The 60,948-nt window shown below is 50.1% G+C and overlaps 3 protein-coding genes and 1 non-coding gene across 7 annotated transcripts; all 4 read left to right on the top strand.

The window, feature by feature from the left end:
- Positions 1-2,313: 2,313 nt before the first annotated feature.
- Positions 2,314-30,854, top strand: Fbf1 (Fas binding factor 1). The gene is given in 31 exon segments (XM_036195781.1): positions 2,314-2,886; positions 5,203-5,253; positions 5,255-5,284; positions 6,321-6,348; positions 7,726-7,767; positions 9,871-9,961; positions 12,269-12,317; positions 13,130-13,180; positions 14,266-14,404; positions 15,986-16,063; positions 16,795-16,902; positions 17,150-17,285; positions 17,416-17,549; positions 18,191-18,290; positions 19,345-19,788; positions 20,820-20,921; positions 21,252-21,346; positions 21,514-21,572; positions 22,828-22,983; positions 23,129-23,229; positions 23,349-23,555; positions 24,079-24,186; positions 24,281-24,420; positions 24,494-24,612; positions 25,555-25,677; positions 25,769-25,954; positions 26,356-26,532; positions 26,607-26,744; positions 26,834-26,951; positions 28,338-28,447; positions 29,702-30,854. Coding segments are annotated over 30 exon segments (3,480 nt in total). The 5' UTR covers positions 2,314-2,886; positions 5,203-5,226; the 3' UTR covers positions 29,786-30,854.
- LOC118590526 lies at positions 6,881-7,006 on the top strand. Its single transcript, XR_004945816.1, has one exon.
- Positions 30,855-33,790: 2,936 nt separating the features above from the next.
- Mrpl38 (mitochondrial ribosomal protein L38) lies at positions 33,791-44,319 on the top strand. Of its 4 annotated transcripts, none has more exons than XM_036197006.1 (10): positions 33,802-34,399; positions 34,502-34,681; positions 36,237-36,371; positions 36,443-36,651; positions 37,050-37,122; positions 37,251-37,296; positions 38,949-39,107; positions 39,297-39,433; positions 39,560-39,722; positions 44,301-44,319. In XM_036197006.1, the coding sequence occupies exons 1-9, from the start codon at positions 34,090-34,092 to the stop codon at positions 39,694-39,696; spliced, it is 1,386 nt and encodes a 461-aa protein (XP_036052899.1). In that variant the 5' UTR covers positions 33,802-34,089; the 3' UTR covers positions 39,697-39,722; positions 44,301-44,319. The 4 variants fall into 4 exon arrangements, with proteins under 4 accessions (XP_036052900.1, XP_036052899.1, XP_036052898.1 ...); XM_036197005.1 differs by lacking the exon at positions 44,301-44,319 and adding an exon at positions 39,858-40,473; XM_036197004.1 differs by lacking the exon at positions 44,301-44,319 and having other exon boundaries at positions 33,803-34,399; positions 39,560-39,851.
- Positions 40,779-46,544, top strand: Trim65 (tripartite motif containing 65). Its single transcript, XM_036197003.1, has 6 exons — positions 40,779-41,768; positions 44,301-44,396; positions 44,639-44,872; positions 44,954-45,128; positions 45,243-45,308; positions 45,822-46,544. Exons 1-6 carry the CDS (start codon positions 41,349-41,351, stop codon positions 46,394-46,396), a joined length of 1,566 nt encoding a protein of 521 aa, XP_036052896.1. The 5' UTR covers positions 40,779-41,348; the 3' UTR covers positions 46,397-46,544.
- The last annotated feature ends 14,404 nt before the right edge of the window (positions 46,545-60,948 follow it).

Genomic DNA, 60,948 nt, shown 5'->3' with positions numbered 1-60,948 from the left:
TATTTTTAGATTTATTTTTATTATTTTATGTGTGAGTATTTCGCCTGGATGTTTATCTGTATACCACATTTCTTGGTGCCTGAGGAGGTGGCGAGCCTCTGTGTGTGTTGGGAATCAGTCTTTCAAACTTAACCACTGAGCCAGCTCTTCATCCAAAGGACCCAAATTTAATCCCCAGTATTCATGTCAGGCTTCCCACAACTGCTTGTAACTCCAGGGGATTAGAAGCTTTCTTCTGACCTCCATGAGTGCACATACACGCCCCCCCTCCAGCATACACAGGAAAACATGTGATTTGAATAGGAATGGTCCCATAGACGTATGTGTGTGTGTGTGTGTGTGTGTGTGTGTGTGTGTGTGTGTGTACACTTGGCTCATAGGGAGGTGTGGCTTTGGAGTAGGCGTGGCCTTTTTGGAGGAAGTGTGTCACTGGGGAGGCGGGCTTTGAGGTTGTAAAAGCTCATGTCTGGGCAATGTGACAGTTTTTTCTTCTGCTGCCTGTGGATCAAAGTGTAGGATTCTCAGCTCCTTCTCCAGCACCGTGTCTGCCTGCATGTTCCCACCATGATGATAATGGACTAAACCTCAGAAACTGTAAGCCAGCCCCAGTTAAATGTTTTCCTTTATGAGAGTTGCCATGGTCATGGTGTCTCTTCACAGCAATGGGAATCCCAACTAAGAAAAAACATTATTTTGAAATAAATATTAAGAGGAATTCTGAATGTATTTAGCTACCATATGATTGGCTTTCATAGTGTTTGTTGTTGTTAAGACAGTACACATTATCTTCCATATACTGACCACTTATACCCTGTAGAGATGGCTCAGTGATTGAAAGGACATACTGCTTGTAGTGGTTTGAAGGAACATGGCTCCCAAAGGGAGTGGCACTGTTAGAAGGTGTGGCCTTACTGGGAGTAGGTGTGGTCTTGCTGAAGGAAGTGTGTCACTGTGGATTTAAGGTCTCATATATGCTCAAGCCACAACCAGTGAGACAGGACACTTCCTGTTGCCTGCAAGTCAAGATGTAGGAAGGATACTTGGCTACTTCTCCAGCACTTTGTCTGCCTGCACACCACCATGTTGCATGATGATAATAGACTAATTGATAATGTGAGCTATACCAATTAAATGTTTTTCCTTTCTAAGAGTTGCTGTGGTCATGGTGTCTCTTTACAGCAATAGAAACCCAAACTAGATACTGCTCATGCACAGGACTCGAGTTGGGTTCCCAGCACCCATTTCCGAAGCTCACAACTGCCTGTCAATCCAGCTCCGAGGAATGTGATGCCCACCTCTGGCCCCTGTGAACATTGCACACACCCAAAAACCCACACATACAAACAATAATTTAAATTATCTTTTAAAAGACTGCTTGCTACTGGTTGTTAAACATTTCATTCTCAGTTGCTATGGGTTTATCTAAATGACTTGTATCCTTTAGTTCCTGACAATAACATTTAGCATGTAGAAATAGGGATAGGAGGTTTTTCTCCAGGACCACAGCTTGCAAATTATGGTTGGATACTGATGACTTGCCAACACTTTAATAAAATCTTAAATTTAAATCTGTAATGAGATAGGCATGATAGCACAGGCCTTTAATCCCACTTCTTGAGAGGCAGAAGCATGGGGATCTCTATGAATTCGAGGCCAACCTGGTTTACATAGTGAGTTCCAGGACAGATAGGGCTACATAGTGAGACCCAGTCTTTTGTTTTGTTTTTTGTTTGTTTGTTTTTGAGCTGAGGATCGAACTCAGGGCCTGAATCCCCAACCGAGACCCTGTCTTTTAAAAAATCTGTAATAAGTATATCCAAGAAAATATGTTAAGCATAGTTCTGAGACACTATTATGTAACTGGCCTCAAATTTGTGCTACAGCCGGTTTTGACCTTGGTCCAGTCTAGGCTTTACAAATGCAAGGGCTGGAGAGATGGCTCAGCCATTAAAGCCATACAAATGCTGTGATTCGGGGCTTGGCGAGTCCACTGTGTGTCTTTGTTGATGCTTTTGGGTTTTCTGATAGCACAACTTTGACCTCATCATTGACCAAGAAGGTCACTGTCATGAATCAGCCCTCATAGCGAGAGGAACCGTTGGCTTGCACCCACTCAGAGAATGCTATCCCTGTTCCTCTCCGGGGTGGCAGCGTTGAGACAGCTCCTAGCAACTCGAGGAGCGTCCAACTGACGCCCTGCGGGGAGAAGCGCCCCGCCGCGAAGCACTCTGGGAAATGTAGTTCTTCCTGACACCTCTTGTGGTTTGACCCGCAAGTGAGCGAGCCGCGGACTACAGTTCCTAGAATGCTTCACGCCGCCTTCTGTTTGAGGCCGGAGGCGGCGAGGTGGGAATGTCGCTGGCGCAGAGGTGGTAGGCCTGGCGGAAACGGGCGGACTGAGTGGACGGAATCCGGGACTCTGGTTGGGCTGGGTTTCCGTGGCCGTGTTCCTGAGAGGACGACTCGGAACAGGGTCCTCAGGGACTAGGAGAAGCACGGGCTGGGCGCGGGGGATGGAACATTGAGGGGCACCCTGCCTGGCACCGCTGTGGCTGCGGGGCGGGCTCGCGGCGTTTCACATGTCTTCATGGAGTTGGTTGAATGAAGACTCGACGTTATTCTAGGATCCTTCGGCCCTTACAAGCCGCTGCTAGAAAATGCCCCACCACCTGGGAAGCTGCGACGGCATGCTTAGGAGGTAGCAGAAATTCCTTGATGTGATATGAACCAAAACGCGTTTGCACTTGTAGGTCGCTAAAGTTGCCATTGCACGGGGGAAACACGAGCATTCCCCAGTGTCCACAGCCCCAGATACACTTTGCATTTCAATAAGTGGCTAGGCACACCGGGAAGACAGATGAGCGCCGCAGCCGCCTTTCTCCCTAGGCACGTGAAGGTGGGTTTGGGTGAAGTGGAAGAGGGGAGAAAGGGAGGGAATGCTAGAAAAGTCTGTTTCCAGGGGGAAATGTTTGTCATCTGAAAGGAGAAACCAGAGCTCACTCTCACGCTTTCTGCTGGGTGCTGCCTGCGAATGATCGGCAGTACTTCTTGGTAAAACGGGCCAAGATGTGGGACCATTCCCACATGGTTCTTTGCGACTTCAGCATCCTCTTCCAGGGTAAAGGATGTGGACTGCCTTTTCCAAGTACTCTCCAAGCCAAGAAAACCCAATAAGTAAATAGGGAATTCTCATATTCTCTCTTTCTCATGTATTCTCTCATGTATTCATTCTCTCTCTCTCTCTCTCTCTCTCTCTCTCTCTCACTCTCACACACACACACACACACACACACACACACACACACACAATCTGTTTCTTGAGACAGGAGCTCACCCTAGTCTAAGAACTCACTATATGGTCAAAGCTGTCCCTAACTCAAGCAATCCTGCTTTGGTCCCGAAGGCTGGGGTTACAAGTATGAGTTACTATGTCTAAAACTTTTTCTTCTTTTTTAAAAATTTATCTTTATTTTATGTGTAGGGGTGTTTTGTCTGCATGTACGTCTGTGTGCCACATGCATGAAGTGCTCTGGGAGGTTAGAAGAGGGCATCAGATCCATTTATCCCTTCTGCCCTCCATGGGAGTTACAGAGGTTGTAAGCCACCCGTGGGCAATGGAAATCCAAACCAGCTCCTCTGGAAGAGCAACAAGTGCTCCTGATGGATGAGGCTTCTCTTCAGTCCCCAGCTCGCTCTTTCCTTCTTTCTTTCCTCCCTCCCTCCCTCCCTCCTTTATTTCTTTCTTTTCTTCCTTCCTTCCTTCTCTCTCTCTCTCTCTCTCTCTCTCTCTCTCTCTTTCTTTCAGACAGGGTTTCTCTGTAACAGCCCTGGCTGGCTGTCCTATAGACCAGGCTGCCCTGGAACCCACAGAAATCCACCTGCCTCTGCCTCCCAAGTGCTGGGATTAAAGGCGTGCACCACCACTGCCCAGCTGCTTTTTCTTTCTTAAGTCTTGTTACATAACTCTTCCTGTTGCAGCCTCCCAAGTTTTAGAATTGAAGTTAAGTGTGTGTTACCATACCCAGCTCTGGAATTCTTTTCTTTTTTCTTTTTTTAATTGCACTTATTTGTTTGGTGGGTGGGACATGGTTGTACATGGAGGTAAAAGGGAAACTTTCAAGAGTCAGTTTTCTCCCTCCGTGTGTGTTCTGAAGATGCAACTCACGTAGTAAGGCATTGTAAACAGAGGCAAAGGTTTTCTGTCTTGACCGCTTAGTCCCTAAACACACAGAAGCTCATACTAACTACAAAATGCTTGGCAAATAGCTCAGGCTTATTAACTAGGTCTTACTTTTAAATAAACCCATTTCTATTAATTTATGTATTGTCACGTGGCCCATGGCTTTACCAGTCCTCTGGCATCATGCTTCTTGAGCAGCTTGCTGGAGGAGTTTTTCTTGACTCCACCCTTCTTCATCTCAGTCCTCAGTTTGATTGTCCTGTCTAAACTTTATCCTGCCTTGTTTTAGCACAAACAACTTTATTAACCAATGAGAGTAATACATATTCACAGCATCCAGAAGGATAATCCCACAGCAAGGCATGGTGGCAAAAAGCATCATTATTCACTGACCTATTCCTGGCTCTTCTGGATCTTGCTCTGTAGACCAGACTGGCCTCAAACTCACAAGAGATTCACCTGCCTCTGTCCCCAAGCACTGGGATCAAAGGTGTGCGCCACCACTGCCTGGCTAGGTTTTGACCTCTTAAGTGATAGGATGCTTAACAACCTTAGGGTCAAGCACTGATAAATGCTGTGTTTTTTTTTAAATTAATCAATTTGTTTGTTTGTTTTTTGTTTATTTATTGTTTTGGGGTTTTGTTTGTTTCTGACACTTACATAGCCCAGGCAGGCCTTGAATTTGCTGTGTAGCTGAGGATGACCTTGAGCTCCTGATTTTTCCACTTTCTTTCCCCAAGTTCTGGTATTTCAGGATTATGTCACCCTGTCCAGTTAAACTACTTACTTATTTTTTTAAAAAAGATTTTATTTTTAATTATATGAATGTGTGTGTAAGTGTATATGGGTACAGGTGTGCATGGAGGCCAGAGGCTTGGATCCCCCAGAGCTGGAGTTATAGGAGTTTGTGAGCTACCCAACTCAGGTCTTCTGCAAGAACAGTGTGTGTTCTTAGCTCCTGAGCCATCTCTCCAGCTTTAGCCACATCACTTTTAAACAGCTACTTTAATTTTCTCTACTAGGGAAGATGAACTTGCTCAGCAAGAATGCACGTGACTGGACAGTACTGTGAAGGAGCTGCAGAAAGCCCCCAAGCCCAAGATGGTAGGCAGAGTGCAGCGTAAGACATGTGGAAATATAAACAATCCCCCACCCCATCCCTGTACCCTGAACATTTTGACTGCATGGAATATTCCAGAAGTTTTGTGGCAAGGACCGGGAGATGGTCTCTATAGCAGAGTCACATTAGAAAAACCTTAAGCATTGAGTTGGGCCCTTAATCCCAGCTCTTGGAAGTAGAGGCAGAGGCAGGCAGATCTCTGTGAATTCCAGGCCAGCCTGTTTGACATAGCAAACTCCAGGCCAGTCAGGGCTACACAATGAGACCCTTCCCAGCCCCTGCAAAAAAAAACCCAAACTAATCAGTGAGCAAAGTTTCCCTTGAGCCTCTGTTTTTGTTGTTGTTCTTCTTTGGTTTTGTTTTGTTGAGGCAAGGTCTCACTGTTGCCCTGGCTGGCCTAGAGTTGCTATGTGAAAGACCAGGCTGGCCTGGAATTCAGAGACCCTCCAGCCTCTGCTCCCTGAGTGCTGGGATTGTAGGGGAGCCATGCCAGTCTATCTCTTGAGCCTCGGAGTCCTCTGCATTTCCTGCTGGAAGCATTTTTTTAAAAAGATTTATTCATTTATTATGCATACAGTGCTGTGTCTGCATGGCCAGAAGAGGGCACCAGACCTCATTACAGATGGTTGTGAGCCATCATGTGGTTGCTGGGAATTGAACTCAGGACCTCTGGAAGAGCAGCCTGGAAGCATTTTTAAACACCCATCAGATACACAGAACAGAAGAAAACGTTCTGGTTATTGATTTCGTTTGCCTGGTGGCTTTTGCGTGTGGTATCTGTAAGTTGGAGGAGAGGTGTCCATCTATACCCTGGCTTTGCTGGCTAGCAAGGACTGTGTCTGGGCTCTGAGTAAATCTATTCTCCAAAGCTGGAGGAAAACAGCTTCACCTGTGATGCCTGATGCTCCTTCCCTGGGGGTTTGGAGTAAGGCAGAGTGGTTTTTTTGCCCAGTTCTAGCACATACTCACTGCTGCATTTTGTTGATGTGATGATGTGATTTTTTTTCTCCTCCATTTTAGGCACAGAAAACCAAGAAAGGATTGAAAGGTGAGTGGAGACATGGAACATTACCCTTAATCCAAATACACTTTTTTTGTTTGTTTGTTTTGTTTTAGCTTTCAAGACAGGGTTTCTCTGTGAAGCTCTGGCTATTCTAAAACTTTCTCTGTAGACCAGGCTGTCTTAGAACACACAGATCCACTTTTCTCTGCCTGAGTGCTGGGATTAAAGGAATATGCCACCACAGCCTGGGCTGAGACCCTTTTTTTTTTTTTTCCCCCCCCCCCCATAAAAGCCGATGAGGAGGCTCAGCAGGTCAAGGTATCTCACCCCAAGTCTGATAACCTGAATCCCAAGGACCTAAATGGTGGAAGGAGAGAACTGACTCCTGCAAGTTCTCTTCTGACCTCCACACAAATGTCGTGACACACATTTCTGTTCCTACTTGAAAAAGAAAAAGAAAAAAGCCGGGTATGTTGGTGCACCACTTTAATCCTGGCACTGGGGAGGAAGAGGCAGGCTGATCTGTGTAGTTCGAGGCCAGCCAGGGCTGTGTAGAGAGAGACCCTACCTCATAAAAACTAGAGGACCAAGAAGGCTGTCTGATGAAGCAGGACTTTGCTGACACACCTCCTAGAAACAGAGGTGGAGAGAACAAAGCCCTGATTGGAGAAAAACATAGGGTTGACTCTACTACCCAACATTTAAAAACAAACAAGTAAATAAATAAATGAGGTTGTAGAAAAAATATTTCTCATTGTGCTCCGAATTTGGGGATATGTGGTTGAAGGTAAGGGTGGTGGAGGCAAAGAAAGTGGGTAGGAGAATTCATTCAGACATGCTCACCTCGGTGTTCCCATTGTGCCTCTAGCTCTAGGAGTGTCAGATGGGGTACAGAGGTACGCAGGAGGCTTTCATGTGTGTAGATGCTTCCCCGAAGACCATACTGGCCTCTTAGAGGCTGGAAGACTGATTGCTGCCGCGCGCGTGTGTGTGTGTGTGTGTGTGTGTGTGTGTGTGTGTGTGTGTGTTATTTGTTTGTTTGTTTTTTGAGACAGGGTTTCTCTGTGTAGTTTTTGTGCCTGTCCTGGATCTCACTCTGTAGACCAGGCTAGCCTTGAACTCACAGATATCAGCCTGGCTCTGCCTCCCAAGTGCTGGGATTAAAGGTGTGCACCACCGCTGCCCAATGGCCTTGTGTGTTTTGGATGAGGTGGGTAGAAACTTTTCACTGAAAAATCATCATCATCATTCTTTGAGAAGGTTATTTTAAACTTCTACCTGAGGTTTTACCAAGGCCCTGAGGCTGGTTACCATTAGAAATCATCTCGTGGTCAGGGAACATCTGCCTGAAGTCTCAGGCTTCGGGTTTATAAATGTTATTCTTCTTGCCTCCTGAAGCCCTGATGGCCCATTTGTTTTCAGGGTCCATTGATGATGTCCTTGGTGACCTCCTGGGAGATGACAGTAAGTACTCCTTCCCTGGGCAGGGCATGGGAGACTGGCAAGAGGGCTCAGCCAGTGAGTGTGTAAGCCTGACCCCTGGAGTTCCACCCCAGGACCCCATGGGGGAGGAGAGAACCAGCTCCCACACACTGCCCTAGTGCTTGCTGCCCTATGGTAACCTTACTTTAACTTTTCCACAAACAGCAGCCAACATTTTACATTTCCACCAGCAACACCAGGGCTCCTGCTTTGTCCACACCCCACCAATGCTTATTTCCTATCTTTGGTTTTTCATTTGATTCATATTTTCTTGCTTATTTGTTGAGCTGGGGATTGAACCCAGGGCCTGATTCATGCTAGGCAGCCACTGCACCACTGAGCAGTATCCCCAGTCAGTTTATTACTTTTTATTTGTGACGGGGTCTCATCTCAGTGTGATGCTCAGGCTGGCCTTGAACTCAATAAGTAGCCCAAGGAACCACTAAACTTTCCATTTTGCTTCCAGAGCAGCTGTGCTCACAGGCCTGTACTATCAGGCCCAGCTCTCCCTACCATGGCCATGGCTGTGCTGTGGGTAGCTGGGTGTATGTTCCCCAAATGCTGTGGAGTAGCTTCTCATAAGTGTGCTTATGACTTCTTTTTTTTAAGACAGGGTTTCTTTGTATAACTTTAGAGCCTGCCCTGGAACTCACTGGCTGGCCTCAAACTCACAGAGATCCACCTGCCTCTGCCTCTCGAGTGCTGGGATTAAAGGTGTCATCTTTGGAAAATGTCTGTTCAGAGCTTTGCTCATTTGTGGTTAAAGCCCTTGGCTTTTTTTTTTTTTTGAGCTGAGGTCTTGTGCTTGCTAGGCAAATACTCTGCCACTGAGCTAAATCCCCAGCCCCAAGCCTTGGCTTTTGATTGTAGAGCTGTAAGAGTCCTCAGATATGTTATTATTATTTTTTTTCCTACATTTTGCATAATGCTGAGAGTGGAACCCAGGGTCCTACAGTGCCCTTTTACTGAGCTACTTCTCTCAGCCCAAGTTCCTTATATAGTCTTTCTTTTTTTAATTAATTTATTTATTATGTACACAGAAGAGGGCGCCAGATGTCATTATAGATGTTGTGAGCCACCATGTGGGTGCTGGGAATTGAACTCAGGACCTCTGGAAGAGCAGTCGGTGCTCTTAACCTCTGGGCCATCTCTCCAGCCCATATAGTCTTTCTTTAAAAACAAATCTCTCAGGGGGCTAGAGAGATGGCTCAGAGGTTAAGAGCACTGACTGCTCTTCCAGAGGTCCTGAGTTCAATTCCCAGCAACCACATGGAGGCTCACAACCATCTATAATGAGATCTGGTGCCCTCTTCTGGCCAGCAGGCATACATGTAGGCAGAACACTATATGCATAATAAATAAATAAATCTTAAAAAAAACATTTTTTAGGTTTATTTTCTTACTTTTTGTTTTTGGAGGGGTGGTGCATACTTGTGTAATGACACACATGTGGAGATCAGGGGACAATTCCTAGTCTATAGATTCCAGGAATTGAACATAGTTTATCAGACTCAGTGTCAAGCACTTTTACCTGCTGAGCCATCTTGCTGAATATTTATTTATTTATTTATATTTGAGATGAGTTCTCACTGTATAGCCCAGGCTGGCCTCAAACTTGAGGAAATCCCCTATCTTAGACTCCCTCATGCTAATATTATAACTATGAGCCATCATGCTCAGCTAGCCCCTTATTATTGTGTCCATGTTTCTGTACTGAAGGACAGGGCTTAGGGGATGTGCAGAGCTCACCAGGAGTGTCAAGGCTTCTGTTTCCAGGGAGAACCCATGTATTTCGCCCTACAGTTAGGACTATGGAAAGCCACTGTGTCTCTATGCCTTTTCATGTGGCACAGATACGGTGGGTTAAACTATCCATTTGGCACTCCTGGCATCTAGGATTGACTCCCTACCTGGAAATGTACCCACTCTACTCATGTTTCTCAAGAATGGCATCAGGGCATGCTATGATGCCAACAAGCTGTGCTTTCTGTGGGAAGGTGCAGGAAGCAGCTAAGTAGAGGAATCACCTTCCTCTTCGTTGTGACTGAACAGCGTGGTGTGTCTTTCTTGTTTTCCTTGTCCCAGCAGCACTGCTTGAGAAGCCTTTTGAGCCATCTTCACATGCCAAAGACACAGCAAGGGTACCTCAGTGGCCCCCTTCAAAGGCTAAAGCAAGGTAGGCCCTGTTGGCAACGTTTCTCTCCAGCCCTCCCTCCACGGCACTCAGTGCAGTTAATGTTGGGAGGTTCTGCTTTTGCCCTCAGCTCTGATTATTGATGGAATCAGAGAGGGAAAGGAGCTCAGCCCCGGGAGTCTGAAGGCCTGGCTTCTAGTCCTCCATCTGTTACTTGGGTCCTCCCAGACCTCTCTGCCCAGTTTTCCTTATTCCCAAAATGAGAGGTTGGCTCAGGTCAACCTCTTGAGAAGGAGCACTCCACCTTTCACCTTCTTTCCATCTAGGTGGGGTGGGGCATTCCTTTAATCCCAGTTGGGACAGGTGGATCTCTGTGAGTTTGAGGCTGGTCGGGCCTACGTGGAAGTTCCAGGCTAATCAGAACCACATGGTGAGACACTGTCTTCTCCTTTCTTTCTTTTTCTTCTTTTTTTTTTCTTTTTTTTTTTTTTTTTTTTTTTTTTTTTGTTTTGGTTTTTCGAGACAGGGTTTCTCTTTAGCTTTGGAATGTGTCCTGGACTAGCTTTGTAGACCAGGCTGGCCTCAAACTCATAGAGATCCACCTGCCTCTGCCTCCCGATTGCTGGGATTACAGGCGTGCGCCACCACCGCCCGGCCAGAGACTCTGTCTTAAAAGAAGAGAGAGACCAAAAAAACAATTATTATTCTCTCTTGTTTTAAACATTTTTTTGTGTTTGTTATTTGGGTTTTGTTGGCTTTTTTTTTTTTTTTCTTTTCTTTTTGTTTATTTGTTTTAAGACAGGGTCTTGCTATGTAATCACGGCTGGTTTGGTACTAACATGTAGCCCATAGTGGCTAATCATTTCCTCTTGCAGAGAGGAAAGACAGAGCAGAAGTGAAGGGTAAGGTTTTCAGCTCTCAGCTATTGCTCTGACCTCTTGCCTTTTAACTCTACAATTGGCTCTGTGTTTCTTATTTAACAAGATGGTTACATCTACACCCATAGGTCTCAAACTTGGAGCAATCCTTCTGCCTCAGCCTCTCAAATACTTGGGTTACAGACATGTACCACTGTGCCCAGCTTTAACTATATCGTGTGTGTGTGTGTGTGTGTGTGTGTGTGTGTGTGTGTGTGTGTCTGTGTCTGTGTCTGTGACTGTGTCTGTGTGTGTGTGCATATGGAGGCCAGAGGTAGTCTTTTTGGGTGTTTTCCACTATTGCCCACCACCTTATCTTTTGAGACAAGCTCTCTCATTGAGTCCAGCACTCCTCAGATTGCTGGGCTGGTTGGCAGGAGCTCCTAGGAGTCTCATGTTTGCATGCCCCTCCCCCGTCCAGCGCTAATGTTGCAGACACGCCAGACCTTGCCCAGTTTTTCACATTGGGTGCTGGAGACAGGGATGCTTAAAACACTAGCTGAGCAGTGCTTCACTGACTGCACCATTCCCTCAGCCCCAATATTTATTTATTTATTATTAGCAGTTTATATTTAAAGGGCTTCACTGTTTTAAAAATAGAAAAACAATTTAAGGAGAAAATTTCTGTACTATGTGGTCTGTGGATTTTTGTTTTGTTTTATATTTTGAGGTAGGCTTACTCTGTGTAGCCCTGTCTGTCCTGGAACTGGAACTTGCTCTATAGACCAGGCTAGCCTTAAATTCACAGAGATCCGCCTGCCTCTGCCTCCCGAGTGCTGGGATTAAAGGTGTGCACCACCACACACAGCTGTCTGTGAGATTCTTATTCTGTCTTGGTCCCCCGGAGAAATAACTCTAAGTTCACTCTGACACTGTAGCCTGCTCCACAACTCTGAAACAAGGTATCATTGTATTCTGAACTGGCCTAAAATTAGATATGTACCTGAGGTGACCTAAAGTCCTAATCCTTCTGCCTCTGCTTCCAAGTGGTGGGATAACAGGTGTATGCTGTTACACCTGGCTAGCCTGCCTCCCTCCCTACTCCTTCCCTTCCCTCCCCAGATGCTAGGATTGAACCCAGGCTAAACACATGCTATAGCATTGAGTTACACCTCCAGACCCTAGTCTTAATTTTATTTTTAATGTTTTTATATGTACGAACACACACACACACACACACACACACACACACACACACATTGATGTTTTGACTACATGTATTTCTAGGTGAGGGTGTTGGGTCCCCTGGAACTGGAGTTACAGACAGTTGTGAGCTGCCATGTTGGTGCTGGGATTTGAACTCAGGTCCTCTGGTAGAGCAGTCAGTGCTCTTAACCACTGAGCTATCTCTCCAGCGTCCCCAGTCTTAATTTTTGAAAAGTAATCCAGTGGCCCAGTCATACAGATCATTGCTGACCTTGTCTCTTTGCAGGTCCCTCCAAAAAGACAGTGTTGAAGGGCTGATGGGAGCTGATGCTGAGGTGAGCCTGGCCCACTCCCCAGTCCTTGACCTTTGTGCATGTCCCCCAAACAGTGAGACCGGAGTGGCCTAATAGCTGTCACAGAAAGGTTTAGAAGTCCCTGACAAGCTGGCTTGCTTTGTCTTGTGTCATTTTGAGGTTAGATTTTCTCTGTGTAGCCCAAGGTAGTTTGTAGCTCAAGCCTTCTGACTCAGGGATTACAGATGTGGAAGCTCACCCACAACCTGTACTTTTCCCCACAGTTTTTGAGACAGGGTCTCACTATGTGGCTCTAGCTGGCCTGGAACTAACCATGGAGACCAGGCTGGCCTCAAACTAGAACTCAGAAATCTACTCACCTCTGCCTCCAGGTGCTGGGATTAAAGGGGTGTGCCACCATGCCCAGCATTGTACGTGATTCTTAAAAGTAGAGTAATGCCCATGGACTGCTGAAATGGACCCAAACAGCATCCGTTTCCTCTTCACCAGAACAATAGACAGAGCCCTCCCAACTGCAGAAATTGGGTATCGCCTCTTCCCATGACAAAGTCCAAGCTATCTGGTTGCATGATTAGGAAGTAGTCTTCCTGGAGGCTTGTGGTGGAAATGTCTTCTGCAGTTGGGAGAACACACACTGGGAACACTTTCTGGGTCTCCACAGATGGGCAGGTTTGACTTCAAAGAGCTGATCCCTAGAGGTTGGAGAGTAAGAGACCCTCCTGTTTGTGCCCCATTAGTAAGCTCTCTACCCTGCTGACAAAAGCAGGGTGACTAGGGCTGCTGGGTCCTGACTAACATTAGTTTCACTGTGTCTTCCTTCACCTGCGGACTAGGTCTCCAGTGTCTCGGATGCAGACCCACAGGTCTTCTTGCAGAACATGAAGGTAGCAGAATAGCCTCGTCCTCTTCAAGGCCGGGGTGGGTGTGGGGCCCCAGCCGTCCAAGCCAAGGCTTCCCAGTCCTTGTAGCTTCTGCTGTATAACTCTGGGCATCTAGAGCCTGGAAAGTCTGCCACAGGCCTCTAGTGGGAACCCAGCGACTTTCCTAGCTGGGTCCCTGACATCCCCTGCTTCCACTGGGGAGTGGAGCAGGATTAGTGTTTCCTCTAAAGTATGTTCCTTGCCTTTCCTGTCTCCTCCAAATCCCCTGTCAAGAGAGCTCCCTTCTCATCAGATGAAGCAGGAAATGAATCTTTATACTGGCTCTTAAGAGAAATTGTGAACTGTGGGTAAGAACATAGGCTCACAGTGACTGGGCGGCTTGGCCTGGGCCTCAGCCACCTCTCCAAACAGCAGCACTTTTATTCCACTCTGCTGTGGTCCCCAGGCCAAGGCCGAGCTGTTGGTTTCAGCCTGTGGAGCTCTGTGACCATTTGCTTCTTGTCTTCATTTTCTCCCCAAGGCTGGCAAGCCTTGGTGCTGGCGTGACTTGCATGTCCCCACTCTCTTTGTGGTGACACGTGTCTCAATGCAGTCTCTTGACCAGTTCCCACCCCTCCCCCACTCTGCTGGTCTTTGCTTCCATTTACTTTCCTTTCTCACAGTTCCTCAATTTCCTTTGTCCTCACAGTTTCGTGCCTGGGTGCCCTCAGCCCTCAGCCCTGCTCCCCTCCTCCTCCTCCTCCCCCTCCTCCCCCAAGCCAGTCAGCTCTGTGTTGCTACAGAAGAGTGTTCAATTGTAAATGACATTTCTTTAGCTCAGTTTTGGAGCTTCAGTGTCCAAGATGAGGTGGGATTAGGAATTGGTTTGACCCACTGAGCTGTGGCAACAGGGAAGTGTGTTGGTCACATGGTGACCATCCAAAAGGATGGATGTGGCTCTGACGTTCTTTTCAAGAGACTGCCCCCCCAATGACCAGGGACTGCTGCTTCCTAATATACCACCCTAAGACTTCTCTTAGGGACCTTTGGGGAAATCCTAAACATAGCGCCTTCCCAGACATCAGGCTTCGCTCTTCCTGCTGTCCTAGGACCTGGACAGCATGGATGATGATCTCTTTGGTCGGATGAAGTCTCATCCACCCTCTGGCAAAGGAACTGCAAAGGGTTCTGGGAAAGAAGTGCCTAGCAATCCCAAGCCTGCTGGCACATTAACAGCTAATGAGAAAGGTATGTAGGGGATAGCTCTTGTGTCCTATGCATTTTCTGTGATGTCTTAGTCAGTGTTCTGTCGCTGTGAAGAGACACCATGACCAAGGCAACTCTTATAAAAAAAGGCAAACAAACATTCACCTGGGGGTTTGCTTACAGTTTCAGAGGGTTAGTCCATTATTATGGCAGGGAGCCTAGAGGCACACATGGTGCTGGCAAAGTAGATGGAGAAAGACAGACACCAGGCCCACCCCCACAACCTCCAGACCCCTCTCCCCAGTGGCACACTCACTCCAGCAAGGCCTCACCTCCTAATCCTTGTTGTAATCCTTTCAAACAGCTCCCTCCCTGGTGACTAAGCATTCAAATACATGAGCCAATGGGGGCCACTCTCATCCAGACACCACATATGCCTAGGATGAAGAGGCCAAGGAGCCAATTGTATTGTGTTTATGTGGGGAAGAGGTCTGGTCCATTCTTGTCTTAGTTAAGGTTTCCATTGCTGTGAGGAAACACAATGGTCAAAAGCAAATTGGGGAGGAAAGGGTTTACATTTCCACATCACTGTTCATCATTGAAAGAAGACAGGACAGGAACCTGGAGGCAGGAGCTGATGCAGAGGCCATGGAAGGGTACTGCTTACTGGTTTACTCCTCATGGCTTGCTCAGCCTTTCTTTCTTTTTCTTTTCTTTTTCTTTTCTTTTTTCTTTTTTTTGGAGCTGAGGATCGAACCCAGGGCCTTGCGCTTGCTAGGCAAGTGCTCTACCACTGAGCTAAATCCCCAGCCCTCAGCCTGCTTTCTTATAGAACCTAGGACCATCAGTCTAAGGATGGCATGATTCACAGTGGGCTGGATCCTCCCCTATCAATCACTGATTAAGAAGATGCTCTACAGCAGTGGATCTCAACCTGTGGGTTGTGACCCCTTTGGGGGTTGAACAACCCTTTCACAAGAGTTGCATATCAGATATCCTGCATGTCATATTTACGTTATGATTAATAACAGTAGCAACAAAGTAATTGTATGGTCGGGGGTCACCACAACATGAGGAACTGTATTAAAGGGTCCAGCAATAGGAAAGTTGAGAACCACTGCTCTATAGGCTTACCTGCAGCCCAATCTTATGGAGGCATTTTATTAATTGAAGTTCCCTCCTCTCAAATAACTTGCGTCAAGTTAGCCTAAACCTGTCTAGCGTACCTCTTGTGCAGCTGCTAAGGATCATTTTTACTTAAAAATGGAAAGTTGTGCTGGGAAGTGTGGCCCAGTGACAGGTCACTTGCCTGTACATGGCGTCCTGTGTTCCACCCTCCAACACTGCAAGAAAAGGAAACGAGAGGTTTGATGGTAGCTTGTAAATCTCCCAAGCCTGTCTCCAGTGATTGGTGGTGAGGGGTAGAAGTAGCTTCCAATCAGATCTCCCTTCCAGCGGCCCAGGTGAGAACCAGAGTGTATGGGTTCCTCCATGGCTGTGCCTACAGCCAAGAACCTCAGTTTGTCAGAAGAAAGTGCCCACTGTCTCTGGGGCTCCAATACAAGGAAAACCTTGGACAGGAAAGGCCCAGTTCCATGATGGCCTTCTCTCTTCTTCCTGTAGGAGATGCCATTCCCACTAAGAAGCCACCTCCCGCTTCCAGCAGCTTTGGGCTTCAGTACAAGAAGTTTTCCTTTGAAGGTATCAGAGCCCTGTCTCCCCTACTGCACACACACACACACACACACACACCAGCCCCCTCTTCTGGAATGCCGTGTGCACACACAATCCTCCCTCTTTCTGGAATGCTTGACTTGAGAGCAGTCTGGATAATGATAATCTGCTGAAGGCCAAGTCTCTGTGTGTCAGAGGAATAGAGAGCTGGTCATGATTTAGTCTTCATGAATTCCCAGAGGAACTAACTACTTTATTAGCCAGGATGTTTGAGGAACTTACTTGCAAAGACTTTGAAGCCAGGCTTCAAAATGAAGCTTTTCTAAAATATAAGGAAAAGGTCCCTTTTTCTTTATGAATGGATTCATACCTTATGGACATTTCTAGGAGTCCCAGGGTTCACCCAGCTCCCTACTCCTTTGCTCAAGCCCCTCTGTGTCTACCCTCTCCCATAGACCCCACTCTATAGATACTGAAGAATCCGATTTTGGTTGGTTGGTTGGTTTTGTTTCTTTGTTTTGGGTTTTTTGTTTGTTTGTTTGTTTTTTCAAGACAGGATTTCTCTGTTTAGTCCTTGCTGTCCTGGAACTCACTCTGTAGACCAGGCTGGCCTCGAACTCAGAGATCCACTTGCCTCTGCCTCCTAAGTGCTGGGATTAAAGGAAGAGTCTGTTTAACTTCAGCTCCTGGCCTGTTTTTCCTAAGCAAAGGACAGCGGTCTGACCTTTGTCTTTCTTTCTGGCCATGAAACCTCGAAGACCCGCTGGCAGGACTTCTCTCTGATAAGGAGGAAGAAACTGCCAAGAAGCCACCCACAATGGAGAGTAAGCCTGCTTCCAAGAGCCCCAGCATGGCTGCAGGCCAAGGTAGGACAGAGAGGCTTACTCCTGGTCCTGGGGTAGAGTCTTGACAGCTTTCTAGTCCAGAGCCTGAGACCTCAGCAGGGCAGGCCACTGGGTCCTCCTGTCTAGAACCTGATTATCAGGCTTCAGGAGTAAGGGGGTGAATGTGTGAGCCTGGGGTGGGTCCCTGGACAAACCAGGCAGGTGGAAACAGTTGCCACCTCCCACCCTCTTCAGTCACCAAGCATTGGGCCCTGGTTTTCTTTCTTAGGTCCTTCTGCTCCTCCAACTCCTGGAGATACTCCCATCCGGAAGAAAGAATTGCTGTTTGACGAAGGCGACGACATCATGACCACCCTGGGTTTTGAAGATAGCCCCAAGGCAGAGAGGAAGAAGACAGGAGACCAGTAAGGATCCTTTTGAAGTGGGGAGTCCCTGGCCAGGCTGCTGCCTAAGGCCCAGGGAAAAGCTCAAAGGTTGGGGCAACATGGGAACCCCATGTCATGGCACACTCCTTCCCTACACCCTGTCCCACAGGGAAAGGCCCCTCCCTGCTCGCTCAAAGCTGGATGAACTGCTGGGTCGAGGCACAGCTGCCAAGCTCCTTACTCGACCAGGCCCTGGGGAACCCAGAGAGTTCAAGCTAGACAAGAAGTGTCAGAAGCCAGAGGGTGAGGATGCCTAGAGGGTGGGAGGGGAGGAGGCTGTAGAGCAGCAAGGTAGCTGTTCTCTCTCTGTCCCTCCCCTACACCCCTTGTTTTTTGTTTGTTTGTTTTTTGAGATGGGGGCGTCTATCTATAGTTCCTGGCTGGCCTGGGACTCACTGTGTAGACTAGGCTGGCCATGACCTCACAGGAATCGGCCTGCCTCTGCCTTTCCAAGTGCTAGGATTAAAGGTGTGAGCCTCCATGCCCAGTTTTTTCCTCTCTTTTGAGACAGAATATTACTCTAGGCTAGCTTCAAATTTGTGATAATGCTGCGCCAGCCTCCCAAGTGCTAGGATTGTGTATTGCTGTATTCAGCTCAAAGCACATCTTTAGCACAGCCTATAACAAAAGCTTCACTTAGAACACACACTCTGAACACTGGTGTCACTGAGACAGCTGTCATGAGATAGTTTACCTGTGGGCGGTCTAGCACTCTCTTACTTTTTGTAGCTGCTGTTCAATTTCTGGCCTCCACTCACTCATTCAGGTGGTTTCCCTTGGCCTGGAGATGTAGCCCAGTGGTAGAGCACTTGCCTAGCATCTGCCAGATCCTGTACAAAGCTTGGCTCTTGTTCTCAATCCTGTTTGTGCCCTTTAATTTACAGACAAAGAAGACAGCTGGGATGATGAGATTCTCACCTTTGGGGCTTACCAGCCCACTGTGGCCTCTTCTGAGGGCAGACAGTCCCGCCGGCAGTCGGTCAGGTAAGTGGGGCCTCAGGGAGGTCAGCCTCGGGGACAGGCCTGTCCCTGTGGCTCTCCCCATCCCACCTGGCAGCTATGAGTCTACGGGTGCTAAAGGAGATGGAGGCCAGGAGCGTCCAGCCATCCAGGCAGAGCTGGGCAGACTGGTGGCCCGACGCCTGGACTCCTCAGAAGGAAAAGGCGGAGCTGGGCCTGCTTCTGCTCGAAGCCCCAAATGTCATGAAAGGCTGTTATGTCACTTGGTCTCCCAGAGAAACCGCAGCCCAAGGAGTAGCACAGCCGCCATCCTGAAATAGCAGAGGGCTCCTCCAACAGCTTCCAGGAACCCTGGCGTTGGTCATAGCTCATGGCACACTCCGAATTTGCAACAGAAACAGAACAGCAACGAACTCTCTGGCATTTGTCATTTTTTTCCAACTATATATTTTTGTTTAAAAGGATTTTGTGTGTGTGTGTGTGTGTGTGTGTGTGTGTGTGTGTGTGTGTGTGTTTTGCCTGCATGTGTGTCTGTGTACCATGCGCGTACCTGGTGTCTGAGGAAGTCAGAAGATGTCAGATCCCCTGGAGCTTAGGTCCTCATGCTTATGTGACAGCTGACCTATCTCTAGTCCTTTTTGTTGTTATTGTTGAGACAGGCTGGCCTCTAACTCACTATGTTGTTAAGTATGACATTGAATTTACCCTCCTGCCTCCATTCTGGGCAGAATGTTGGGACAGCAAGTGGGTATTAGCATCCTGGTTGGTTGTGGTGCTAGGATTGAGCTTAGTATATGCTAGACACATAGTCTACCAGTTGAGCCATATCTCCAGCTGTTGTGGATGATCACTATTGTTAATACTATTTGAACACAGGGTCTTTGTAACACAGGCTAGCTTTGAACTTCGAGCAGTCCTGCCTCAGCCTCCTGAGTGCCGGGGTACAGTGTGAGTTTCCATGTCCAGTTTGCTATGGGCCAGATATACACTTTCTCATCAGCAGAGAGTAAGGCTGATAGGGGTCTGATGGGGTAGGCTTCCTCCCGTGTCCAACACCCTCCTCTCTGTCTTGAAGCAGGTTCTTAGGAGAAGGTGGCTCAGACCTTAAGGGAGAACCCAGCTTCAAACAAAGCCCTCCACCAGCTTCCAGCCCCATCCACCCCAAGAAAGGAGGAGCTGACTGGTTAGGCCTTAAGGATGATGACCTGGACCTACTGTCTCCCTCTCCTGTTCAAAAGGCTCAACAAGAAGACTCAGCCATCTCAACACCCTCTCTACCCCCTCCTGCAAGCCAGCACTCAGCCCCAGTTGGACTGCCCTCAGCAGCAAAGCCAGCAGCCAAGGGTGCAAGGCCCTCTGCCCAAGCCAGCCAGTCCTCACTGAAGGTCTCTGAGGAGCAGGAAGATGACTGGCTGAGCCATGTCATATCCCAGAAGAAGTCACATGGTCTAGCCAGAGAGGAGCGCGCTGGGCCTTCTAAGGGCCTGAACTCACTAGGATCATTGGGTCAGACTCGTAGCAGGTATGAGCGTGGGCTACTATGGTTGGTGGAAAGGATTTGGCAAGGTCTGGGGCTAACTTTGCCCATCTTACCTGTCCCATCCTGTTAGAGATACTACTGTGGGCACTGATGCCAACTCAGCTTTGCTTGTCTTCCTTATGGGCACAACAGAGAGTTCCCCAGATGCAGACAGACAGGCCAGGGGTTGGTAACACTCATGTCCTGACTGCCCTGCAAACAGGTGCTGATTGGATTGGGAAAGAGAAAACAAGGATGTTTTGAGGTAGCCAGATCCACTGTCCCTTGTCTCTGAGCAGAGTCCCTGTCCACATCACCAATCAAAGTGGCAAAGAAACCCACTGTGTCAAGTGTTGGTGTTTCTGTCAGCTCATGTGAAAGGTGGCTAATGCATGCGTGAGTTGAGCTTCCTGTATCCTCTTGGAAGTGTTTAAGTAAACATGGAAGTGGAGAGGCAGCTCCTGAGAAGGGCAGTCCAGTAAGGCAGGGTGGTGAGTGACCCCTGTAGGCAGGAAGGGAAAGGGGCTGACAAGGTCAAGTCCAGAGGAAGTAGTAATAAGCCTTGCCACCATAACCAGGTGGAGGAGATTGTGTGATTTTGTGAGAGTCCAGGACACCATCACCGTGTCTTAGATGTCCTAGAGCTGGTGTGTTGGGAGAGCAGTTTTGACGTTGACCTGAGATGAAGGAAAAGCTGTTGATCTGAGAGCCAAGAAAGAAGAAGGGAGAATAGAGTGATCCAGGGGTAGCTGTGGAGCGGGGCTCATGACAAGGCTTAAGTGTAGCCTGAGCTCCGGTGTGTGTGACATGCCCATGGTTTCTGTGTTACTGAACCACGATGGATGATGAGGTGGGCAGCATCCTAGAAGGGAAAGGCAGCCCACAAGGAGCCAAGCCTGGAAAAAAGTCCAGCAACGTGGTGGGAACAGAGGCAGGGGAAGAAGGCTGCCTTAAGCTTCGTGCTAGGAGCTTGTCTGGGGCTGTCTTCATGTAGCTCACCACGAACCTTCACCTTTAACATGGACTTTCCTCAGCCAACCTGTCGCTAGCACTCAGGCCCTTGAGCAGGCCACTGCTGGAGAAGCCTCAAGAGCAACTACACAAGAGATGGCAGCCGTCAGGCCTGGGGTCGCAGGGTATGTTCACAGACAGGGCTGGGAGGTGGGAGAGGAGTGGGGCCAGCTCAGGCCTCCTTCCCTAGAGATAGACAGAATGGCTGTGCTGGGACCCAGAGTGGCTTACTGACTCTGTCATGTGCAGTATCTATGCCTAGATGACAGATGTCTGAGGGCACATTTCACCTCCTTTACCAAACCACCAGTGCAGCCAGGTCCTTCACTCCCTGTAAAGTACCAGCCCCTAGACCAGCACCCAGTTATTTGAATCCAGTGTTTTTCTCTGCTTCCCTTCCCTGCCTCTCGCTCACACAGAAGCCATTCAATGTGCTCTCATCTCTTTGTCCCCAGATCCTCCATGAGTTGGAGCCAAACTTCCACTGTCCTCCCTGTAGGTGACCCCAAGACGGGAATGGCCTCTGCCTCTGGGGACTTCTCTATCAGAGGTTGGTTTCCTTTGGTTGGAGTTTAGCCCTGGGTGAGGAAGAGGTCCCTTGAGCTCCTTTGGGGAGTCTGGAAGATGAGTGACAAGGGACTCTTCCCAGGTACTCACTGGTCCAGTTCTGTGCACTCCTTTGAAACGCCTGCTGTGTTCTCTGTTGTCAATTTTCAGAGCCTGCAGTTTATGTTCCACATTCCCAGGAACCTACAGGGCTCTCTGTGCCTGTCCAGGTAGGGAAGGTGTTCAAACAGGTATAGGTATTGGGCCCAGAGATCAATTCTCCCCTACTCAGCAGCCACTCAAGGAGCTGGGCTTTGACACTCTGCTAGAATAGATCAGATGTCTCCAGTAGGACATCAGCCCACTCAATCTGGTGTCCCCATTAGCACTTTCCTGAACTTTCAGTCTCACTATCCCCCGAGGGGAGTTGGGTCTCACTCTGCCAGCACCAGTAGGGAACTGGAGATGGCTGCTGTGCAGGAGCAGCTTGGAATGTTCCAGTGAGAAAGCATTAGTACAAGCCTGGCATGGTGGTTCACTCAAGAAGCTGAGACAGGAAGAGTACCTTATGTTTGAGGTTGGCCTAAGGCTACATAGGGAGTTCTAGCCCAGCCTGGGTTCAAGAGGGGTGGGGGCTGCTCTTTAGAGGAAGGCCTGCCTCTCCGGCATGTGCAGTGCCCCAGGTTCAGTCTCCAGTACTGAAAAAGAAAAAAGAATGCTATCTTAGTTATTGTTACATCCTGATCCTTAGGCAGCAGAAACAGAAAGATGCTGGGCCTGGCATGGGCTTTGGAGACTTAAAAGCCCACCTCCAGTGACGTACCTCCTCCAACAAGGCCACACCTCCAAATCCTTCCCAAACAGTGCCACTAACCAGGGACCAAGCATTCAAATATATGAGCCTATGGGGGCCATTCTTATTCAAAGCACCAACATGGTCCATTTCACGCAATTCCCTAGTCCAGTAGACTGAGGTAGAAAAATCAAGTTTGAGGCCAGGCCTGGGCTGTAGTTCCAAGCCAGGCCAGCCATAACTACAGAGTGAGAGACCCTGTTGTTCTGCTGGAAAACATCCCCATCTCTGCATCTTCCAACTGCATCACTATCCCTGGGAGGTATGACAGTCAGGAGTGCACCCTGGGGATGGTAGCTGAAGGGCAGCTTACTACTCCTAATGGGCCAGGGTCAGAAACTTCTGTCATGACGAGGGCATTTGTTCTCTCGGACTAGAGATGGCTCCTCATTGAGGAGGATGTCCTTGGGGAGGAGGGGCTCTATTTCCTGACCAGAGCTCCAAGGGATCTCTGATGACTGCTTCCCTGCAAGGCATAGGACTCACCAAGATCCTGTCCTGCTGGAGCTGCTCTGGTCTTATCCTGTCTTAAGGAATGTCCGGGAGGTCCAGCAAGCAGAGAAGGTGGCGGGGGTGGAGCTCAGCAGGCCTGTCAGCTTCTGTCTTAGAACAGCTCTCATCCTCTCCCACAGCCCCTTCTCTCAGAGTCTGTGATGCAGAGTCTGCTGCCAGGCTCAGGGTACCAGAAGCAACTCCTGGCCACCCAAGGGCAGCTTCAGAGCAGCACTGCCCAGCTTCAGGCCGAGCTGCTGCAGAGCCAGACCAAGCTGTCTGAGCTGGAGGCCCAGGTGAGAGCTGCAGGGAGGGCACTGAGGGCCACTGTCCTCATGGGAAGTAGTTGGAGGCACCCCCAGGAGGGAGGAGGGCCTGGATGCACAAAGTGTGGAGTTGGTTGCTTGAAGGACCCTACCACCTTGCTTCACCCATGCCTAGGTGCGGAAGTTGGAGCTAGAGCGGACCCAGCACAGGATGCTGCTGGAGAGTTTGCAGCAGCGGCACCAGGCCGACCTGGAGCTCATTGAAGATGCGCACAGGTACCTGCTATCTCCAGTCTGGGGGGCCTGCCCAGGCTCAGGTTCAGATCTTCTCCCTGAGCCCCAGGGTCATGTCAGTGTGCTCAGTGAGGCCTTCTAAGTGGGTGTTCTGTTGACAGAAGCCGTGTCAAGGTGCTGGAAGCATCCTACCAGCAGCGGGAGGAGCAGCTTCGCAGAGAGAAGGAGGCTTTGTCAGCCCAGCATGCGTCATACTGCCGGGAAGCTGAGCAGGCCAGGGCTGAGCTCATAGCCCAGCACCAGCGGCACTTGGTCGTGGCTATGCAGGAGAAGGACCAGGAGGTGGCCCGGCTTCGGGAGCTGCAGCAGTAAGGGCAAGAGGCTGGCGAGTGGCCTTGCAAGGACTGGCAAGGATAGGGCAGGGAGCTGGGGAGGACGCTTGTGAGGACTGGCTGGCTGACAGCAGTGCCCCGGAGACCAGGGTGTGGCTCTGCAGCCTTTGCATGAACCCGCCCTTCCCTTCAGCCTCTTGGTTGGAAGGCTCAAGGCTGAGTACACCAATCCCTTCCCCTCATGGGTGGGTTCCACCCACTCTGCCGGTATGGGAGCAGCCTCTCTGGGTAAGAATGGTACTAAGAAAAGACACAGAGGGCTAGGCACATAGCTTCCTCCTGTGCTGTGGAAGGTGTCTTTGCTGAGCAGCAGGTGTGTGTGCATGTGGTATGGAAGCAGCAAGCGAGGAGGCAGAAGAGCCAGGGAAACTGAGGCACTGAGGAGGTGCCTGAAGGAGGAAGAGGAGGAGATGATGGTCAGAGGCATGTCCCTCTCATGTTCTCCGGTGTCATCCGTCTGCTCACAGTGGCCTTTCTTGCCTCTGCTGCCATCCCTCAGGGCGTCCATCCTGGAGATGCGCAAGGACCATGAGCACCAACTGCAGAGGTTGAAGATGCTGAAGGACCAAGAGATCGATGCTGTCACCAGTGCCACGTCCCATACTCGGTATGTGTGCGACCTGATGCTGCTTCCCCAAGGGAGTAGTTAGGCCTGGGTGTCCTGGGTGTACCCAGGATGAGATGCCCCGATAATCCTTCAGGTCTCTGAACGGCATCATTGAGCAGATGGAGAAATTTTCCAGCAGCTTGAACATGCTATCCTCTCGTGTGGAGGCCTCACACCTCACCACCGCACAGGAACGAGAGTTGGGGATCCGGCAGCAAGATGAGCAGCTGCGAGGTAGTCCCCTCCATAACTGAGACCCCCTTGTCAGGAAGGAGGCAGTCAGTGAGCACCCTGTGTGTTGCCCCAGCTCTGCAGGAGCGGCTGGGCCAGCAGCAGCGAGACATGGAGGAAGAGCGTGGCCGCCTCCAGGAGGTCATTGGGAAGATGGAGGTACGCCTGAGTGAGCAGAGCCGGCTCCTGGAACAGGTGAGTCTGTCCCGAGTACAGGACACCTGCACTCCAGGGCCACCTGTCGCGAGCTCAGCCACTCTGCATTTGATCCTAGCCAATAGGCCAGACCCATGAGCAGCCACTCTCCGACCTCCACTCTCCGACCTCCACTCAAGCAGGCAGTGGCCAAGGCCTGTTCTCCTCTCTCTTCCTGCTTCTGTTTTCAGGCCTGAGCTGGGCCACCCAACACCTGCTCTTCAGCTACCAGCCCCAGGGCCATCCTGCAGAGTCCCCACCATCACTGTGCTTCCCCCTCCCTCTTGTCACTCAGATCTGTCACAGCTGAAACGTGTGACACTGGAATGGATACTCTTGCCTACTAAATGTTATTTATCCCCATCATGTAGCAAATGTGCTTGAACCCCCTACGTGTCATTCATGGATGAAAGTGAGCGTCAGTCTTGTTTTGGTTTTCATGTGTATGGGTGTTTTGCCTTTGGAGGCCAGAACAGAACGTCATATCCTCTGGAACTGGAGTTACATATGGTTGTGAGCAGCTGTGGTGTACTGGGAACTGGGCAGTCCCCTGGAAGAGCAGACAGTGCTCGTAACTGCTGAGTTTTGGCCCTTAGCTTTAGTCTTTAAGGAAGACTCAACTGGCTGAACTTCTCATGCTTGCAGGAACTGTGGGTTCCTAGCATGTGTGACTGATAGGTAATGGGCCAGACCTGGTGGTTCAAGGCAGAGCACTCCTGAACCTTCCCTGTGGTGCAGTTTGACCTGAGTACTGGAACCTCCTAATTCAGAACTGCAGGAGCTGGACCTAGACAGTACTTCCCAGTACTTCCTGTCACTTCCTGTTTCTTTGGAAAGTTTATGACAGCCTGGGAGAAGGCAGATTTGCCCAGCTCCTCTGGAACAGCCTGGCCTGCTCCCAGAGGGAGGAGCCACCCCTCAGCCCTGCCCTGGTCCTTGCAGGAACGCTGGCGGGTGGCCGCTGAGAAGTCTAAGGCAGAGTCTGCACAGCGCACCCTGGAGGAGCAGAGGAAGGTCATGGTCCAACAGATCTCCATGGAGAGGGAGGAGCTGGAGAGAGCTAAGGTGAGTCCAGCTCCATACCCAGCTGCTGACCCCACCATTCCTGCCTAAGGACACTCACACTCACACTCTCCTTACTGCCCCCCCCCCCCAGAGCGCCTTGCTAGAGGAGCAGAAGTCAGTCATGCATAAGTGTGGGGAGGAGCGCCGACGCCTAGCAGCAGAGTGGGCCGAGTATTTCACACAGCAGAAATTGAGCAAGGAACGGGCCGAGCGCGAGGCTGAGAGGGCCATGCATGCGGACTCCCAGCGTGAGGGCACCATCATCAGCCTGACCAAGGTAGGGCTCAGAGCCTCGGTGGCCTTGGCCTCCCAGCTGTGTGCAAAAGATCCCAGGCCTAGGAAATCAGAGCACAGCTAGATAGAGCAAGAATTTGCAACAGCAGTCACCTCAAAGCAGAACTTGCCTTTTCTGAGGCACTGTGTGTACTTGTCTTCTTGGGTTCCTTTGACTCAGATATTTAAGTGAAGAAGCTGATATTCAGAGACACTGGACACTGAATTTGTGTGGCTTGTGTGGGAGCCCCTGAGCTTGGCTCCAGGCCTCTCTGGTTCATGTCTAAGAAGTCCCTTGCTCTATTGCCCACTTCCAGAGGCAGCGGGAGAAGGGACCCCCAAGGGCTGTACAGAGCCTGGGGTAGCTCTGGATGGGTATCCACAGCAATGATTCTGCCCTCTCAGGAGCAGGCAGAGCTGACGGTTAGGGCCTGTGAGCTCCGGGCCAGGGAAGAGAAGCTAGCTGCTGAGAGGGAGGCTCTGGAGAGAGAGCGCCAGGAGCTTCGACTGGAGAAGGACAGGTTACACAAAGCCAGCCTGCGCCTCCAGGCCCGTGCACAGGAGGTGGAACACATGAGCAAGGTGTGCCTTGGAAGGGCTGTGGTAAGAGCCCCCATTTGACTCTAGCCAGTTCTGACCCAGTGGCGCCCCTGCAGGTGGCCTCCAAGAAGTATGAGGAGGGTGAGCAGGCCCTGCAGGAAGCCCAGCAGATGCTGTCTGAGCAGCAGGGCCGGCTGCAGACAGTGCAGCGGCAGCAGGAATGGCTGCGGCAGCAGGAGCAGCGTATGCACCAGGCAAGGGTCCAGTCCCCACCCTCCTGTCCCTCAGGCCCGCCTGCCTGTCCTCCTCACTGAGGAGTCCATGTCTTTGGGGTTGGGCGCAGGAGCATCTGAGCCTGGCTCAGCAGAGGCTGCAGCTGGACCGTGTGCGACAGGAAGTGCCTTCCAGCCTTCCGGGGCTGCCCTCTGCAGTTCAGGGCCCAGCAGCGTCCAGCATGGAGGGTAAGTGACTCCAGGAGGATGGGACAGAGCCTGGAGCAGGAGGTAGCAGGACCTCGTCCAGCTGCTCAAGTTAGGGGCTGCTTGGAGCTGTTTGAAGACAGATTTCTTGCTTTATAGCCCAAATTGGGTTCAAACTCAGATCCTCCTGCCTCAGTGTCCTGGATGCTGGATTACAGGTGTGTCAACTGTTAAGCTATGAGCTGTCTCTGTGGCCCCACCCCCTTTTATTGTTTTCTTTTTGTTTGTTTGTTTTTGTTTTGTTTTGTTGTTTTATTTTTCAAGACAGAGTTTCTGTGTGTAGCCTTGGCTATCCTGGAATTTGCTCTGTAGACCAGGCTGGCCTCGAACTCACAGAGATCCTCTTACCTCTGCCTCCCAAGTACTGGAATAAAAGGCGTGCGCCTCCAGCTTTGTGAGGGGAGTTTTTTTTGTTTTGAGACAGACTCACTCTATAGCCCTGGCTCCCCTGGAACTCGCTATGTAGGCCAGGCTGGTCTTTTCTGTTTTTGTTTTAGTTTTTGTTTTTTCGAGACAGGGTTTCTCTGTGTAGCTTTGCGCCTTTCCTGGAACTCACTTGGTAGACCAGGCTAGCCTCGAACTCACAGAGATCCACCTGCCTCTGCCTTCTTAGTGCTGGGATTACAGGCGTATGCCACCACCGCCTGGCCAGGCTGGTCTTAAAGTCACTGTCACAGAAATTCTCCTGCCTGTGTCTCCTGAGTGCTGGTATTAATGGGTCACCATACCTTTTTGTTATTTGTTTGTTTTTGTTTTTTTGAAGTCTTACCTTGTAGACCAGGCAGGCCTTGAACTCAGAGTAATCCTCCTGCCTCTGCCACCCCATGCTGGGATTGAAGGTGTGTTCTGCTACCACAGGCTCCAAGGCTTTTTTCTCCCTTGTTCTTTTGTGTGTGGGTAATGCACCATGCATAGAGCCCACAGGATGTCACCAGGCGTCCTGTTCCAGCACAGCCTGTCTTGTCCTTTTTTTTTTTTTTTTTAGCTTTGGAGGCTGTCCTGGAACTCGCTGTTTAGACCAGGCTGGCCTCGAACTCACAGAGATCCACCTGCCTCTGCCTCCCGAGTGCCGGGATTAAAGGTGTGCACCACCACTGCCCGGCTGTCTTGTCCTTTTTAAAAGATGATGTGTGGGGTGTTCTGCCTGGTGCCCACAGAGGCCAGAGGAAGACATCCGATCCCCTGGAACTGACGTTACAGATGGTTGGGAGCTGCCATGTGGGTGCTATGACTGGAACCTGGGTTTTCTGGAAGAGTCCCAGGGCATGGGCCAGGCTCTTCCCGTAGGCAGTGTGAGTACGGGTCCTGCAGAAAAAAGCCAGGCCCCTCAGTATTCCCCCTGACACTGGCTCCTGCCTTTCTACTCAGCCATCCAGGCCTCTGCTCCCGCCACTCCTCAGTGTAGCCAGATACCTGCTGCCCCGGTGCCTACACACCTTCTTGCCAAGCTGCTGCTGCTGAAGCATACAGCAGAACAGGTAAGTCTACACTGGGCCCAGGCTCTTCCATTCACTCTCATAACAAATGGTCCCTCCGTTACTGACCAGGCTGGCCCCTGCTCAGAAAGGGGAAGAATGGACAGCTAGGACTGGGGATGTGTTAAATGGTAGAAGACTTGTCCAACTTGTACAGGGCCCTGGTTCAGTCCCCAGTAAGAACCCTGTTAAAAATTGACTTTGGGGATTGGGGATTTAGCTCAGTGGTAGAGCACTTGCTAGGCAAGCACAAGACTCTGGGTTCAGTCCTCAGCTCCGGAAAAAAGAAAAAAGAAGAAAAAAATGGCTTTGAGCTAGGCGGTGGTGGCACACACCTTTAATCCCAGCACTTGCGGGGCAGAGGCAGGCGGATCTCTCTCTGAGTTCAAGACCAGCCTGGTCTGCAGAGTGAGTTCTAGGATAGCCAGGACTACACACACAGAAACCCTGTCTCAAAAAAAAAGTCAAAGAAAAAAAATGTAGAGCATACAACTTTAACCAGCAACTTGGAAGGCAGAGACAGGTAGATATCTGAGTTCAAGGCCTGCTTGTTCTACACAGCAAGTTCTAGGCCAGCCAGGGCTACACAATAAAATCTGTCAGGAAAAAAAAAAATAAAAAACAGGAGGCAAACTGCCTACACAGCTGCTAAGGCCTGTTCTAGGCATAAGAGGTTGGCAACAACCCCTTAAACTGCAAATAACCTATGACACCAGTGATAACAGCTGTCTGTCAAGGAGCATGTCCCACATGCTGTGCTCCAAGGTGAAGACTCCATGTGCATCATAAACTTTCCTTTCTCACAGCCCTGCCTACATGAGGGGATGTGTGTATGACTACCACTGAACTATAGCTTTAGCCTGTTTCCTCCTTTTTGGTTTTTGTTTGCCTGTTTTGTTGAGCTGGGATCTTGCTCTGTAGCCCAGGCTGGCCTTGGGTTTGCCTACAGTCTTCCTTGCAAGTGCTGGGGTTATAGGTGTGAGCCAGCACGCCCTGCTGTGAGACAGTCTGACCTCCAGTTTGTGGATGAAGACACTGTGGCCTAGAGACATGAGGTCATTGCTAATAAATTCCAAGGTTCCCAAGACCTCGCCAGGACTGACATCGTAGCCTGTCTCACTCCATGCTTGAGCTCCCACATGCCCCCACTGCTTCCCAATGCCAGGTGAAGGGGTTCCCAAGTGCAGGCTGGCTCCACCAGGGTCAGGAGTCCCTGTCTGCACAGAAGTGTGACACTCATCTGAATCCACCTCACAGGACCATGACTTCCTGGAGAATGAACAGTTCTTCCTGGAAACTCTGAAGAAAGCGCCCTACAATATGGCATACCATTCTGCCTGAAAATACCCACTGCCTCCTCAGCAAGTATCTGGCCCTAGAGCTCTTTCCCACTGCTGCCCAGCTCCCACTTCCATGGAAAAGGTTCCCAGGAAGGTGGCGCACTATCCAGAGTCTGATTACAACTTTTTGTGTGGACAGGGTATCTGTGTGTTCTTCCCAGGCACTATGACCTGCAGCTGAGAGGCAGCTGGTGCCTTCCCCTGGGAGCAATAACAGCAAGGCTGTCTCACCACCCATCACCCACTCTTGTCCATAGTAAGGCCCCAGCTCATCACCCTCTTCTACAGGACAGGCACTGGGGATCCTTATGCCTGGCCTCATCTCAGGGCAGTAGGGTGGGACACAAAGAACAGCCTTCTACTTTTCAGACTGATAGGTCCCCTCCCAAATGGGGAGAAGGGCCTCCAAGCTGAGTGATTGGGAGGCCTGGCCAAGGACAAGGATGGCATTGTGCTGGAGGGCACCATACCCAGACAGCTTCCAGTTTGGTGTTTGTGGGATTCATCCAGCACTTACCCCACTCTCAGGCTGCCTGCACACATCCCGTCTCTTTCCCGTTACTTCCTGGTGAGCACCTAGCTCATCTTGAACACCAGCTTCTTCCTCCCCATCCAAGTCCCCACCAGGGGTGGGATGGGGAGCTGTGGACCACAGAGGGTGTATGGGGAAGCAGAGGAGGCAGGAAGATGTTGAGAGCTAGGGCCTCTGCCTGGAAATGGGTTAGCACTGAGGCCTGTGAGAGGCCACACAGCTGAGCTGCTGCTGCCCTCCACTGTCTAGTGTGCTAAAACCCTCTCATAGGGTATCAGGAGAGGGGCGGGAGAGGGCAAATGATCCAGAAGGACTCGGAAAGAAACTGCAGTTGCTCCTACAGCAGCTTCCATTCAGGAGCACTCCTTGCTTTCCACCTGAGGGTATGTCCACAGGAGCAGGTGGGCAGAGGAGCAATGCCTGAGAGGATGAAGCAGAGCCCACTTCTGCTCTCGGGACCATTCCAAAGGAGCCTAATCCTCTAGCCAACGATTTGCAGCCTTGGTCTCAGATCCATTAAACTGCTCTATTCTTTGGGGTTCTGTTTTGGTTTTGTATTGCTGGGGGTCACGCCGAGGGCTGCACACATGGTAGGCAAATGCTCTTCCTCTGAGTTCATCTGCTAAGTTCCTGTTATCTGGATCCTTAGAGTTTCCAGTGCCCATTGGAATGTGTCCTTAGAACATGTTTGCCCTGGCCAGTTGTGGGGACTCACATGTGTAATCTCAGCGCTCAAGTGGCTGAGCAAGTGAGATTGCCTCAAGTTTGAGACAAGTCTAAGCTACAGAATGTTCCAAGTCAGATCAGCTGGACTACAGAATAAGTGGTGGCACACACCTTTAATCCCAGCACTCAGGAGGTAGAGGCATCGGATCTCTGAGTTCAAGGCCACACTGGTCTGCAGAGTGAGTTCCAGAGTAGCCAGGGCTACCTTTCTCACAAAACAAAATGAAATACAATGTTTGCTTTATGCTCCTGCTATTTGGTGCAAAACAGTCCACAGGCAGGTGCTTCTGCAGAAAGCTGACCGAAAGTGGCCAGGCCCAGGCTTCTGTGACCTCATACCCTTTCCTCTGGCATCTGCAGTCCTTCAGCACACCTGGAGGGAGCAATTCACCACCTCTACCTCAAGGGTGGAAGAGGAGACTTGGGGACCTCGAACTCGGCAAAAAGTGACAAAGCAGCAGGGCCTGGGGAGGAGAATGTGACAGACAGTGCAAGTATAATGAACAACATTGCATCTGTAGCTGGTGCCTGTAAAAGGACTGAGCAAGCCTGGGACTCAGTCCTCCCATCACACAAGCAGGCCAGAGTCAAACCTGTATGAAGAGTTGAGGGTCTGAAGATGAGTGATGAGCTGGCATATACGGGGCCATCTTGCATTTTTGTTTGCCATTAAGTGAAGGGACAGTGGGTAACTTCCAGTGCAGGAGAAGGAAGGCACTACAAAGAGTCCCCCAACCCTTGGTCTTCCCGAGCAATGAAGCTTAGACTTAGGGAGAGGATGTAGCAGCCTTGGTTACCTTGTCCAACATAAAACCTTGAGAAGTTTGAGCTTTTTAGGGCAATCAGTGCTCACTGAAGCTTACAAAGTACATTTGCATTTCTAAAATGTGTGTGTGTTTTCGTGTTCCACATGTGGGTGCCTAAGGGGACCATAAGAGGACATTGGATCCCCTACAGGCAGTTGAGAGGCACCAGTGTGGGTGCTGGGAACCAAACTCAAGTCCTCTGGAAGAACAGCATGCACTCTTACCCAACAGCTGAACCATCTCTCTAGCCCCATATTTACATATTGGAAAATCCATTGTGGCCACGAGCTACAAACTAGACAAGAGGGGCGGAAGTGAGAATAGGGTGAGTGTGTGTGTGTGTCAGAAGGCTGGTGCTGCACCTGACACAGTAGAGAGGGGGTACAGAAAAGTGCTCCTAGGGACCTGAACATGCATCAGAAAGGAAAATGTGAAGAGGAACCCAAATCTCTGACTTATGTGACAGGGCCGCAGCATCACTCAGATGACCAGTGCCCACATGCCTGTAATCTCAGCATTCAGGAGGCTGGGGTAAGAGGATTGTTATGAAGTGGAGCAGTGGTGATGCACACCTTTAATCCCAGCGCTTGGGAGGCAGAGGCAGGCGGATCTCTGTGAGTTGGTGATCAGCCTGGTCTATAGAGGGAGTTCCAGGACAACCAGGGCTACACAAAGTAACCCTGTCTTGAAAAAACAAAAAGACAAACAAAAGGATTTGCCATGAGTTCACCTCTAGTCAGACTATAAATGCCAAGGTGGGTAGGGATACATAGAAAACCCTAACTCATTTAAAATTAATATTAATATTGTTGGAGCTGCTGCTTCCAGTCAGGACATGTGGATCCATGCTAGGCCTTTCAAACAGCTGAAATCCAAGCCCCTCTCTTCAGAGCTTCCCAGACAGGGAGAATGAAAAACAGGCTACCTGGTTAAGCAATGAGCCTCCACACATTCCTTAGACCCCATGTGTCTTCCGCAGTACAAGAGCAGAGAAGAGAGCTTAGAGGCTCATGTATGAGAATTCAGAAACAAAAGGCTAAAACAGTGAGACTTTCTAAGCACACTGCAGGATGCATTCAGTTCCCCTAACACTCAGTGGGAACCTTTCAATAAGCATCAACTCCTCAGGACATCTGAGCCTCACTCACCCTGACCTGTGAACTCCCACACTTGTCAGACAGCCGGTGCTCATTGTTGGAGGAATTAGAAGTGATGGTGAGTATCAACAAAACATGGCATATCAAGTTGCAAGAAGACTAAGCACCTCCCCATATATTAAGGCTGGGCAAGGAGACCTGTATGAGGAGTGGGGTCCCAAAAGGCAGTAAAAGAGTCAGAGACGGCCCCTGCTCCCACTGTTAAGAGTCCCACAGGAGGACCAAGCTATACAGCTGTAACATAAATGTAGAGTGCCTAAGTCGCAAAACAGAAACGGAGGGGGAGTGGATTGGGGCATGGGAACAGAAGAGAGTGGGAGGAGAAGGGGGAGGGGAAACTGGCCCGGATGTAAAATAAATAGGGTTTTTTGTTTTTTGTTTTGTTTTGTTTTGTTTTGTTTTTCGAGACAGGGTTTCTCTGTGTAGCTTTGCGCCTTTCCTGGAACTCACTTGGTAGCCCAGGCTGGCCTCGAACTCAGATCTGCCTGTCTCTGCCTCCCGAGTGCTGGGATTAAAGGCGTGCGCCACCGACGCCCGGCCATAAGTTTTTTCTTTTCTTTCTTTTTTTTTTTTAAAGTACAGAAAAAGCTGCAGCAGTGGTGGCAAGAGGTTTAGCTGTCTGGAAGCAAAGAAGTCTAAGATGCAGCCATTTATGCTGGATATAGAGACCCCATTGCATTTCAGTGTGAGCTAGAGGGTCAGACTTCTGCTAATAGAGCAAGTGGTTGTCATCAGCCTGAACTTGGGATGTCAGGACCTCCTGGAAGGACCACTTCGAGGCAGGCAGGTCACAGAGGGGACAGACATAACAGTGTGGGGAGAAGCTGAGGAAGTGCAGCTTCGCCCTATTGGAAGCGTGGGTTCCAGGGCAGAGCTGAGGCTGGGACAGAAGCAGATTATAACCTGGAGATGATCAAGAGATAACAGATACATCAGCGTGCAAATCCTCCTAACAGATCTTTGAAGTGAGCACTATTATTATCTGCTGTATTCCCCTCTAGAATCCTCCCCATCAATCATGGGAAGAGGAATTTGAGAGAAATCCCCGGGATCAAAACCCATAGTTGTTCTTGGAGCTACCCATATGTGCTGCCGCCTGATGGCAGCTCTCAGCCCCGGCGCAGCTTGTATCCCTTTCGCCCCTGGAAATAAGGTGATGGAGCTTTCAGAATTGAGTCCGCAGGGTTGGGTCTGCCGAGGTCGGGGCGGAGCTGGGAGGAGCGGGGCGGAGCCTGCCGAGGAGCGGGGCGGAGCCTCCCGCGGGCGCGCAGGCTTCTGCCTGGCCACCTCTGGGTCCTCCCGGCGTCTTTGGCGACCCCAGTGGAAGATGGCGGCGCCCTGGTGGCGTGCGGCGTTGTTCGCGAGTGGGAGATGCCGGGGCTTGAGCACCTCGGGTGAGTGGTGTGGGGTTAGGGAGCTCTGGGGCTCCTGTAGCTCCAGCCCTGGGCTTCAGCGGGGGCCTGGCGCCCGCCTGACACCCCGGTCCCTGCCCTCAGCCTCCCTCAGCCGCCGGACACCTCCTCTCGGGCCTATGCCCAACGAGCACATTGACGTGAGCAACCTGGAGCGGCTGGAGAAGTACCGGAGCTTCGAGCGGTACCGCCGGCGGGCGGAGCAGGAGGCGCGGGCCCCGCACTGGTGGCGGACCTACCGGGAGCATTTCGTGAAGGAGACAGGTGCGGGGGCGACGGGAGCGGGGCTGTGCACCCGGGACCCGCTAGCGTATTCTCCCGCAGCCTTGGCCCTGTGTGCTCCCGGGGCGAGGGAGGACCAGTTTGCACTCCTGAGGCCAACAATGACCATTAAGCCCCACTAGTTTGCACATCTTTTGGTCTTCCCACTTGGAAAACCCTTTCCTCAACTCTTTTGGTTTTTCGAGACAGGGTTTTTCTGTGTAGTTTTGGTCCCGCCCTGGACTAGCTCTGTAGCCCAGGCTGGCCTCGAACTCACAGAGATCCGCCTGGCTCTGCCTCCCGCGTGCGCCACTGGCTCTTCCCCAACTCTTAAGCATTCCTTCTAACTCTGACTGAAATCCTTTCCTGACAACTCCGCCCCCATTTCGTGTTGGAACACCCCTCAGTGTTCCTAAAATACTCTGCCACACCGTGTCCTGTCTTCCAGCCTCCCCACAAAGAGTTGGCACCCTGAGCGCAGAAACTTGCCTGGCATGCCCATCACTGGATCCTTGCACCCACACAGTGCATGACACTATGTGGATAGTAATTTGTTAAGTGAAATTAAGCCTGGGAACAGTGATTTAGGGACCCAGCCTTAAAGAATTTAGTCTTGGCCGGGTGGTGGTGGTGGCAGCGCACGCCTGTAATCCCAGCACTCGGGAGGCAGAGGCAGGTTGGTCTCTGAGTTCAATGCCAACCTGGTCTACAGAGTGAGTCCAGGTCGGGCTCCAAAGCTACAGAGAAACCCTGTCTCGAAAAACAAAAACAAAACAAAAAAAAATAATAATAATAAAATAATAATAATAATAATAATAATAATAAAATAAAAGAATTTACTCTTAGTATGTATTGCTTTTATTCTGAGACAGGGTCTTGTCATGTAGGATGGCCTGGAATAACTGCAATCTAGACTGGCCTTAGACATGGAGTCCCAGGACCCGAACAAAACATTGTGACCTAGTCTAGATATCAGGAGCCACAGTTTTACCTTCTAGCTGATTTTCTTACTGGCTGAGCCCTGTTCAGGTCTGGTAAGCAGATTGCACAGGTTAGTTCTGTGGGTCACAGGGATAGTTCCATCAAAACCTGAAGTAGCGGAGCAAGGGGACTAGATAAAGACAGGCTGCTTAACAAAGAGCTTTGATTCTGGGTCAGGGAGATGGACCAGTCAGTAAAGTGTCTGCCTGCACCTACCCCACCCTCAAAGCATGGGGGCCTGAGGTAGGATCTCCAGTATCCACACAGAGGACGTTTAGGGGCTACATCTAACCCCAGTGCTGGGGGTAGCCTCACAGGCAGATCTCCGGAGTTCCTTGGCCAGCTAGTCTAGCCAGTCATCAAGCTCCAGGTTCAGTGAGAGACTCTGTCTCAAAGGTGGTGTACACCTTTAATCTCGCACTTGGGAGGCAGAGGCAAGCACATCTCTGTGACTTCAAGGCCAGGCTGATCTACAAAGCAAGTTCCAGGACAGCCAGGGTTACATAGAGTGAACCAACACACACACTCAAATTTAAAGATTTGGTCCTGCTTACCCCATCATGTCTTACTTTTCTAGATCCCAAAGACAAAATTGACATTGGACTGCCCCCATCCCGGGTCATCCGGACTCAACAGCTACAGGATCGGAAACATTTTATAAGGGAGCTTCGAGCCAACGTAGAAGAAGAACGGGCAGCCCGCCTCCGCACAGGTGAGCCACCCAGAAGAGGGGCCCCAGGTACACACTCCCCACTGTATCCAAACTGTGCTGTTCCTCCCCAGCCAGCATCTCACTGGAGGCGGTGCGGGCCGAGTGGGAGAGGACCTGCGGTCCCTACCACAAGCAGCGTCTGGCCGAGTATTATGGCCTCTACCAAGACCTGTTCCACGGTGCCACTTTTGTGCCCAGGGTCCCCCTTCACGTGGCTTATGCTGTGGGAGAAGAGGACCTGGTCCCAGTGTATCATGGCAATGAAGTGACTCCGGCTGAGGTAATAGTTGCTGTTTCTCCATGCTCTGTGTGCATGGGCACACCAGGCGTGGCATCAGTGTGTGGGGCTGAAGTTTTGTTACTCTGTGTCTTTGATTTCCTGGAAGTAAACACCCTGAAAGTCACAGGATAAGACAAAGAGAAGTGCCATCTGTGCCTGTTCTGTAGCAGCCGCTCTTTGGAGTGGCCTCCATGTGTCCTGGTACATGGTCCTATGGTTCAGATCTCAGGATGAACAGTGGGCAGTCCGTAAACATCTCTTTCCCTATCGATGTCTGAGGAGTTGTCAGGGTCCTGGTTTGAGTCAGCGTGGGTACTCACTTCCACAGTGCCCCTGCAAACTCCAGCCTTCTCTAGAGAAACCTGAGGTGAGGGTGAGTGCTCCTCTCTCCCTGCTAGGCTTCCCAGGCCCCAGAGGTGACCTATGAGGCAGACAAGGATTCCTTATGGACACTACTACTTACCAACTTAGGTAGGTGTCAGGGGCCATCTGGCCTCCAGCCTCCCTTCCCTGAGCCAAGAACCCTGGGATCTGGGCAGGTGGCACACTCCAGCCCTGGGGCTCCTTTGAAATGAGGGTCTCTCTGTGTTTCTGTGCAGATGGACACCTGCTGGAGCCCGATGCTGAGTATGTTCATTGGCTGCTGTGAGTATCTGGGTGGGAAGCCAGCCAGGGGATTCCAGGAGGCCCTGGAAGTGTTGGCCCTGGGATTCAAGTATATACTTAACACAAGTACAGGAGAAAATGGCAGAAGCCAGGTGTGGTGACACAGCCTTTAATCCTAACACCCTGGAGGCATAGGCAAGCAGATCTCGCTGTGAGTTTGACATTACATAATGAGACCCTTTCTTAAAAAAAAAAAAAAAAAAAAAAAAAAAGGTGCAGTAGGTCCTGCCAATCCTCACAAGCATCTGTATTGATCTGAGCTATTTTCTGTCCTATGAAATTGGAGATGTCGCCATGTGTTTTACCTACCCAGGGGGTGCTGGAACAATCAGCGGAGAAAAGGGCCATGGCAGCTCATCATGGCAGCTCAAACACTCAGCCCATGGGTGTTTCCGCCCTGAGCAGTCCGTGTTGGGCTTGGGCTCTGAGCACAGGCCTGGGCAGAGGTCATGCAATGCCGTGAGCTTTGGCAATCCCTCTGTAGTGGAAACCAGGAACTGGGGAGCTGGCTTCTTCCTTGCCTGTACTGCCCCCAACTGCAGTCATCAGCCTGTTTAGCAGGGCTCTCTGGAGGGTTGTGGTTGGGCAGGGGATACAGTGGCTACCACAGCATCAGGCTGGGAAACTGACTGACATGACCCTAGGGCATGGAAAGAAAAGCTGCCCAAAGATGGTGTGGCTTCCTGACCTAAATGATGGGCAGACGACACCCTGGTTCCCATTCCTTGAGTGAACCAGCTGCTTCATTTTGTCACTGCTGTGTTTTGTTTTGCTTTGCTTTGCTTTTTGCAGAAGACTCCAAACTTAGTCTTTTATCTTTTTAGATTTATTAATTTTATTTCATGTATGTGAACGATTTCATTCTTTTTTTTTCAATACAGGGTTTTTCTGTGTAGCCTTGGCTGTTATATAGAACAGGCTGGCCTTGAACTCATACAGATCCACTTGCCTCTGCCTCCTGAGTGTTGGGATTAAAGGCATGCGCTACCATACTGTGCAAGTATTTTTATATGTGCACCACATGCATGCCTGATGCCTATGTGCTGGGGATGTCTTTCTGTATGATGTGAATGTGTTTCTCTGATTGACTGATAAATAAAATACTGATTGGCAGTAGGCAGGCAGGAAGTATAGTGTAGGCGGGATAAGCAGAGAGGAGAATTCTGGGAAGTGGATGGCAAGGTATAGATTAATAGATAAGAACTAGATAACAAGAAGCCTGCCACAGCCGTATAGTTTATAAGTAATATAAGTCTCTGTGTGTTTACTTGGGTCTGAGCAGCTGCGGGCCTGAGCAGGCTTGGAGAAAACTCCAGCTACACCTATGGCTTTGGATTCCCTGGGAGTTACAGATGGTTTTCAGCCTCCATGTGGAAGCTGGAAATCGAACCTGGGTCCTCTGGCAGAGCAGTCAGTTCTCTTAACCATTGAGCCATCTCTCCAGCCCCTCTGATTTCTGAACCACTTGTGCTCCCTAGTAATGTTTGCAGCCTGTCCCTGAGGTCCTGGAGGTCAGCATGCTAGAGACTGTTCAGGGTCTGGCCTCTGGGGTGACTCTGCTTCTAGGGTGTAATACTCCTGCCACCTCCCTGGCCTGGTAGTTAATGGGTACCTTCCTCCCCTCCGACCAGGACCAACATCCCCAGCAACAGGGTGGCTGAAGGACAGGAGACATGTCCCTACCTCCCCCCCTTCCCTGCTCGAGGCTCTGGCTTCCACCGCTTTGCCTTCTTGCTCTTCAAGCAAGACAAGCCGATCAACTTCTCTGAGGACATGCGACCCTCACCCTGGTAACTTACACCCCTACTTGGACCCTGAGCCCCAAGCCAGCTCCTGGGATGGTAGCTCTTGCTTCGCCCTCCTCTTGGTATAGGCCTGGGGATTGGCAGAGGTTCGGCAGGCTGGGTGGACTCCAGGGGCTTCCCAGGATTGCCTGGAGTGCTCCCTCCCACTCTCAGATGCTGCCCGTCTTGTCACAGCTACCGGCTGGCCCAGCGGACCTTCCGCACTTTTGATTTCTACAAGAAACACCAGGAAGCCATGACTCCAGCTGGCCTAGCTTTCTTCCAGTGCCGCTGGGATGACTCAGTCACCCACACCTTCCACCAGCTTTTAGGTAAGGGTATTTTAGGGCTTGCTGGTCTGGCAGGCCTGAAGGCCAAAGCCTCTCCTGCCTTGACTTGGAAGCCAAGGTGGGCAGTTCCTGGCAGGAGTTCACCCCGGTCCTTTACTTTTCTTGTAGACATGCGGGAACCTGTGTTTGAATTTGTGCGACCACCCCCTTATCACCCCAAACAGAAGCGCTTCCCTCACCAGCAGCCCCTACGCTATCTGGACCGATACAGGGACAGTCATGAGCCCACTTATGGAATCTACTGAGAGGCAGAATTCATTCATCTTAGAGGGTGAGCTGGCCCAGCCGGAAGAAGGTCACACCTCAGGAGAACCAAGCCATCACAGGCCCTTCAGGCCCCGGGGGCTTGCTGGGAGGTGCTTCGATTATGTGTGAATAAAGTAATTTTTCCTCATGCCAATACCAGAACCCCCTCTAGTGAAGCTAGTGCTCCGTGGGTGAGAAGAGGGTGCCATGCAGCCTGGGAGCTGGAGATAACACAAGGGAAGTGAAGCTTTACCTGTCCTATAAATGTTTGAAAGAGACGCCCTGGGTATCAGAACCTTTTCATGGAGGCATTCCTGCCCCTGGGCTGGGGTCCCTGTCAGACCTGGCAACAGCTTGTTTGGGACCTTAGCATAATTTCAGCTCCAGGCAAGGCCTCGAACCCCCACTCTGTGACTAGATGTCTAAAGGAGACCCAGCAGCACGATGGTTCTACCTGCATGGTTAGAAAGATGTCAGCTCTGATTCACATTGCCCAGGAAGGCCCTGGGACCCTACCTGCCCTGCTGGGCTGCAGAGGAAATGATAGTTACCTTATGGATGGGATGCAAAAGCATCTGGGAGACCAGGCACTCGCCCAACAAAGGTTGAGCTGGTGGCTTAGAGGACCCTTGAAGAGGGACAAGTGTTCTGTTCACATAGCTGGGAAAGACCTCAGAGGCCACAAGGGGCTGCAATAGTGAGACCTCATCAGATAAAGAGTAAGGAGTCTCAGCTGTTGTGGTGATGCACACCTTTGGGAGGCAGAGGCAGGCAGATCCCAGCCTGGTCTCCAGAGTTCCAGGATAGCCAGGGCTACACAGAGAAACTTTGTCTGGAAATAAATAAATAAATAACAAAAAGAGAATAGGCAGTCTCTGAAAAAAGGTTAAATGGGTTTTAATGGCCAGAAATTTCCAAATCTTTGGGTTTTTTGTTTGTTTGTTTGTTTGTTTGTTTGTTTGTTTTCTTTTGTTTTTCGAGACAGGGTTTCTCTGTAGCTATGGAGCCTGTCCTGGATCTCGCTCTGTAGACCAGGCTGGCCTCGAACTCACAGAGATCCACCTGCCTCTGCCTCCCGAGTGCTGGGATTGATTACAGGCGTGCACCACCACTGCCCGGCTCTGTATCATTGTCTTAAAAGAATCAAAATTAGACATTTCCCAGAGAAGGGAGATACCCCAGTGCCTAAAATCCTGTTCCAGAAAAACCCACGGTGCCAGGGGTCAGGAGCATTTACCAAGTGTGACCAAGCCCCATACTGGACGACTCTCACTCATTTACTGGCCAAGAAAACACCCCCAGAGATGATATCTCAAGATGGCCCTGGGCCCAGTGGGGTTCCCAGCCTCAGTCCCTGGAAGGTAAGGCCAGATCCTCAGGAGCAGCTGAGAAAGAACGTGGAGCGGCAGAAGCAACACGCGGGTGCTAGAGTGGGACCCGTGGGAGCCGCACCCAGCTCCCGGCGCGTCAGAAGGCGGGCAAGGGTGGCCTGGATCCCTGCCAAGGAACGTTCTAGGCCAACCGAGAGCAGCGCCTCTGCTGTGGGGCACACTGTCGTGTCTTTCTGGGCTGTCCTTCGCCCTTCCGCATCAGTCGCACGGGTAGCCTCGGTCCCTTTAAGAAGTCTGTGCTCCTTGGCCTCGCTTCCGCCATGGCGGCGCAGCCCCTAGAGGACCTAGTGACCTGCTCCATCTGCCTGGATCGCTACCGCGACCCGGTGACGCTGCCTTGCGGGCACAGCTTCTGCGGAGGCTGCATCCAGGACTCATGGCGCTGCTGGGAGAAGACGTGCCCCGAGTGTCGCCAGCCCTTCCCCGAGGTCGCCAAGCTGTGTCGCAGCGTGACACTGAGCACCCTGCTGAAAATGCTGCCCCACGAGCTGCAGGCGCAGGCGGCCGCCATCCCGCGCCCGGAGCCCGGCGCCGGCCACAGCACGCGCTGCCCGCGCCACGGGAGGCCGCTCGAGTTCTTCTGCCGCACCGATGGCCTCTGCGTGTGCAGCGCTTGCACAGTGCACGAGTGTCGCCGCCACGAGCGGGCGCTGCTGGACGTGGAGCGCCGCGTTCGCGAGGTGCGGGATGGGGCCTTCTGGAAGTCGGGGACTGTTCGAGGCCAGACTGGGGCTGCATCAGGAGGCTGCGGGTTTCCATACGAATGAATGAAGTTCCTGATTGAAGAAGCCAGAGTGTTAGGCCAAGGCTGGCCGCCCCGTTTCCTGTGCACGCAGCATACACAGTAGGGAAGGAGGGCTGTGTATAGCAAATCTGTGCTTTCTGCTCTTCAGAGACTGAGGGTCAGATAGTGGACCGGCAAAACCTGAATGTTTCCTTCTACAGAGTCAGCAGGGCCACCCTGTTTAGGAGGAGGAGAAAGAGGTGATCTTTGGGTGACTCCTCAGGGGAGAGGATTTGCCAACCAGAAGAGGAGTGGGAATGCGCGTGCGCAAGGAGCTGGAAGGCTAGCTAGCCTGTTCACTGAGATGGTGGCAGGAGGCAGGTCCCTGAGGTCCCCAAACAGGCTTTCCAGGTCATGGGGGACCAGACCTCGGGGTGGTGTGGTGAGGAGCTGACTCTTCCTCTAGGGATGTGCAGGGCCTCAACTCGAGACAAGGCAATGATGCCGTCAGATTTGGGGATAAGAGGTGAAATCTGGGTGGGGGAAGGGTCACAACTGGAAAGCAACAGAAAGGAGAAAGGGTGGAAGCCCAGTGCCCAGTGGAGATGGGAACGAAGTAGGGACAGCTGGGGAGAGGGGTTTCTGTGGGTGGGGCTGCTCTGTGCTTGGTTTGGGATTTGTAGGATGACAGGCATCTGTTGGAAACTGGGAGGAGTTTCAGGCACTAAGAAAGTTGGAAGCCATTATAGGTCTCTGGAAGAAGTAGAAACTTGCTGGGTAAGGGGAGCCTTGCCTGCAGTTTATACCCTGACAGAGCTGCGGAGATGGTGGCCGGGGCATGGTGGGTTACAGGAAGGAGAGTGGTCTCTAGGTGCTCCATGCTGCTGAGAGGTTTGGTTAGAGGGCAAAAATGACCATGAAATTGGCCCTATGATGGTGGCCCGTGCCCCTGCCCTTGGCCATCTCAGCCAGGGGTGTGAGGCTGAAGTTACCAGGGATGGGACAGAGGAGGAGAGAGGTGTGTTCTAGAGAGTCCCAGGGTGCTGGACATGGACAGAAGGGTGGCTGAGAAGCCTGCGGGACAGGGAGGGAGGGGCAGGGCTCTGGTGGAGGACTTGCACAGTGAGAGATGGGACGTCATAGATGAGGGTGAATGCTTGGGAAGACATTTTGGAGCTGGGGACAGGGCCAGGGTGAGGTCAGAGGAGTGAGCGGCTTTGGAAAGAAAGGGACTTTCGGAGGTTTGGAGCGTGAGCCCTGGAGCTGCTGAAGCCCAGAGAGTAAGGACGGGACGAGCTGGGCACAAAGGTTTGCAGGGAGGTTAAAAGCCCTTGTCAAGGAGGATGCTTCAGCCAGATGGCTCATGCTGGGGGGGGGGGGAACAACGACGGTGACAGGATTTTGCTTGAGAGGACTGAGGCCCAGGAAGTTCAAGGGCCAGCTAGCCTGGCATACACAGTGGCAAGGGAGCCTGTCTCAAAGCAGAAGGCAAGGGCTGAGACACCCAAGGTTACCCTCTGGCCTTCACACATGCAGTGTGGCATTCATCCATTTGTCTACACTTACATAAACTTTACATAAAAATTTTGTTTGTTTTTTCGAGACAAGTTTTCTCTGTGTAACAGTCCTAGCTGTCCTGGAACTCGGTTTGTAGACCAGGCTGGCCTCAAACTCACAGAGATCCACCTGCCTCTGCCTCCCGAGTGCTGGGATTAAAGGTGTGTGCCACCACCACCTGGCTACATAAAAATCTTTATTTGTAAGATTAAAAATAAATAATTAGCTGGCGTGGTGGTGGCACATGCTTTTCATTCCAACATTCTAGAGGCAGAAGTAAGCAGATCCCTGTCAAGTTCAAGATCTGCTTACAAGTCCCAGGCCAGCCAGGGCTATATAGTGAGTGAGACCCTGTCGCAAAGCAGCAATCATAGGGTGTTGGAAGGAGTAGAAGCAGGTAATGAGACTCTCAGCCGGGCATTACACACCAGCTCAGAGCACCAGCACGTGTCTCTAGCTCCTGTGACCGCACCTTTTGGTCCCCAGGGGAAACTGAACTCAACCAAATAATAGGGGTCTTGTCTTCCCTTTGGGCTCTTATGCACTGAACTAATCACTGCTCAGGCAACTCTGGCCATCTCCCTTTCTGCCCCAGACTCTGTTTGTTGCCTGGGGGTGGGGGGGGGTGGACTATGGACCTGAGAAGGTGGGAGAGGGGCTCAGGTCACTCAACCTACAAGAAGTGGGACTGGGACCAGGAGCCGGGTTGTCAGCCCAAGACTTCTGCGTCCCTCACATCCCGGCTCCATGCAGAGAAAGGTCCCTGTCTGGGCCTCCCTGGGACTCCAACCTAGTTCCAGGATTTTAACGGGCAGTCTACCATGAGTGGCAGGAGAGTGCCCAGGATCTGTGTGGATGGTGGTGGTATGAGAACTTTACAGCCAATCCTGGCCTTTTCTCTTGTTGCTTGCCCTCTGGATGGGCGCTGCAGGACCAGCTGAGAGCTAGAGTGGCCGTTGCCCGGCAACAGGTCACCCAGGCTGAGACCCAGCTTCAGGAGCTGCAGCAGCAGAGCAGCCAGATCGAGGTACTTCGCCATGTCCTCATGCTGGGCACTACCATCTGCTCCCTGGGCTGCTTCGAAATGCCTCCCAGCAGCAGGGAGTGGGAAGTTGAGCCAGAAACCAGGCCCCAGTGGGAAGGAGGTTCCAAGGGCTCTGACTGACTCCCTGTGTCCGACTCTTCAAGCCAGTGGGTGACTAAGGACTTAGGCTACCTTGCCATAGTGCCAAGACTGGCCACCCTGAGGTTCCTCCTGTGCTCCCACAGAGTTCAGCCTGTACCCTGACCTCAGTGGTCTCCAGTAGATTCAGCAGCCTGCTACAGGCGCTGGAGAAGCTGCGGGCCTTGACACTGAGGAACATAGAGGTAGCCAAGAAGCAGGCTCTGGATCAGGCTCTGAGTGAGATACAACGGCTAACCAACCACCTGGAGGCCCTGTCCCAGTATGACCACAGTGTCCAGGAGATCCTGGGGCAAGTGGATGACTCCATCTTCTTCCAGGTACCAGATCTCCGGGCAGTGGGTTAGGGCCTTGCTTCCCTGCCTTGCACCCCACTCACTGACACTGCCCCTGGGGTTCAGGAATTACAGCAGCTCTCTGAGCCTGTGGAGTCCCCCGGGCCGCTGCCCGCTCCGCAGTGGGATGAAGAGCAGCAGCTGAACAGCATGAATGAGATGCTTGGCCCACTGTGTGAGCTCCTCCTTGAAGAGAAGCCCCCCAGCGTGGCAGGCAGCGCTGCCCGTGCTGGCCCTGTGGGTAAGGCTGACTTCTCCTTGCCCTCTGGGTCCTACCCTCCCTCCCACTAGTGGGTAGAAGAAGGGAGTCAGGGATCATCCTCACACACTCCCCTGATTCTGCTTTGTTCTTTAGAAGCCTTGGGTCCTCCGCCACCAGTCCCCAGCATGGTGTGTCCACTGAGGAAGAAACTCTGGCAGAGTAAGGAGACCCAATGCCTGTGTGTGTACGTGTGCATGGGTACACCTTTGTGTGCATGGAGAGCATATGTACACTTGCAGATGCCTGTGTATGTATGGGGAGAGGGACCTGCTCTGACTGTCCTGTCCATGGTCCTTCCTGGGCCAGGCTCCACCTCTGCACACCTGTTGCAGGATGTGAACCTTGTCCACATCCACTCTGAGGCAGATGGAGCCAGCACAGTGTTAAAGGGCAGATTCTGACCACCTGGATCTGGGGTCTGTCACAGTTCTCCCACTTAATACTATGTGAACTTAACTCTCTGAGCCTCAGTCCCCCCTCTTATAAAGTGGGGCATGTAGAAGATTCCAGCTCAGAGGTAGCAATGAGCAACTCCCTGGTATGATGATGCCTGGTGCTCTGCCCACAGTATGCCTGGTAGACATTTGAACTGTCCATAAATTGCACCCCAGTAACACTATGCTCTAGGGGAAAATGACACCTTTGCCACTTCTGTTCAACTCTTTCCAACAGATTATCGCAACCTGACCTTTGACCCGGACACTGCCAACCAGTACTTGTACTTGTCCCATGAGGACCAGCAGGTGACACACCATTTCCAGGCCCAGGGCCCAGCCAAGCCAGGCAGCTTCGAGCTGTGGCAGGTGCAATGCACCCAGAGTTTTCAGACTGGACAACACTACTGGGAGGTACATGCCTCTGATCACTCTGTGACGTTGGGTATCACCTACCCAAAACTATCTCGCCGAAAGGTGGGGACCCACACGGACAACATCGGCCGTGGGCCTTCCTCCTGGGGCCTCTGCATCCAGGAGGACAGTATGCAGGCCTGGCACAATGGCAAGGCCCAGCGCCTGCATGGGGTGACTGGACGTCTCCTGGGCATCGATCTGAATTTGACCTCTGGCTACCTCACCTTCTACAGCCTCGAGCCACAGACACAGCGGCTGCATACCTTCCATGCAATTTTCAGCCAGCCTCTCTTCCCCGTCTTCTGGCTCCTAGAGGGGAGGACCCTTACTCTTTGCCATCAGCCCGAGGCCAAGCCACCTCCAGGGCCCAGGGAAGACGTCTCAGCACTCATCTGAGGGAGGCACAGATAGGTGCCACCATGCCTATGTGCCCAAGAGTGGCTCAGCCTCTGACTTGGAGACTGGAGGCCACCATTCTAAAAGGAATAGCTGTTGGCTGCTGTGGGATGGTCTTTCTGTATGCTGTGAATATGTATTGTTACCATTGCTTAATAAATAAGTTGCTTTGGGGCTGGAGAGATGGCTCAGAGATTAAGAGCACTGACTGCTCTTCCAAAGGTCCTGAGTTCAATTCCCAGCACCCACATGGTGGCTCATCAACCATCTGTAATGACATCTGGCACCCTCTTCTGTGTATATAATAAACAAACAAACAAATAAATAAATGAATCTTTTAAAATAAATAAGTTGCTTTGGCCCATGGCAAGGCAGCTTAGAGGCTGGCAGGAAATGCAAGCAGAGGTACAAGGAGGAGAAAGGCAGGGTTGGAGGAGACGCTGGGAGCTGCCAGGGGAAGCAAGATGTGATGCAACACAGGTAAAGCCACCAGACATGTGGCAATACATAGATGAATAGAAATGGGTTAGTTTAAGATGTAAGAGCTAGCTAGCAAGAAGCCTGAGGCATAGACCAAACAGTTTGTAATTAACACATAAGCTTCTGAATAATTATTTTATAAATGGCTGCAGAACAGCAGGTGGGAGAGGTTTGTCTGGACCGTGGGCCCAGGCAATTTGCCCCTATAGTTGGTCTCTCTGTTGACTCCGAGGAGACGAGAGGGGAGCCCCTAAATCAGTTTACTTTTTACTCTCTTTGAAGGGGACAGGGACTGGAAAAAATGAAAAAGGATGCCCCAGCCCCAAGCAAAAGCTAAGTTCTTGGCGTTGCCTAGACTTAGTCAGTGTTCTATTGCTGTGAAGAGACACATGACCAAGGCAGCTCTATAATAAAAGAAAAACATTTAATGGGTCTTGCTTACAGTTTTAGAAGATCAGTCCATGATTATCGTGACAGGAAGCAGACAGAGACACGGTGCTGGAGCAGTAGCTGAGAGCTTTACATCCTGATCCACAGGCACCAGGCAGAGAGGCAGAGAGAGAGACAGACAGACAGACAGACACTGAGTCTGGCATGGAATTTGAAACCTCAAAGCCCACCCCCAGGGGACATCCATCCTCCAACAAGGCCACACTTCCTAATCCTTCCCAAACTATTCCACCAGCTGGGGACTAAGCACAGGTGTGGAAAGCAGATGTTGCGAGATCAGGGTGTAGGTGCCTTCAGATGTGAGCAGCCTGTGCTTGCTCTTCCGGAACATGATTCTATGAGGGTCCTGGAGTGGTTTTTTGCTCACATTTCTGGAAGTGGAATATTTTTTTTTTTTTGTACAGGGGCTAGAACCTGGAGTGTTTTGAATGCTATAAACAAGAGCTCCTCCCTTGGCCAGGCATTGTGGTGCACACCTTTTGTCCCAGCACTCAAGAGGCAGAGGCAGCAGATCTCTGTGAGTGGCCAGCCTTGTCTACAGAGTGAGTTCCAGGACAGCCAGGACTGGCTGTTATACAGAAAAACCCTGTCTCGAAGAAGAAAAAAAGAAAAGAGTCCCTCCCTCTCTCACTGGCGCGTCCCCAGCCTGGTATAATCTGGTTACTTGAGGTGCACCGTGTTCTGGTCTTGGTGTTTACAAGGATGCCGACTTTTGTAACTTCTTTTTCTTTTCTTTTGTAATTCCGTAAGCATTTGTGTGTTTTATATGCTCCTGGGTAAACATTGCACAATAAAGGATTTTAGAAGTGCTTTTCTCTTTATTTAGGGTGCAGCTGGTGGCGGGGTGGCTGCGGTGTGTGGAATGTCCATGCAGAGGTCAGAGATGAAGTGCGGGGGTTGGTTCTCTCTCTACCATGTGGATCTGAGGATGGAGCTCAGACTGTCAGTTGGCCTTAAGCACATTTGCCTGCTGAGTTATACCACCAGCCCACAATAACAGTTTGTTGTTGTTGTTGTTGTTGGAGATGGGGTATCACTGTGTAACCCTGGCTGGTTTAGAATTCATTATGTTGTCCAGGCTAGCCTTCAACTCACAAAGATCTGCTTGTATTGGTGAAATTATTAAGGCCACTCCACGTAGTTAAAAGGGAGGTTTATTTTGTGGGGTAACTTACAAATGAAGGGATAGGTTGCAGGGTCTGGCAAAGGTATGGCGCAGTCCGGCGGTGTTCTCTGGAGAACTCTGCTCGGTCTACCTCCAAGTCCAGGGTCCCAGAACCAAGAGAGACCTCTCCTCTCCATCCTGGGTCTTCTGCTTCCTCCCTCAGCCCCGCCTTGTGGGCGTGACCATTACTGAAGCCTCAGTGGGGGTTGGAACTTCCAGGCCAATGCTGGGATGGCTACCCCACTACGTGCTTGCCTCTGCCTTCTGAGTGCAGGAATTTAAGGCATGAACCACCATCACTGGCCTATAGCAGTTTTTAAAGGGTAATATGTGTAATAATATATATACTAGGAAAGATAATTTTTTATACAAGTGTTTAAGCATTTTTCTTTAAAAATCTTTATGGCCGGATGGTGGTGGCGGTGGCGCACACCTTTGATTCCAGCACTTGGGAGGCAGAGGCAGGCAGATCTCTGTGAGTTCTAGGCCAGCCTGGTCTACAGAACGAGATCCAGGATGGGCACCAAAGCTACACAGAGAAACCTTGTCTTGAAAAACAACAACAACAAAAATCTTTATGTATGTATTTTGCCTACCTGTATTATGGGCAATGCCCAAGGATGCCAGAATAGGGTGTCTGATCTCCTGGAACTTGAGATACAGTCCACTGTGAGCCTCCATGTGGGTGCTGGGAACCATACCTGGGTCCTCTGCAAGAGCAGCAAGTGCTCCTAACCACTGAGCCATCTCTCCAGCCCTGAGACAGTCTTGCTATGTAACCTGGCTGGCTGGAACTCCCTATGAAGCCCAGTGTGGCTTCAAACTCACTGCAGTCCAGGCACCCTCCTGCCTCTACCTCCCAAGTACTGCAAATTATAGGCATGTCCCACCCACCCAACATAGCTAGACTGTCTCTGGCCTGTTTTTGTTTCTGTTTGACTTTTTTTGTGGGATGAGGAGCTGAGATTGGGTCTTAATCTATGGCTCAGACTGGTCTGGAACTTGCATGTCCCCAGGCTGGCCTCAGGCTGTGGCAATCCTCCTGCTTAGCCTCCCAAGTGTTAGGATTACAGGCATGAACTGTGAACCACCATACCTGCCGGGTTTTGCTGTGGCTGCTGTTTCTTTTCTTTCTTCTTTTCTTCTTTTTTTTTTTTTTAAAGATTTATTTATTTATTATACATACAGCCTGTATGACTGTAGGCCAGAAGAGGGCACCAGATCTCATTACAGATGGTTGTGAGCCACCATGTGGTTGCTGGGAATTGAACTCAGGACCTTTGGAAGAGTAAGCGGTGTTCTTAACCTCTGAGCCATCTCTCCAGCCCATGGCTGCTGTTTCTGACTCGGTACTGCGGCAGCCACACTCCTATAAGGTTAGAGTTATTCAGGCTGCACTTGTCCCAGTTCCCCCTCAGGGCTGGTCTGTCTCCCTTCTGGACACAGTTCTAAGGATGGCAGCAGAGGCAGGCGTGAACACATTCTTGCATCGTTCTGAACTAACCTTGTCTGTGCTATTAATGACAAATCATTTTGAAAGACTTCAGACATTAGGAAACAAGGTTTGTTGAAATGAACTATCAAAATGCCTGTGGTTGGACTGTGGACTGCCAGCTCCCGAATAATGACATGGAGACTTATTATGTATGAAACCTCAGTCTTGTTCCCAAATAGCTCATTTTTTAAAGATTTATTATGTATACAGAAAAGGGTGCCAGATCTCATTACAGATTGTTGTGAGCCACCATGTAGTTGCTCTTAACCTCTGAGCCATCTCTCCAGCCCCCCAAATATCCCTTAAAACTTAAATTAACCTATTTATATTAATCTACATTCTTCCACATGGCTTGTTACCTCTCCTCCACACTGTACATCCGACTCCTTCCACATCTCCTGGTGAATCTGATTCCCTGAGCCTCAGATCCTTCTCAGACTTCCTATCTCTGGCTGGAAGTCCTGCCTATCCTCTCTTGCCATTGGGCATTCAGCTCTTTATTAAACCAATCAGAAGGTGCCTTAGGCAGGCAAGGACAGGCAGAGACATATCTTCACACAGTATGAGTAGTCCTGGAACAGATGCCATCACTGTAGTTGGTTTTGTTGTTGTTGTTTGTTTGTTTTTTATACTCTTTAGGGGCCAGCCACCCAGCTCCCAAATAAATACATGGAGACTTATTCTTACTTATGAAAGCCCAGCCTTACCGTGGCTTGTTTCTAGCCAGCTTTTCTAACTTATCCTGTTTTGTAGTGGGTAGCCATCCCAGCATTGGCCTGGAAGTTCCAACCCCCATTGAGGCTTCGGGAATGGTCACGTCCACAAGGCAGGGCGGAGGAGGAAGCGGAAGACCAAGGATCGGGAAGAGCTCTTGCGCTAGGTTCCCGGATCCTGGACGCTGGAGGTAGACCGAGCAGAGTTCTCCAGAGAACACCGCCGGACTACACTATACCTTTGCCAGACCCTGCAACCTATCCCTTCATTTGTAAGTTAGCCCACAAAATAAACCTCCCTTTTACCTACGTGGAGTGGCCTTAATAATTTCACCAATACTGTTTCTCTTTAACCTTTCTTTATTCTATAAATTTCTTTTCTTCTTACTCTGTGGCTAGCCCCTGGACTCCTCCTCTCCTTCTCTCACTCCTCACTCTCTTCCCTGGATTACTCTTCCTATTTATTCTCTCTGCCTAGCAGCCCCACCTAACCCTCTCCTGCCTAGCTATTGGCTGATCAGCTCTTTATTAGACCAATCAGGTGTTTTAGACAGGCAAAGTAACACAGCTTTACAGAGCTAAGCAAATGCAACAAAAAGGAATGCAACACATCTTTGCATCATTAAACAAATGTTCCACAGTATAAACAAATGTAACACATCTTAAACTAATATTCTACAATACATCACCATTCTGGGCATGGTGGTATATACCTTTAATCCTAGCACTCAGAAAGTAGAGGAAGGCAGATCTCTATATGTTTGAGGCCAACCCGCTCTTCATAGCTAGTTTCAGGCCAGCCAAGGCTACATAGTGATATACTGTCTCAAAAACAAAACAAACAAAAACCCCAAAAAACAAAAGATGCTACCACCATTCTGGACAGTGTTACAAGCGTCTATACACTCAGCTACTGAAAAGGCCTAGGCAGGAGATTGCCTGAACCTATTATTTCCAGACCAGCCTGGCAGCACAGTGAGACCTCCTCTTTAAATAAATATGACAGCCTCATCCTTGGACATCATAACTATGACTACCACTGGGCTACATAACTAACAATTGTTATATTTGGTGGAGGGTGTTGACACAGGATCTCACTGTGTGGCCCTGATTGATCTGGAACTTGATTTGTACACTAGGCTAGCCTGTCTGCCTCTGTCTCCCAAATGTTGGGATTAATGGTGTGCACTATCACACCTAGACTGCTTACTACTTTTTTTTTGACAGAGCCTTACATAGCCCAGGCTGACCCAGAACTGGCTATGTAGCAGAGCTGACCTTAGCCACTGTTACTGCCCGCACCTCCCATGTGCTGCTGCTGCAATTACAGGTGTGCATTACCATGAGCAGCCCTCTCTATATGAACAAGATACGCAAAGAAGACCTGAGAGGTCAATGTCATTTTCAGATGGATTCTGTTTTCATTGTCCTCTAGTGTGCCAATGACTTGCAATAATCATTAAGTTTTTTAATGAATCTCAGCTGGGGTGGAAAAGATGTCTCAGCAGTTAAGAGCACTGGCTGCTCTTCCAGAGGATCCAGTTCAATTCCCAGCACCCACATGGTGGCTCACACTGCCTGTAGCTCTAGTCCAGGGGGTCTGACACCCCTTTCTGAACTCCATGGGCACCAACCACACATTCAGGCAAAAATGTTTATAGAAATAAAATGAATCTAAAAAATTTAAGATGGGCTAGCGAGATGGCTCAGAGGTTGGAAGCTCTTCCAGAGGTCCCAAGTTCAATTTCCATAAACTACACGGTGGCTCACAACCATCTATAATGAGATCTGGTGCCCTCTTCTGGCATGCAAGCATATACCCAGAACACTGTATACATAATAAATAAAATCTTTAAAAAAAAAAGAGTTGTGGTGTTCAGGCCAGGTGATGGTGTCACACACCTTTAATCCCAGCACTCGGGAGGCAGAGCCAGGTGGATCTCTGTGAGTTCGAGGCCAGTCTGGTCTACAGAGCAAGTTCCAGGACAGACAGGGCTGTTACAAGAGAAACCCTGTCTTGAAATAATTAATTATTTAATAATTAATCATGTACAAACAAAAAGATAACTTACAAAAGCCACATTTACAAATACACCAAAGCTCAAGAGCTTTATTTCTTTTTCTATTTCCATGTGTGTGGTGTGTGGGCACACATATGTAGGTGCCCATTGCATGTGGAGGCACAAGACTGTGAATCAACCTTCATCAATCTTCCGCTTTACTCACTAAGACACGGTCTCTAAATCAATTCCTGAGTGCACAGATATCCCTAGTCTGGAGGGGCATCCCTTGTCTCCACCTCCCACACCTACCCAGCGTTTATTTGGGTTTTGTAGGTGAGAACTTTGGTCCTCATGGTTATACCACAGCACTTTAACCACTGAGCCATCTCTCCAGCACCTAAAACTTGGAGAAGGAGGAGGAGAAAGAAACTCTCTTATTTTCTGTGTATGGATGTTTAACTTGCTTGTATGTCTATGCACCATGTGTGCAATGCCCAAGGAAGCATCTAATCCTCTGGGACTGGGGTTGCATACGGCTGTCAGCAGCCATGTGGGTGCTAGGAATAAAACCTGGGGAACTCTTGAAGCGCATACAGTGCTTTTAACTGCTGAACCATCTCCCCAGGCCCTAAAACTTTTAAAATATATTTCATAACATTTTCCTTGGATCAACAAGATGCTTCAGTGGGTATAAGTTCTTGCCATGCAAGTCTGAAGACTTGAGTCCAATCTTTGGAATCCAAACACACACACACACACACACACACACACACACACACACACACACACACATTTTAAATTAAAACATACCAGCATTGACCAATCCCATCTCCACACTTGCCCTCTAGGGGAGCAAAGGGGACAGAGAGCTGCTGTATGGGGAACAGAGGGACTACTTGAAAACATCTTGGAGAAGCCTTCTCAACCTAGAAGCACCTTCTCCCCTTCAGAACCAGGCGTGTCTACATTCTGTGCAAACCCCAACAGCCTGGCCACCAAACCACGGAGCAGGGAGTGCTGTGGCTCAGCCTCCAGCCACGCCTGGAGCTTGGCAAGTGCTTTACAACCGCTGTGGAGACCAATGTATGGAACTCATTATCAGGTTTCCTGCCAAGCCGGGTCCACCCAGGCTGTCTCCCACACGGCTCCTTCTGTCCAGGAGGCCGTTTCCCACCCCATCTCCTTCCGCCTGGGTCCTAGCAGCTTGGGACCAGTGCCAAGCTCGGGTGCCACTTCCACAGCCCTACCATCCCCGGCCGTCCAGGGTCCCAGGCATCAGTGTGCGTCTCTTTTGACACTTGTTCCCTACCTAAGGGGGGCAATTTAACAACTGGAATGTGTGTGTCCCTTCAGAGTCCATTTTCTAGAATTCGGACCCTTGAGTGGATGGCGTTAGGAGGTGGGACCTTCAGGAATTACGTCATGAGAGTGGAGCCCGTGTGAATGACAGCACCCACAGCCAGAGGCTCACAACCACCTGTAATTCTAGCTCCTGGGGATCAGATGCCCTCTTCTGGCCTCTTCAGGCACACACACACAGTATACATACTCACATGGAAACATATACATAAATAAAAAGTAATAGTAGAGGCTGGACAGACAGCTCACCATTGAACAGCGCTTCCTGCTCTCCTAGAGTATCAATTCTTCTCCCGGGAACCATGGCAGTTCTGGGAACGGGACATCCCACACCTCTGGTGCCTGCAAGCGCCAGTACTCACATGCACAGATGCACACGGTACACATAATTAAAACTAACAAAGAAAAACCTCTTGGGGTTGGAGAGATGGCTCTGAGGTTAAGAGCACTGGCTGCTCTTCTAGAGGACCTGGGTTCAATTCCCAGCACCTACATGGTGGCTGGCAGTGGTGAATCCCTGCAGGCTTCACAGCAGGCAGGAAAAAAACAGCCCATGAAGAGACAAGAATGAAACTCGGCTCAGCCCAACTTTTTGTAACCGGTGCTGGAAAAGTATTCGGGTAACAATTAACTCAACCCCACGAGTACAACAAAGCTTAAGACATGTTTACATTGAAGCTCTTAGCAAAGTACATATGGCTTTATCCATAGATGGTTTCTTTATTGATTTAGAAACAATGCTCAAACGAGGCAGTGGTGGCACATGCCTTTAATCCCAGCACTCAGGAGGCAGAGGCAGGTGGATCTCTGGGTTCAAGGCCAGCCTAGTCTACAGAGAGAGTTCCAGGACAGCCAGAGCTGTTATGCAGAGAAACCGTGTCTCAAAAACAAACAAAAAACAGGGGAAAAAAAAAAAGGTTTTATGGTCTGAAAGCAATGCTCAACATTTAGGGGGTCTGAGATGTAGGTGGAAGTTTCTCTCCTGCCTGCCTGTTCCCAAATACTCAGCAGTGACTTCCCAAATAATTGACTCAGAGGCTTAATATTATTTGTAAATGCTCAGCTTGTAGCTCAGGCTTATTACTAACTAGCTCTTACACTTAAAGTCACCCACAATTCTTTTTTTTTTAAACTAACTCTTCATGGCATTTTTTTTTTTGAGCTGAGGATCGAACCCAGGGCCTTGGGCTTGCTAGGCAAGTGCTCTACCACTGAGCTTAACCCCCAGCCCCACAATTCTTATCTACGTTGAGCCACGTGGCTTAGTGCCTTTCTCAGTGTGACATTCTCATCTTGCTTCTGTGTCTGGCTGGCGACTCGTGACTCTGCCCTTCCTTTCTCCTAGTCTAGTCACCCCATTTATACTTCCTGCCTGGCTACTAGCCAATCAGGGCTTTATTAAACCAATTGGAGTGACAAATCTTTGCAGCATACAGGAGCATTCCCCCGCAGCATTGAGAGAAGTACACTCTGGGACGTACGCCATGCCTGTCTCATCGGACAGCAAAGGATCACCAGGTTGGAAAACGACACCATTCTTGGCGTTCCAGGAAGAGCAGCTGCGCACCCCACTCTGTTGAAGAGGTGAGCTGTGTGTAACTTTCCTGGCTTCTGCCATGCTCATCCCTGTGCACAAGGCCTTTCTGCCCTCTACAGCTAACAAGCGCCTGAAACTCCCGTTCCAGGGGATCCGATGGCTTCTTCTGACCTTCACAAGCACTAGTCATACTCATGAGGTCCAGACATGCATGCAGGCAAAAATCATACATATAAAATAAAACCAACTTTAAAATTATAAAAAATAAATAATTTAAATTTAAATAACAATAACAGTAACAAATATTGAAAGAGGAATGCAGAGGGATCTCACTCCTCCTGCTGAGTGAGGACATGTCATGTCACAGCCTGCAGATCTGGAAAGAGACCTCCCCACAGAGCTGTCTCCCAGCCTCTAGAAATACATGAAGCACTCAGCCTCACTCTGTCCCCGGAGCCCTGACTCATGAGAGCAGGGGTTGTACCACATCTGGCTTACTTCCCAGAGGGACTGGCTGCTCCTCAGTTCTTCCTTGTCTTCTCACAGCGACAGCCACAGCTGGGAGACTGAGTCCAGGGGAGAGATCAATACAGGCTTTGAAGGGTAAAGTTTTGTATGCACAGGGAGATGAGGACTGGGGCAGGGGGCTGCCTCTTTTGGAGACCACTGGAAAGCAGCTCCCTGTACCAGCTAAAGGGATACATGGGTAGAGTAGCCTTCAGCTGAGAGACGCAGCCTCCATGGACATGGAGCTGTGTCTGAGGCCAATTCTGAGTGTAATGACTAGGTGGTGTTCCTGTCCTTCACTGTAGAAGCCAGGGATACAGCTCACTCACCATCCAACATTGCCCAAGATAGCCTATCTTTTTTCCTGGGGATTCAGACTCTGGGGTGTGTCTTAGGTTTCAATCGCTGCAATGAAACACCATAACCAAAAGTAACTTGAGGTTTACTTCAGCTTACAGTCAGTCCACATCCATCATCCAGAGAAGTCAGGGCAGGGGCTGATGCAGAAGCCACAGGAGGGTGCTGCTTATTGGCTTGCTCTCTGTGGTTTGCTCAGCCTGCTTTCTCATAGCACCCCAAGACCACCTTCCTAGGGCCGACACCATCACGGTGGGCTGGGCCCTCCTACATCAATCACTAATTAAGAAAATGCATTGCAGATCTGCCTACCGGCCAATCAGATGGAGGCGTTCTCTCAGTTGAGGTTCCTTCTTCCCTCATGACTCTAGCCTGCGTCACATGGACATAGACCCAGCCCGCACTGGGTGTAACTCAGTGGTACAGGGCTTGCCTAACACACACAAGGAACTTCAATCTCTGGCACTGAAACACTAAAAAAAAAAAAAAAAAAAAAAGCCCCAAACTGGGACGTGTGTGTGTGTGTGTGTGTGTGTGTGTGTGTGTGTGAGTGTGAGAAGGGGCCAGCTCTGTGCTGCAGTTCATCTTTCGCCTTTGGCTCCCCACTTAAGTACTTACTAAACATTTCTAACCTGATCTTAGAGACCAAGGGAAATTTTCCCATCTCTAAGCACAGACCGCTGGGGAAACAGAGGCAGTGACAGAGGCCTGGCTGGAGGAGCAAGCAAGAAGTCAGGGTGGTGGCAGCAGAATGTGACATGTGCAAGGAGAGGAGCCATAGAATACAGAGATGGGACACAGGAGAGACATGAATGACCACCTCTGGCCCTGCTGGCCTGGGCGATGGCTCTACACCCTCCCTGACGTGTGCACCATTATGGGTCATGTGCTCCCCCCATTAATCATATGTTCAGGTCCTAGCCCTTCAAGCCTGAGGCTGGAACATTATTTGGAAACAAGGTCTTGGCATTTGTAATCAGGTTAGAATAAGAGCATACTGGAGTAGGGTGGGCCCTAACCCATTTTACTGTGTTTTTATAGAAAGAGGAATTTACTTTATTATTAAAAACTTTTTATGCCAGGCGGTGGTAGCACACGCCTTTAATCCCAGAACTCTGTGAGTTCGAGGCCAGCCTGGGCTACCAAGCAAGTTCCAGGAAAGGCGCAAAGCTACACAGAGAAACCCTGTCTCGAAAAAAAATTATTATTATTTATTTACATGTGTGTATGTTTACATATGTACATGTGCCTGCCTCAGGTTAGAGGCATCCCCTGGAGCTGGAGTTACAGTAATTGTGAGCTACCTGATGTGGGGATCGAACTCTGGTCCTCTGTAAAAACAGTACATGTTCTTTTTAGTTTTGTTTTGTTTTGTTTGTTTGTTTTTACGAGACAGGGTTTCCCTGTAGTTTTGGTGTCTGTCCTGGATCTCGCTTGTAGACCAGGCTGGCCTCAAACTCAGAGATCCACCTGGCTCTCCCCCCCTCCCCCGCCCCAGTGCTAAGTGCTGGGATTAAAGGTGTGTGCCACCACCGCCCGGCTCAGTACATTTTCAACCACTGAGACAGCTCTCCAGCCCCTATTTCTTTCTTTTCTTTTTTGTTTTTTGGTTTTTGAGACAGGGTTTCTCTGTAGCTTTGGAGCCTGTCCTGGACTAGCTCTGTAGACCAGGCTGGCCTCGAACTCACAGAGATCCACCTGGCTCTGCCTCCCGAGTGCTGAGATTAAAGGCGTAGCCACCTCCGCCTGGCTCTCCTATTTATTTCTTTAAAGAGGGACTCTTGGGCAGGTGAAGCAGCTCATCAGTTGAAGGTGTTTGCTGTTACACCTTTGGACCCTCAAGCTAAGTAAACTAAGAAGCTTGAAGTGTGACTCACCAGGTAAGAGCACTGGCTGCTCTTCCAGAGGACCGGGGTTTGATTCCCAGCACCCACACAGATGTTCAACATTGTTGGAAATTCCCATCCTGGCGGATCCATGGCCTCCTCTGTCCTGTGCATATGGGGGCAGGGAACACCCTTACATATAAAGATTAAATAAATAATAAATGTGAAAACAAAGTCTATAGCGTCTCCTCGGCTGCAGGAAGGGGCTATGTGGCTAGAAAGATTAATTCCCGCCTCTATCTAGGCTTCCTGTTCATCTGTAAATGTATTTCTCCTCTGGTTTGACTCTTATCCACTGGAGATTAGCTAGCCCAGGGTGGGAAGAACTGCCTCGAGGAATTAATTTTGTTAAATAAACTTCAATATTGTTTTTACTTATTTTATGTGTATGAGTGTTTGCCTGTCTGTATTTATATGCACTGCCCTCAGAGACCAGAAGAGGGCGTTGGATGCCCTGAAACTAACAGATGGTTGTGAGCCCAATGATGTGGATGTATGAACCGAACCTGAGTCCTCAGCAAAAGTAGCAAGTGCTCTTAACTGATGTACCATCACTCCAGCCCTCCAAACAAGCATCTTTAGCCAAGCATGGTGGCACACAAATGTAATGGCAGCACTTGGGAGGTTATGTGTCTTGGGCAAGGAAGCTCCCATCCCGTCCCGTCCCATGCCACCTCATCATCACACCAGACTCTATGCTGGAGTATCACTCATCATGGCTGATATTGACCAGGATTGCCTGGATAAGGTGTGTCAAATTTACACACTCAAAGATTGCTCCTTTGCTGCCTTTTTAGAAGCCATTGTGCTAGCCAGGCAGTTATAGCAGGGTTTCTTTGGGGCCACCAATTGGCTCCCAAATAAAGACACAGAGACTTAATATTAGCTATAAATGCTTGGCCTTATCTTATGCTTGTCCCACTAGCTCTTACAACTTAATTTAACCTGTTTCTCTTCATCTACGTTTTGCCTCAGGCTTTTCATCATTCTTTCATTCTGTCTGTCCTACTCTGTGTCTGGCTGGCTGGCGGCGGCCCGGCTGGTTGGCCCGGGCAACTCTCTCTCTCTCTCCCTCATTCTCTTCTCCCAGCCTAGATTCCTCCTCCTATTTATTCTCTCTACCCACCAGCCCTGTCTCTTCCTCTCCTGCCTAGCTATTGGCCATTCAGCTTTTTTGTTTGTTTGTTTGTTTGTTTTGGTTTTTCAAGACAGGGTTTCTTTGTGTAGCTTTGCGCCTCTCCTGGATCTCGCTCGGAAGGCTGGCCTCAAACACACAGAGATCTGCCTGCCTCTGCCTCCCGAGTGCTGGGATTAAAGCATGCACCACCACCGCCCAGCCAAATATAATATATCTTTACATAGTTAAACTAATATTTTATAATAGGCAATGGTGGCACATGCCTTTAATCCCAGCACTTGGGAGACAAAGACAGGCAGATTTCAGAGTCTGAGGCCAGCCTGGGCTACAGAGAGAGTTCCAGGACAGCCAGGGCTACACAGAGAAACTCGGTCTGGAGAAAAAGAAAAGGAAGAAGCCATTGTGCTTAGCGCACAGGTAAGGAGTGGGATGTCACTTTGGAGAGTCTACTGATATTGTTTGGGGCTCTTCTGAATGGGAAAGGTATCTACTAGCCCTCTACTTATTCATTTTTCCAGTTACTTATTACTATCAGCATGTGCACATGGATGCTTATTTGTTATTTAGGGTTATAACAACATTATCCCACCCATTTTGTTTATCCTTTTCTTTTTTGCCTTTAATATGGGCCCCGGGTTCTAACTCTGGTCCTCACACTCGCTCAGCACTTTACCAGCTGAGCAGCTGTCTCCCCAGCACCAGGCTCCACTCTTTTTAATAATATTATTATTAATAATAATAATATTGACAATTTGAATTCTATGAATTTTAAAAATTAACATTATTGATGTATAATTTACAATGTCAGTTTACCCGGGCATGATGGCATACACTTGTAATCTCAGCACTGGAGAAGTGGAGCATAAGGATCAGTAGGTTAAGGCCAACCCAACATAAGAAGTCTAGGATAACCAAGGCTATATAAGAAAGACCCTGTCTCGCTGGGCTGTGTGGCACACGCCTGTAATCCCAGCTCTCAGGAGGCAGAGGCAGGCAGGTCTCTGTGAGTTCGAGGCCGGACTGGTCTACAGAGCGAGTTCCAGGACAGCCAGGGCTACACAAAGAAACCCTGTCTCGAAAAACCAAGCACTCCCCACTCCGCTGGGGGAGGGGGGGGAGACCCTGTCTTAAAAACAATAAGATGAAAACAGATGTATGGCATAAGCCTGTGGTCCCAGCACTCAGGAGGCTGAGGCAGGAAGTCGAAGAGTTCTAGGTCAATCTGGGCTGCATATAGAGACTATGTCTCAAAACAAACACAAATCCTTACAGTTAGACTCACCATTCCAGATGCATAGTTGGGCAAGTCTTAACCAGTGCCTCCTTTTAGAGAACTACAGGCACCCGCGAATGTGATGAGCGGAAGTAAATTCCTCCGACAAGGGATTTGTCCAGTGATGTCAGCTTCCCATTTCAGATCCAGACAAGGCCAAGTTCCCCAGCGAGGGTAAATAGAGTCTCC

The sequence above is a fragment of the Onychomys torridus genome, chromosome 8 (assembly GCF_903995425.1).
Source record: "Onychomys torridus chromosome 8, mOncTor1.1, whole genome shotgun sequence".
NCBI lineage: Eukaryota > Metazoa > Chordata > Mammalia > Rodentia > Cricetidae > Onychomys > Onychomys torridus.
Note: the sequence above shows the minus strand (reverse complement) of the source record. Positions and strands in the feature narration are given on the sequence as shown.

Coding starts and splice junctions, on each gene's coding strand:
- Mrpl38 (XM_036197006.1), top strand. CDS start 34,090: ATGTGCTGCCGCCTGATGGCAGCTCTCAGCCCCGGCGCAGCTTGTATC. Junction 37,123..37,250: donor ACTACTACTTACCAACTTAG/GTAGGTGTCAGG, acceptor GTTTCTGTGCAG/ATGGACACCTGCTGGAGCCC. Junction 39,434..39,559: donor CACCTTCCACCAGCTTTTAG/GTAAGGGTATTT, acceptor CTTTTCTTGTAG/ACATGCGGGAACCTGTGTTT.
- Trim65 (XM_036197003.1), top strand. CDS start 41,349: ATGGCGGCGCAGCCCCTAGAGGACCTAGTGACCTGCTCCATCTGCCTG. Junction 45,129..45,242: donor TGCCCGTGCTGGCCCTGTGG/GTAAGGCTGACT, acceptor TTTGTTCTTTAG/AAGCCTTGGGTCCTCCGCCA. Junction 45,309..45,821: donor GAGGAAGAAACTCTGGCAGA/GTAAGGAGACCC, acceptor TCTTTCCAACAG/ATTATCGCAACCTGACCTTT.